This window comes from Vipera ursinii, assembly GCF_947247035.1.
Source record: "Vipera ursinii genome assembly, chromosome: 6".
Taxonomy (NCBI): Eukaryota; Metazoa; Chordata; class Lepidosauria; order Squamata; family Viperidae; genus Vipera; species Vipera ursinii.
In genome coordinates, this window is record NC_139515.1 from 18,777,814 (window position 1) to 18,849,902 (window position 72,089).

A 72,089-nucleotide genomic window follows, 5' to 3' on the forward strand; every position below is an offset into this window, starting at 1 on the left:
TGTGATTGCAATCTGGGTGCTTGACAATTGTCTCGTATTTACAATAGTTGCAGCATCTTGTGGTCACATGATCATGACTTGCAATTTTCCCAGCTGACTTCCAATCAGCAAAGTTAATTGGAGAAGCAGGATTTGCTTAACGACTGTGTGATTCACTTTGTGACCATGGGATTTGCTTAACGACCACTGTAAAATGATCATAAAATTATATCCAGTCACATGATGACTCATTTAATGACTGCCCCACTTAATGACCAAAATTCTAGTCCCAATTGTGGTCATAAGTCAAGGGCTACCTGTACAGTAGTGTCATTTGTACTTAAAGTAGTATGTAATAGAGGAGAACTGCATCTAAATGCATCAGGAAAAGTCATTTCTATACAAAATCACATACTGTAGGATACAAATAAGTCTTTCCTCTCCTAATGCCTCTATATGTGTCAAATCCTGGATAACCCATCCAGATGAGTGTTATCTGTGTGATTTAAAAACCCTGGGAATTGTAGTCCCAACAGGGCAAGCTGATTTAAACAGGAAGTGTTTGAGTGAAGGACTTGGGACTGTCTAATGTGAATCAACACTACTATCACTACTATATTGGTGAGACCGTTAAAAGTCATTGGCGCTGTTTGAATTTGTTCTACCAGCAGCAAGATCTGACTGCTGGCCCAGTGATGGATTGTATTGCAAATCAGGGCTGTTTCCAGAGGAGGCAGAGGAGGAGAGGACCTGGAGCTTATGGAGCGAAGGAACTGGATGAGGCTGTCGGCAGGCCCAGAGGAAGAGAGAGGCTTTTGGAGGAGTTGGTGGCGGCGGCAGCGTGCTCCAGGGGTGAAAAGAAGCAAGGCCTCTTTAAGGAAAAGGTGGAAGAGTCAGCATCAGAAAAAGGAAAGAAGGCGAGGTTGTCAGAATACAAGCGAATTTGAGGGCTAATCCACATGGAGCCCCATTTCCATCTGTCCTGTTTGCCATCGTTCACTCCCTAGAGACTAAAATGGACAATGTGAAATTTGAGTGGGCCACGAACAAGGAGTATATATCAGAGGTGGCGACCCTTTGAGAGCTGTATGCAACGAAATTTCATTTTGATGTATGCCGATTGGTGTACATTCCAAGTGACAATAAAGTTATCATCATCATCATCATCATCAAACTGGGTCATGCATTGATGGAATACATTCTGAAACAATAAGAATAGCTGGACAGGCTTATGCTGAGTATCTTATTGGATTTCCCCCCCCCCCAAAAAAAAAACAATTCAGAATTTCTAGATGTTCTGTAGGAGAAAGGATGTCTGAAGAACATGTGTTATGGTACACCAAGCAGCATCTCAGCTTATACTGCAGCAAACCCAAGAAATAATGTATCATCTTTTCTTATTTTGTTAATGCTAGATATTTAGAATTAGGAGCATTCAGTGCCTCAAATCTTGCAGAAGCTTAAATCTTATCCAGCCTGTACACACACAGAAAATGAAAAGAATTATAATATCACTCCCAGCTGCCATCTTGCTTGTGCTTAGCTGCTATCTAGTGACAGACTGCCATGAACTGTGGGAAGGGGGAATGCTTTGGGAAGCAAAAGTAAGTGTTGTATCTCCTCCAGTCTGTGCCTCAAGGTCACCCAGTTGGAAGAAGGAGGGGGCCACATACCAAACTACACTTGGACCGGTTGTTAGGAAAACATCTTGCCTGAATCTGATTGGTTGCACTGGGGTAGGCAATGAGAGACAGCTGAGGGAGGGAAAGTAGAATTTAGGGATTTTGGCATGCGATGTTCAGTTCTGACTTTGCTGTGCTGCAATACACTTGATCTCTAATAAAACCATACCTTTCTCAATAAATGGAGCCAAGGATCGTTTTTATCTAGAGATTCAAGCTGTGGGCGGTATAACACTCACTTCCACTCCCTGTCAACTCATCCATGATATTCCCTGAGAGTATTAAAAAAATGAAAATAAATCTTCCTTTCTTAGAGCCTCAGGTCTCCTGAATATATTCATTTAGAGGCCTTTTTCAGTGATAAAGCAATGGCACAGAATGCTACTTATCAGCCAGACAGTCCAAAATCTTTGGAGTTCTTGATGCAGACATTTTATTACCCAACTAGATAACATCAAGCAAACAATCAAGCTTAGAGAGTCCCAAGAACTTCACAATTCAATCCTGAGCTACAGATATTGTCTTCTTTTGGAGTCTGGAAAGCCTTGCTACTGGGATACAGCCTATCACAAAGTTTTCCCCACAATTATATATAGACCCAATTGCTTTTGAATAAGTCCTAATTTATTCTAAGACAGGGGTAGGCAGCGCTGAGTTTGCCTACCCCTGTTCTAAGAAATCAACTGAGTAAACATTGGCCTATGCTGAACAGGTTCAGCAATTGCCTTAGTGACCATTCATAGTTAAGATGGTGATGAAAAAATATATATAAAAACCTTCACAGTGGCATACGCTCTCTCTCTCTCTCTCTCTCTCTCTCTCTCTCTCTCTCTCTCTGTGTGTGTGTGTGTGTGTGTGTGTGTGTGTGTGTCTGTGTGTGTGTCTGTGTCTGTGTCTGTGTGTGTGTGTGTGCTCACCATTGTGGTTAGTTAGTATATGCCCAAGTTGGAGTGTTGGTGTTATGAAGTTTCTTTGCTCTTTTACTTTATTTCTATTTTATCTTTTGGAAATTTATATTTTATAATGGTTTAATGTATTTAATTCTAATTTTAATTCTATGTCTATATCTAATGGTAAAATTAATTCTAATTTTAATTCTAAGTCTTTTAGGCTTTTCATAATTCTTATAGACTTTAGCAATTGTTTCTGATTTTTCTTTTTTTTTATCTTGCTGGCAGAATAAATAAATAAATTAGTTAAACTTTGAAAGGCTTAAAGAGAAGTCTATGGTTTTCTTTGTTTTCCACTGGGTAATAACTACAGTTTGGGGATTTAATTTTCTTGGCCTTTTTTTTGGTGAGCCCAGTTCCTTGGACCATATCACTGAATGCTATTTGATTAGATAACACTTGAAGCAATTATTGCTACTTGATGAAAACAGGGGTGTGATGCTAAAGTCTCACCTTTACTTAGGTTTCTTACCCTAAACATGCAAATGATCGTGCAGTCTGTTATCAGATCGGGAAATCCCTTGGAAATTGCCTTTTGCATGGAATTTTTATGAGCCCGAACACATCAACTTTTATCAGTTCTAACACACAACAGTCTTACCCCACCTTTGTAGTTGAACACACACCCAGAGCTTAGACATTGCCAGCAGCAAACTAGTACTAATGCATTAGATAGTCCTCCCAAACCCTCTTACTTGCCACAAATTTAAAATCATCCTTTTTTCCTTCTTCTGCTTAAGACACCAGGCTAGAAATCAGGAAACCGAGTTCTAGCCATGAAAGCCGGCTGGGTGACTTTAGGCCAGTCATTTTCTCAGAGTCCACGATGTCAGGTTTAGGTAATAAATTGATTGGTCATTCCCAGTCACAATCAATCGATTGACACTCAGTTGATCCAAAAAGAAAAAAATGTGGACCCTGCATTTGCAGGAAGGAAAGAAAAAAAACTTTACAGACAATATTCAGAAGTAGGTGGATATTCATAGCAAAGCTGCTCAAGCTGTCAAATCTTCCTCCTTTCTTTCACTCATGAGATTTAAAATGGGGGAGAGATGGTTTGCTAGCTATGGAATGTCCTGATTGGTTGATTGATTGACTGATTGATTTTTTTTATTATTATTATTTCAAACATTTATATAGTCACCCATCTTATAACAAACCCTGGGCGGCTCCCAATCTAAAACTAAAATAACATAAAAACCATATTAAAACTAATAAAACCAAAGGCATAAAACCTGGCACCAGGTCAATTTTCTGATGTGCAATCCACTTTTCATATTTCACAAAGTTTGCCAGAAATGCATGAGTATGTTTTTCTTCTTCATTTTGGGGGTGGCTTTGCTTCCCTTCCTATAAAGGAAAAAGAAAGGGACTATGGGTGATTCACAGACTGCTCAGATAAATTCAGTAACTGACACACTAATTGTCTGGGTTTCAGGATTCCAGTATTGGGTAACTCAGGCAGGAAAAAAAAGGACTGACAGCAAGCATAATACTATTCTTGGTATGTATGAGACATCCACGTGGTGATGAAGACACATTGGGGAGGACGCATTAGAATTAAGGTCCTTTCAAGATGGCTTGTGATAGATCAATGATTCTTAATCTTGGCAGCTTGAAGATAAGTGGATTTCAACCCCTACAATACCCCAGCTAGCATGTTGTTGGGGAATTCTGGGAGTTGAAATACACACATCTTCAAGTTGTCAATAAATACTGAGATAAATAGTAGTATGGTAGAGCTTTATGTTTGCCTTCTGCAGTATATAATCCCAACCTACCACTTACCTGCAGAGAAATATGCAAATAAAATTAAGATGTCTTCTATGCTTTTCCTCCTCTGATATGCAAAATTGGCATGGGTGTTGACTCAGTTCAGTAGATGTTTATTATAGATGCTATACTGTAGAATACTGCAGAAACATGGTTAGCCAAAAATCCTACATGAGATCAGAAAAGTCTTGAAAATATTAAGAATACTATAAATCGGCTAAATCTCATAAGGTTATCCAATTTTGTGCAATTTTATATTTATCGGTTATCTAGCTATCATTTAGGTGTGATACTTTGTTGTATCTCCACAATCCATAGACTCTCAGCAGTATATTACCAAGTAAAAAAGTGATACAAAGGCATCACAAAGCAATCGACTCAGCTCCATCTATGCCCACATAATCTCATGTAGAAGAAATTCTCAAAATGTTCTTACTGAATGGACAGATTCAATTGTTGCAAGGCAGTGTCTGGTATAACTAACCAAGTACTGTGCCATATACGCATTCTCTCATGTCAACTTATGAGATTTCAGGTGCAACATATAAGATCTCAGTGATTTAACAATGCTATGAGATTATGTAATAGTTCCTAAATCCCCAAAATATGCCCTTCTCTTCTATCCTTAATCCCAGGCACTAAGAGAAATCTAGTAAGAAACACTTTATCATCTGCAGCTCAGTTTTCACAAGATTCAGGAGACAAAATAATACCTATTCACTGATGTTGTTAAATATTCCTCTACTTTTACAGCCTGCCACAGCCCAGATGCCATCATAATATGAATTTCACCATCACATAAGGCAAGTTTGTAGAGCCTGGACAATTGCTATACAGTTGAATTTAAGGAGCACATTGTTGCATTTATAGGACTAAGTGTGCTTGAACCTGATTTTGACTACGTGCATCTGAAAATGACCTAAGATTAAATAATTAAAAGCATTCCACATTCCAATACAGATTAACTTTTTGCTTAGGTAGCCTATGCATCATCTTAAAATCCCTGGCCAAGAATTAGGTTTGTAAAGATGGACTAATCTAGAGTGAGTAAATAAATAAATAAATAAATAACAAGATGCCCTTCAAATTAAATGGCGTGGCTTATTGCACATTGATTGCATACATGATTTTCTTGCAAGATGGAATAGAAGACATCTCTACATTGGGTTCAAGCAGTTGTGGGCTCAGAGGTATCTTGCCTTGCTTCAGCGGTGATTTTCTATCATATACCTTCACACAATGGGCTTTCTTCAATCCTGCTTTTGACTGAGTTCAGTAACATACAAGATACTGTCCTATTTTTAAAATTCAGTATTATTTCTTCAGTGGGGATAAAGTAAATAAGTGAAGATGCTCCCTGTAGATTATTTATGAAGTACACGAAATCATGAAAGGAACAGCATTAAAAACAGCTACAAAGAAAACCACTGACCATGATTTGCCCATCAGGGGAGAAAAAAAGCACTTTCCTTCTAAAAATAGTTCCTTTTCTGCAATAAGGAAATGACTTTTTTCCCCAAAAAATACCCACAGCTTTTGTTTGATGTTTTGAAATAATTGTCACAAGGGCAGGTTTAAGCCAGAGAAAGGTGGTATGACCTGCTTTTTAAAAATATATAATTTTATTGAACGTTTTAAAAACAAGAGTAAGAATTAATAAACACTAAAATGGGCTAACAAGCAAAAAAGAAAAAGAAAGAAATGCAAAGCTGCTCAAACTTGCTGCTAGGCTAGGGTACATCATCCTGAACTTGGAGACTCAATTTTTTTTCAGCCAGCATGAGGCAGTTTTCTCTGTTCCTTTCTTATATAGCAGTTCTCATAGCAAATATATCATAGTCAAAGACAGGGACCTGAAGTTTCCAGACTAGTTAGGGTGTCCTGCATGTTTGCTGCAAGTAAAGTTAGCATACTGAGTAGAAAATACGTTTTGTCTACATGAGACACAACCCTACCTTTATTTATTTTTATTTCATAGACTTTGGAGCAAAATGCTGGAGCAAAAATGCTAAAAATATAATAAATAAGTATTTGATTTCTGACTTTCTCCTTTTTGGCACTCCAGTCAAGTTACTGCATTTATTAACATAAACTTTGGTAAAAGTCATACCCTAAGTATTTTTAGTTGTCTTGCTGTTTATCAGTATTCAAAGCTCACTTCCCTTTTCCATAGTAATTTGAATAACTTGGTAGGCAGATACACAGCTGTCTGGCAGTCTGATAACAAAATTAGTCTAGCAACCTGCTTCCAATAATTATCAAACCTCTGAGCTCTACATAGGGAGTGTATCCTAGGTCTCCCTAGATTTCCTATAAAAGGATATTTAATTGCAGAATTGCAATTAAGAAACAATTGTATAAAGGAACCTTCATATAAGTACCCTAGCACTTGGCAGACCATGGTTTTAACTCACTGTAGCCTTCAGCTAGGCTAAGCTGAAGAGTTTCATTTTCTAGGTCAGGGGTCCCCAACCCCCATCCATGGACTGGCACCGGTCCGCAGAATGGCAAAAACCAGTCGGAGGAAAGTCCCATCCGTGGGGTGCAGGCAGCATGTGAAACCATGCCCCTTCTCTCCACAGAACCAGTCCCTGGTGCCCAAAAGGTTGGGGAGTGCTGTTCTAGTTGATGGAATGAAGACCATTTTCCACCAGTCCCTTCGCAATTTTTTGTATACAAATACAAATGCATTATGCCAATGATAGAATTTTTATGGAAATAAATAATAAAAAGATGAACTCTTGTCATTATACAAATGTGTAAATATATATGCGTATCAGTCCTCCCTGGGTGAACGTTAATGACTTATCTGATGCAGAAAATTGCTCTTCTGATTGCCTTACTTCAGATTCTTCATCAGCAATGAAGGAGAATGAAATATTACTTAGGTCATCTGGGAATTACCCAGGAACATCATACAAATAAGGATAGGTCATCTTATGTGTTGTGTTCCACACGTATTTAGAGTTACAATGTCCAAAATTCCCAAGCAATATATTTGGGTATGCTGGTTGGAAATTCTGGATAATACAGTCTCAACATACCTGGAGGGCACTGAGCTAAACATGATTGATTTAAAGAGGCAAGAACAATAGCTATTGGCATATTTCATCAACACTTCAGTAGCACTCAACTAGATATATGACGCAAACCTACTGTGAAGATGAAGTTCCTTGACTGCTAGTGTGCCAATTGCTCATGCACAACATTTTCCCTAAGAATTAAATTTGAATTTTTAAAGGCAATGATTGTTAAATTTGTTGACTTGGGTTGAGTAACAAAATAACATTAAATGAATGCTAACATTTCACCAATATGACAATTTAATTCTATTTAACACAGTTTAAGTAAAGGCTAATGTGATGATACATTCTTTGTTTACTGTTAGACTATTCCTTCTTAAAGAGTATTAAAATATTTTTCATATATCTGGTTTTCAGATATATATTTATTTTTCAGATCATATATTTATTTTTTGGTCACATTATCAAAGAGAAGTCAGTATCTTTTAGAATATTTCATTCTCTTTGAATAACAAGGCTGAAGTTAGTGTTGTTTGTAAACGATTAGAATTAAACAGTTTCCCCATTTTGTTGATTTCAGGAAACATAGCAGTAAGACTGGGAATTTTTTTTTTGATAAAAGATGGTAAGACCAACATGATCTAACATGTTGGTTACAGAATGGTAGCAGAAAGGTATGATAATACAGGGTATATTTTTGATGATTGTACAGTGGAATAGCACTGAACTAGTCAAAAACCTCAAAGATATAATATGTGAAAATATGGTATGATGGCTTCTCCTAATCCTGGCAAAGGCAATGGTATACCACAAATAACAGAAAAAATGTAATTACTGAAAAGGAGTTTTCTGAGCCCTATCCTACATTTACTTTAAGAGGAATAGAATGCTTAATTATCCATTATTCTCCTTTGATCATTCTTGAATGTGTCCCATTCCTTCCATCTTAGAGGTTTGGGCAGATGAGACCTAATATGACCTGCCACTGATAAAGCTTACCATCTAATAGTTGTATATTAATGATGCCCAATCTAGTTTTACATTGCTTCCCCAAGGTTGAATCAAGAATGCTGACAAAAGCTTACTTTGGTGACTAGAAGCCTATAATCATATGGATCGGTCAAAAAAGGCTCAGTTTAAATCCTGCAAAATGAATTTACAGAGGGGGGGGTTTCTGATGTTAGCTCTTGACAAGGTATTTGGTTCCTGATATTTGGGCTTCTGAACTACTTAGTTTAGGCTGGATTGTTGCCAGTATATAGTTATATACTACAATGTTACTAATCTACTTTGTGGTTAAATGTTTAAATTTGAATTAAAGAAATGCTAGGTCCCCTGATCTTTGGCTCTCAGAAACATACTAGATCATGCAATTAATAGAAAGGTAGCACAGTGATCCATTCCAAACCTAACAGAGATTTGCATAAATCAAGGAAACAATTATTCAGTGATACACTAATCTAAGTGTTGCATGTCTCCCATAAGTATATAACACAGAATAAATATCATGTGATAGTTGATGAGATATTGTAAAATGCCATCCATTATAAGTTCATAAAATGCCATCCATTGTATTCTTAATCACAGACACACCTGGCAAAAATAATTTTAGCAGGAGCTGTGCATCCAGCAAAAAAACCAAAAGAAGCACTGGTTTCCAAAAGCAAACAGTATATGTTAGAAAATTATTTCCGGCTTCCTTTGCTAAGAACAAAAGAATAACACAAACACTGATTTCCCCCTTGCTAAGTGTCCCCAAACCAATTAAGGGAGTGGGGAATGGGGGTATAAGATATGTCCTTTCCCTAGTTATTCCTAGTATACATCCATCCAAACATCCTAGTAGACAATCTAAGCAACCTAGTAGAAAATCTAGGTGTCCTAGAAGACAGCCTTCTAAACAAGAGACAACAGTGTGTGGCAGCAGCTAAAAAAGCCAATGCAATCCTAGGTTGCATTAACAGAGGGATAGAATCAAGATCATGTGAAATATTAGTTGATATTGTTAGTTGCGAAGTCATGTCCGACCCATCGTGACCCCATAGACAACGTTCCTCCAGGCCTTCCTGTCCTCTACCATATTCTGGAGTCCATTTAGACTCATGCCTACTGCTTCAGTGACTACATCCAGCCACCTCATTCTCTGTCGTCCCCTTCTTCTGTTGCCCTCAACCTTTCACAGCATTAGGCTCTTCTCCAGTGAGTCCTTCCTTCTTATTAGGTGGCCAAAGTATTTGAGTTTCAACTTCAGGATCTGGCCTTCTAAAGAGCAGTCAGGGTTGATCTCCTCTAGGACTGACCAGTTGGATTGCCTTGCAGTCCAAGGGACTCACAGGAGTCTTCTCCAGCACCATAGTTCAAAGGCTTCAATTCTTTGGCACTCAGCCTTTCTTATGGTCCAACTTTCACAGCCATACATTGCAACTGGGAAGACCATAGCCTTGACTATACGCACTTTTGTTGACAGGGTGATGTCTCTGCTTTTTAGTGTGCTGTCTTGATTTGTCATGGCTTTCCTCCCCAGGAGCAAGCATCTTTTAATTTCTTAGCTACAGTACCCATCTGCAGTGATCTTGGAACCCAGGAAAATAAAATCTGTCACTACCTCCATTTCTTCCCCATCTATTTGCCAGGAATTGAGAGGGCCAGATGCCATGATCTTGATTTTCTTAATGTTTAATTTCAATTCAAGTTTTGCACTCTCCTTCACTTGCAACAAGAGGCTCTTTAGTTCCTTTTCACTTTCTGCCATTAGAGTGGTGTCATCTGCATATCTTAGGCTGTTGATATTTCTCCCGGCAATCTTAATTCCAACTTTTGATTCATCTAGCCCTGCCTTTCTCATGATGTGCTCTGCATATAAGTTAAACAGGCAGGGTGACAGTATACAGCCTTGCCAGACTCCTTTCCCAATTTTGAACCAATCAGTGGTTCCGTGTCCAATTCTCACTGTTGCTACTTGACCTGCATATAGGTTTCTCAAGTGTCAAATAAGATGGTCTGGTACCATTCTACAAAGCCTTGGTAAGACCACATTTAGAATACTGCATCCAGTTTTGGTCACCATACTACAAAAAAGATGTTGAGATTTTGGAAAGAGTTCAGAAAAGAGCAGAGAAGAGCAACAAAAACAATTAGGGGCCAAGAAGCTAAAATGAAGAACAACTGCAGAAACTGGGTATATCTAGTCTAGTGAAAAGAAGGACCAGGGGTGACATTACAGCAATCTTCCAATATTTGAAAGGCTGCCACAAGGAAGAGGGGGCCAACTTATTTACCAAAGCACCAGTAGGCAGGACAAGAAACAATGGATAGAAACTAAGCAAAGAAAGATGAAAACTAGAACCAAGGAGAAAATTCCTAGCAGTGAGAACAATTAACTAATGGAATGACTTGTCTCCAGAAGTTGTGGGTGCCCCATCACAGTAGGCTTTTAAGAAGAGACTGGATAGCCATTTATCAGAAATAGTATAGGTCTCCAGCAAGAACAGGGAGTTGGTCTAGATGACCTCCAAGGTACCTTCCAATGTTACTGTTAGCTTCCTTATGAGTTGAGTTCCAGAACATGACTCTTCGCCACCATTAGGGCTCATCTGGCTGGTTGTCCTCTTGATACTGAAAGTGCTTAGGAGCAATTTCTTAGTAAATCTTTCTGAAGCTTTATTGAACTCCTGATATCTCTCTTGGTGTTCTCTTTTTTTGGTATCTGTCCTGCAAATTCTAAATTAAGTGTTGACACATAGATTAATGGAAACACCTCCAATTTAGAGAGTTTTCTCATGTTTCCCCATCCCTTTTGTTTAATTTTCATTATTCATTCCTGTGCTTTTTATTCTACACCATCTCCAGAAAGAATGTAATAAAATGTAAAGATGTTTCTTCTCCTTCTGGATCCTTTCATTCCTTGGTTGGAGACATCAACTCAAAAGGGGATAACACCTTAGCAGATGAACATCAATAGTATTAATATTATAAGGAATCAGCCTTATAAATATGTCTGACAATGACATTTCCAAAAACAGCTCTTATTTCCTCCTCTGCTTCTCAATTCCATAAGCCACTACCAAATCTTAAAAATAAAAACCTAGAGGATTTCGACATGACTACATTGTGCAACTAAATAGAGGGTTTCATTTCTACAGCTGAAGCTTGACAGAGTAGGTGAGCCTTTATACTGCATGTATGATTCTAGTCTTTGGTAGATCAGAACAAAAGTGTTTCATTTAAATTGCATTGATTCTGTTATGTAGTGAGTTCGTTGCACAGGAATGAAGACGAGGTGAGTGAGTTCAGCAATGGTCATGTTTATTTGCTTGCAGGATCTGAACTGAGAAACTGAGCTGCAGCCTGCAGCAATTTATAGCCTTGCCCCTAGGTGGCAGCCAATAGGTTTAAAGCAACCAAATTGCCGCCTAGAGGCAGCCAATAGCAGCACTGGAGACGGGGTGTCTGAGTTGCTGGGAGCTGTTAGCTAGCTCCAGCTTACCACGTGGTGTTACAATTAAGCCCAATACATAACATATTCTGTTTCATGTGATCCATTTTTTGCTATCTTGGATTTCCCTAGTAGGAGATATAACAGTTGAGTTCTGGGAAGAAATCTGGAGGAAGTTATTATTGTTACGCTTTCAACAGTGGATATGTTTCCAAAACCCATGCTTGAAAATTCACGTCTGCTTCCTAGCTGTATGAAACAGTATCATAGCACAGACATGAAATCCCATTTCTTAGCAACAGACTTTTGCAAAAATCCAAATTGTGAAACAGTATTTCATGCATATTGAGAGAGAGAGAGATCATGTGTTTAAATGATTATGAAATTAGTTTTCCATGTCACAAGATTTCAGGGGTGCATGAACATATCAGTCACTTCCTCTAGGAAAAGAGAAACCTGTTTCTTTAATGTTGAACAGTGCTAAAAGACAGGTGGCCAGAGCATTCCAAATGAAGACAGACTATTGCACTTTCTTCAATTCCATCAGAAAATTGAAAAGCGATTAGTCATTTAGTTTTGTTATAAATTCTCAAAAAACCCCATTTTTTTTCAGCTTTTTAACATACATCCTTTCCATGTTTGATATAATATATGACAGAATAAAGTCTCATGTTATGAAGCTTTATGCTAATGAATAATTATGTCATTTCCCACTTCAGTTCCAGGAAGTAGTTATTTCCCCACACCAAAATCTTCATACAATTTTTGAATAAAAGCCATACAAATTAGGTCATTTAGTAACCTTATTAGAGTGAAATGTGAAGCACTGTATGTACTAAGAAAATATTCAATATATGGTTCATCTGTCCCTAATTATTTTCTGAATGTGGCAAAGGAGCAACCAAGTCTGAAAGTATTATGAGGAAGTAAGCAAATCCTTAAGACTCTCAATCTATATTGATGCACATTTATCATAATTCATTTCTTTTGATATTGTTTTTTTCAAGTATATGAGTTTAGCGATCAACCTTAGCTTTCACTGGGAGGTATCATGTGTTGCAACTTTTCTTTTATAGCAGTGCTCTTTCACAACAATCACAGCATGATCTGCAGGCTTTGGAAAGGCTACCCCAAATTGAATCTATTTATGGAACTCATGCAACATAACAGTAAACCAGCACAAGTAGCCTTCGTGGAAATGACTTTGGAGGAAGGTGGAAGAGCCACAGACTAGACAATGATCAGAAAAGCAGCAGCTGAATTCACAGAAAGAACGTGGGTGTGGCAATGTCTCAAAAGGGACATTTCTATGAAATATGCCTTTTGAAAACCTAAGACAAAATGACTGATAGATGGAAAAAGCTTCTCTAATGCCAGGCTTTTTACAGTCTTTACTATTTCTCCCATTTGGGAAGAAGTGGAGATGGTAGAAGCCATTGCCTGTGCAAATCAAGTAATCCCATGTGGTTTAAACAGCATAATTTTCATGTCTGTTAACTTTAATCCTTTTTTCTCATGAGAAATTAAGAATGTAGGGCAAGAATTTAGATGGCAATAGGAGAAATAAATGACAAGCTTTTGACATTTGTAGAGTTCAGAGTATTTTATTATTTTTCTTTGCAAGTATAAATATTGACAGCAATATATAAAACATTGACATGAAAGAACACATGTTCTTACTGTCTCTTTTGCTGCAAAACACTAATACAGCTACCCATTTGGGAACATAAAATAAAGTTTCCCCATGTCCTTTGGATTTCTGTTAAATATTAAATACTTTACACAGTTATTTAAACATGGTCCAAATATCTCATTGTGGCCAATACCAATAATACAGTTTTCTTAGAAAGATAAACATTTTTTGCATATTACTGCAATAATTTAAAATCCTATAAATCAAATCCTAGTCCAAGGTTTACTTTAGATGTAAAGAAAAATCACATATGAATACTACATGTAGCCCATACATAAGCTTAGCTTAGGCAAGGGTAGCACAGCTGGAGATGGTACTGTATAACTAAACTCCACCTTATTAAGGTACTCAATAATCTACTGCTTTTTTAATATATTCCTTTACCAGTTCCCTTGCATTTCCTCACATTTTCTCCCCTAGTTCAGATTTTGCTGTAGACCAAGGTGAAAAGCTTTTAGGAGGACTGCTGGAGGAAAACAAGTAATAGTAAATGGAGCATTCCTGTGAACCTTGTAAGAGAAGAGCCATGTTAGTCTATGACAGTGTTTCTCAACCTCAGCAACTTTTGAATGTGTGAACTTCAACGCCCCAGAATTCCCCAGCCAGCATGCTGATTGGGGGAATTTTGGGAGTTGAAATCCATGCATCCAAGGTTGACAAACACTGGCCTATGGTAGTCAAATTTGGGAGTTTGGTAGCACTTTTCGTACTAACAAAACAAAGCTCCATCAGATGTAATCTGATTAAGTGAGCTGTACTCATAGACATTAATGCTTTTCTAGAATATTTGTTACTCTGAAAAGATGCTACCCTAATGCCACTAAACATTGAAATGTTCTGACAAAGTTAGCTTAGATTGTAGGAAACAGATGACAGACAGTTCATAGGAGCAGCCCACTAATCAATAACAGACTATTGCAGAACCTGTACATAAGAACTAAAATCAGACACATGTGCCACAGAATTTAATAGAACTCAGTTCTGTCTAAAGTATGCCCAGAACTTTAATCACTGAAAATATTATGTCACTGCCAGTTACATAAATCCAATTCTCTAGTAAACCTGATCAGTGTCTAAGTGCTAGGTTTCTATCCATGGCAGTACTTTTTAAGAACTTGTTTATTTAATATATGGATCTTTGGTTATTCGGGTTTTTCCCCGCGTAGAATAAAGGTGTAGGAGCGACGTTTCGACGGAATCCCATCCGTCATCATCAGGCTGGTGGCTTCTGCTTCCTTCTTCTGGGAGAAGCATGTGGCTGTTTGTTCCTCTTTTTTAAACTGCCAGAGGGGGTGTGTTCTGTGGGTGGAGGTGTGCTCTGATTGGGTGGGGGATTAAGTGTGTTCTGATTGGGTGGAAGTGTGTTTTGAATGGTGGGTGTGTTCTGATTGGGTGGGGGGGTGTTTTGAGTGGATGGGCTGGTCTCAGCTGCCAGCCTAGCTGCCAGCCTATATATGTATGTATGTATGTATGTATGTATGTATGTGTATGTATGTATGTGTATGTATGTATGTATGTATGTATATACATATATATACATATATATAATTTTATTCCTTACATATTTTCCTGACATTTATTTCTCTTAATAGAAAGTAATATTCTGAATGAAATGATCTTCAAAGAGGAAGGTATATAAAACATGAAAGAATCATAGAGATCAGTGATTTTTTTTACATTACAGAGCATATTTTATCATAGATTCATCCTATATACCACAGTGCTTAAAAATGCCATGAACTACACTGATAGTGCTGTTGTCATGATTTATTTCATGGAATTGATCATCATCAGGGTGGGAATAAAACTATTAATTATGTATGAAATGTCCAGGTTCCAGTTCCTCCTCTTATGTTGGTAGGAACATGTTCCACAAATATATAGGGCACCATCATTGATTCAGGAGAAACTCACATTGTTTACAGAAAGACTTTTTGTTATTAAATTATTTCATCAAGGGAGACAATAGGGCAGAGGATAAGGAATTTTCCTCACAAAAATTTATTCCTATGTTACTGAAGTCAAGGAAGACCTCTGGCACAGGAGGATTATTTACACATGTAACTCTTTACAGTAGAGAAATCTTTCAATTACTTGTTAAAACGGAGAAAGTGACAACATTCTGCTAAGTTGTCTGCTTTTCTTCATACATAAAACAAATGGTGCTATTTCATCCTGAGGAAAGAAGAAAATGAGACACAAGACTCTTGAAATATCTCCAATTTGAAAAGTGCAATTATGCATTTCCACTTCTATCAGTCACTAAGGCTGCCAATCTGTTTTACTAGCTCATATATTCCCCAAAACAGCTTGTTCTGCAACTATTGGCAGGCAGTAGTAGCCGTAATTTATATCATTAGACAATAGGTAATAATTCTTTGCTTGCAAATCAGGAAACGTATCATTTTTTCATTGGGATATGTAGGCAAAACTACGTAAGCAGAAAACAGTTTGAATATATTCTGTCACAAAAGGAGTAGAAACTATTGATCCTGAGAGTATTGATAAAAAGGATATTCATTTTCTATGAATTTGTCAAATGGGAAATGCCCTCTATCAAAATATGTCAGATCTATCTCCCCATTCAATACAGATGAAAACAAAACACCTCCCAAAAAATAGGAAAGGCCTTAATGCATTCTCTCTACAGTTACTGGATTTCTAGGCCTATAAAAAGTTTCTAAATTGGCAAACAAGATAGTGAATCCATCAAATGAAACCATGGAAAGATTAACTCTCTTAATGGGAAATTGAAAATGATGAATAATAATGAACATAATTGTAGTTAATGCTAAACATATATAACCAGGACTATATTAATTCCTTATACCTGGCCATATTGGACCCCTCCATAACATATTTATGCTGCTTTAAGAGCTCTCTAGCTGTTTTCCATTTCAAACGAATTAAATTTAGATGAAAATGTTTCCAGACAAAGTAATTTATAGCACCTTACAGCCTCAGCCATCACGGTGGTCATATAAAACCCATCTTTTTTAGTGAAACAGTACTACACGTATGGCTGAATGACATGATAAAATATGATGAATCTCTGGTATGGAAATACTCTGAAATAAATGGCACTGCTAACACAAAAGGGGGGCATGCATGCATGCACACAGGTACACTGGCCAGCCACTCATGCGGCCCAGTGGCCATCAGCCCATGGCCTGGAAGTAGGATGCAGCCCACAGGTTGGGGATCTCTGGTTTAAGGCAGGAGACTGAGTTCTAGTTGACATTTCTAAGTAAAAGGTTCAAGCAATTATCTAGAGTAATAAGTGATGATTTAACAATCAATTCAGAGAGTGAGAGGATTTACATTTCATTCCAACATCAATAAAATTAGCCCAGGCCTTCTGAATTTAAATAATAAATGACAAGCTTTGAATTTATTTAAACTATCAATTATGCCCTAAACCAACTTAAATGGCCTCAACCCAAGTATACAGATCCTTCACATAATATTTTACCAAGGTAAGGAGTGTGAGGTATATACTTCATATCTTTCTCCAGAACTGTGTTACCTAAAAGTAAATAGAAACTTTAAATTATTTCAAATAAGGAAAACTGTAATTTTAGTGGAATCAGAAATTCTAACAGAAGAACATTTTTTCCACCATTATTAGAATATTATAAATGTATTCGTAAAAATATGTCACATGGCTATGGAACATCCTCTGACATTTTTAGTTGTATTCATACATTAGTTATAATTCAGTGCCTTTTATTTTACTGATATTAAAAAAACTAAGATTCATCCTCAATTTTAAGAGTTCATGACACACTGACTGTAAAGTAATTACTTGCATTTTAGAGCAAAGATTCTTCAGAATGTCAAAGAACTATACAAAAACACATGCTTACCTGTGTATTATCATGTGTATTACACTTTTTTCTTCATAAGTTTTCCTAGAATTAACTGAGAAAAAAATCTAATAAATTAATACTGTTCTTCACTGTGGCTCTTTATGTCACTACGAGAGTCTTTGTTCTGTGAGTTTTTGGCAATGTATATGGCTCTATTCCAATGAGTATAAAACTGTGTGGTGGTAAGTAGATAATTTTTTCCCTTAATCTCAATACCCTAGTGAATTCATATTGTCCTTGGTTCACATACCCACTAACCATTCAGCTGTGGAAAGCTTCTCTGAGCATGTATGGTGATGGCACTGGATTAAGCTAGAACTAGGATCTCCCAACCATTGGGAAGTTGGTGTAGCATCTGAAACATGTTGAACATTTTAAATGAGAAATGTTATGAGTGTTAAAATTGTAAAATTACTGTTGGAAAGCATACCATTTCCAAAGCATGGAAGTTACCTGCTACTCCACTCTAACTGGTCATTCCACCGGAAGCTCTCTGCTAATACTGCCTGCCATTTTTTCTTTTTCTGAGTAGATGGATACACCTCATTTACAGGTGTTCATCATTTTTATTTTCAAAGAAGCTTTATGCGATCTATTTGAGGCTCACCTAGCAAATTCCATAGAATTCAAAATGCAGCAAAAGACTGCTCATGTGCATTGCAGCATTGGAGTTCCACAATCTTTAATTTAAAAAATCAGTATAAAAAATCAGGTGGACTGAGAGATTGATAGCAATCAAAAACGGTCTCTATACACTCATCGAGTTCCCGGACACTCTACTGGGGTTCCCAAATACATTTTATTTGGACTGTAGTATTTGTAAAAACATCATTTATATAACAAAACTAAAAGGATTTCATTATTCCATCTTGACTATACAATTACTGTAATATCAGTATTGAGATCAAATTATATAAACAAGATTATAGACTACTGCTCAGTTGTTTCAAAAACAATGCTTTTTAACAAAAGTATGAACATTGCAATTCAGTACAAGTTACATAATCAATCAATCACTAAGTAGTAACTTATGGGAAGTACAACATATATGTGTGAATCAGCCAGTAAGTTCGTATTATGACTTTTAATTTCCCAAATTACCATCAGACATAGAAATCCACCAGGATACCGTAATTGGAATGCTTGTCTGCTATTTGAATGAACAGTCTTAAAAAATTTGAGAGTTGTATCACAAAACGTACTGTGCCCTAACTCACCCATTGATTTTGTTTGTACATTTCTTACTCAGAAATGGAAAGCATGTACACGGGAAAGCCATACACAGAAATCCAGTTTTTTAGGAGAAATATCAGACAATGGAATTGTAGCAAGGCATGTTAACATATCTACTGATGCATTCAGGTGTGAAAGGGAAGTAAAATGCCATCAATCTTTATAATTGATATTATGGAGCCAACATTGTATTTTCTAATGAATGTGGCAACTTTAGTATGGCATGATTAAGGGGAAGCTCAAGCTAGTTGGAAAGTACCAAACTGGGGAAGATTGACTTACAGAACATTGGCTTCTGTAAGTGACAGGTATAAAATCCAAATCTATTATGTAAATGAAGCTGGAGATTTCATACAAATATTAAGTTTTATTGCTGAAGCAAAAAAGGGTCAATCCCTCTCTTGAAAGACATTTAGAAGTAGTTGGCCTATGCAGTCATGTGGCGGACTCAGTTTCTAATCCAAAAGTCAGTAAGTACATATAGAATTTCTTGCATGCATTCTGGATACTTGTCACACCCCAGACAATTTGCCACACCTTGATTTTAATTTTTTTTTAAAAAATCATTTTTTTGTCGGTAGTTGTCACATTTTCAAAACACAGTGCCAAGTACAAAATTAACTGCACATCTAAAAATGCCCTTAGCAATTCTTGTCTCTGGGTCGCATATAATATCCAAAAGCATTCACAGAAAATATTTGGCTTGGAAATGCAGTACCTGCCTGGAAAAAGAAAATAAAGAGACTAAGTAGCATACCAGGATGATAAAGGTGGTAAATGGAAAGCAACCATATCCATTTATAAGAAATGGATACTTTGGGATTGATTCTATTTGCCCAGATGGCTGTTCTATTAATAGGAAAGTTACCTCATCTCTAGAACACATTTTCTAAAAGGATTTGCAAAAAAAAAAAAAGGACTTGCACTCATTTGCTTCTTTTGCATGTTTTACCCAGAGAGCATTGGCTGGAAATCAGTTTCATTTATAAATTAAATTTGACTGCAGAGCTCACACTCAAAATGATGCATGATAAAGAATGCTTTACACATTGTCTCTGGTTATTTATTTATTTATAAAAAAATATAGAAATTGCTCATCTTCCTCACAAAGGAACTCTGGGAGGTGTATAAGTAAAATATGAAAACAAAAACTTTATATAAAATTTATATAAGAGGCAAAAAAATCAAAACTCAACATTAAAAGTTAATTAAATTAATTAAAATAATTTAATTATGAATTTATTGCTGGAAGATTTTGTACCCACAATCCTTGCCTTCTATTTCCTCTTTCTTCATAGGCAATATTTTACTATTACTGCCACTGGATCTCAATTAAATTCGTATAAAAATAGATTTCACACAGAAACCATAATACATGCAAAACAATAGGAACAAAGGGTGCTTTGAAGAGGGAATAATTCCAAATGTAATAAGCTTCTGCAAATGGGTAAAAAAAATGCCCTGAACGTTCAGTATAATAATCAAAGGAAAATTTACATGATAGAATTGTAAAAGTTATCATTTAAAAAAAAACACTTGTACATTTGCCCTGTGCAAATTTTCCTTGAATGTATATTGTGAAAATACAAAGCTAAAATAAGAAGCCATTAGCTGATTGTGTATTATTACTTCTAATAAACTTCCAAGGCACTGTTGTATAATTAAAATCTATCGATTATAACTAAAGTTCTATTGTTACAACCAAACTGTTGACTTTTTTGCTGCATAAATCAGTACCTGACAAAAGTTTGTGTCCAAGGAGAGCCAACATGATTAGAAATATGGCAAGAAATGCTATGAGAGAGAGGATGCTTAAGGAATATTCATAATATTCTTGAGTCCCAGTAGAAGAGTCTGGAATTAAACAAAATAGTATCTTAGATGTTCATCTAAGAATAAGAAGGACCTTATTATTTTCCTTCATTAGGTTTTGATAGTTCTTCTAGTCAAAACCAAATCATAGAGAAGAAAAAACAGATCGACAAGCTTCATAACAAAAGCACCATGTAAATGAATTAACAGGGTTTGGTGGCCATTTACCATTAACCATCATGTTCCAAACAGACAGCAAAGTGGAAGATCCAATGGAGGTTAAAATGGATGTTGACATACTCCAGGAATGTTACTGTCATCAGCACACAAACCTACTAATATAGAAAGCCTCCCAGCAGAAAGTTTGCTGGAAATTCATATAATGAAATGCCCTAATTTTCAATTGTTTGGAGTGGGAGGAAAGGCAATGAGATACATGCAAGGAATTCTGTATTTTGTCATGTTTCTTATCATCTGTTTGCTTCAATTCCTCTTTGTTGGACAATATGCAAAAGATTCTTTTGTTTCCTAATCTAATAGAATAAAAATGGACAGAGAATATGATTCCTGGGTCAAACAGAGCTATCAAAATTCCTCCATGATCTCAAAATACTGTATCTTTTGCCCTCAGTACAATTGGCTGAACAGTGAGAAATCAATAAGTACTGTGCTTCATCTACATACTATTACAATTCTTCTGTTTGTCTGTAACCATTAACTGTGCAAAATGGTGCACCATAGGGCAAGAACTTTTGAACCAAAGTATCTCAAATGGACTAACTTACAGAGTGCATCTAAAATACAGGATCCTTGACTCCCATGGAACTGAAATTTGGAGGATTTTATAAAACATTTTATAACATAAAATTACTGTAATTATTGTATTTTATGTCATAATATAAAATGCCATAAAGTATTTCCTGTGGTCATTTCCTGTCCTCATGTTTGACTGTACTATATACTGTAGTTCACCACAGGCTATTTTCAAGGCAGAGACTGTACATTCTGAATCTCATAGATAATAATCTTGAGAAGCCTTACTCTTTTTTTTTCCTTTTTGCACCTTTGAGTCAACATTGACTACTGCTGACTGCCTTGATAAGTCCCTGTACTTTTCCTGCAAGATTTCAGAACTGGCTTGCCATTGTCTCTCTCTTAGGGTTGAGAGAGTGACTGGCTGAAAGTCACACATTTGGCTTTATGCCTAAAGTGGGATTAGAACTCAGGGTCTCCTAGTCTGTCTTAATCACTACACCATACTGGCTCTCATCTTTAGCCTGCCATCACATTCATAGTCAGATTTTATCTATATGTCTGGAGGTTTTATTTGTTAAGTCAGTATCTTCTCTTACATAGTCCTCATACAGCCATCATGACTGTAATCTTGGTAGCTGCATATTATCTTCTGGCAGTTATCACCATGATGGCAATCTCAATAGTTCTCTATGTATTTATTAAAGGTTTTCACTTCATTAAAACATCTTCACAGGGTCCTCAGAACAACCCTTCATATTCCAGAGGCAAATAGTCTTGAGTAAAAGCCATATTATATCAGCTCCCCACCACAACAGGTTGAAAACTCTAACTCTCCAGATCAATGTTTCTCAACCTTGGCCATTTTAAGATGTGTGGACTTTAACTCCCAGAATTCTTCAGCCAGCCATGGGGCTGGGGAATTCTAAGAGTAGATGTCCACACATCTTAAAATTGCCAAAGTTGAGAAACACTTCTCTATACCAAAGGATGAGGACGGTAGTGTGCTAGCTTCCCAAATCACTTCTGTTAGAAAACCTCAGATATTTTGCCTTATCTCATACACAATAGCCTTTTTTTTTCTATTGAAACTTACTGCAGGGTAAATCACAGACGTATGAAGAAACAGAATAGTCCACATCTGTCCTCCAGCCCTTGTTTAAAAAAAAGAAAAGGAAAACATTTTCCTAAATAATCATGAGAGACAATATGCAATAAAATCCAAGCACATATATTCTCAGGGGTTTTTTAGCATACAGATGAAGTACAACATGGAGGAATATTTTTAAATTTTGTTTTGGAGTGACACTAAATGGAATTCTGTATGAGGGTGCCTTGTAGTATCTGCCTTGTTTTAGCAATCATTCACTTAGTAACCTTATGACCAAACCTCAAATTTATGACCTTTGCAAGTCTGTAAAGCAAAGGAAAGTTAAAGGAAGATTGAAAGTACAACTGGAGTTTTATTTCAAAACTGCTTTGCTTAATGATTGAATTACCAGTCCCAATTGCAGTCATTAAGTAAGGACTACCTATATCTTCTTTTCGTTTTGTGATATGTGAGTGTTTTGAGCATAGATCTGAAAGGACAAGATGAATGACTCTGTCTCTGGTCAAGAACCAATCATGGATAGGCTAACAATTCTCTAAGGCCAGCTCTTTGCCAGAAAAGGCTAGCATTAATTATTTGCTCATTCTTTGCAAGCTGTAGAACTGTGCATATTCAAATATTTCCAAGTTTATATTGTCTTACTATCCAAATAAATCTAAAAAGGATTCAAATCAACATGGATCCATTCCAAATGTTTTAAACTGGTTTTAGAAGGGGTGAGAAATGAAAAGGCTGAGTATCTGGAAGAAGACAAAGCTGTAATAAAAGCTTTCATGGGAGAATTGATTACCGGCTGAGGGTCTAAAAAGTTGGTAAGAAAAATAAATAATACCAGCAAGGGGAAAAAAACCACTAATTCTCTGTCTTTTGGGATTTTTTTTTACTTGTGATAATGATAGCTGCAGAGAAATAAACCTGAACTTAGAAAAAAAAATACTTTGAAGCAAAATACCATATCAGAAGATCACTTCAAAGGTGGTCTTAGTTGAACAGAAGTATGCCAGAAAAGGCGAAATACCACTGCTTAACCAATTAAAAGGCATTTCAGTGACTCTTTACAACTCCACTTTCAGGATAACTATCTATACACACTCAAGGACAATGGTATTACAGTAAATTGTGAAGGAAGAGCTATGCTCTGAGGCAGCAGAACACACACTGACAACAGGGATGCTTTGGCCAGCAGATTATATATCCCAAACTTAAAAGGAGGAGGAAGAAAAGGGACTATCCAACTCTGTTCCATTTCCTGCCTGCAAAGTAAATACTGCTCCTAATGTTTGCATTTAGCTGATTGATTTATAGAGATGTGTTTATTATTACTGCTCCATGTGCATGCTTTTGGCCTCAGTTGGCCATTGAAAATACAAGAAACTGGTTTGCTGAAGAGTTTGCTGCTACTTATGTTGTGATTATCTTCTGTTCATGCTCCTCAGGGTATGAAGACTTTTCCCATCCTGCCCAGCTATGGCGCTACTCCTACTGCCCACCTTTAATGGCAGCTGATGTGTTTGGCCATCACTTGGGCTCTGATTTTTCAACATCTGGGGAATTTCACTTCCAAATAAAACAGGGATTGAATGCAGGTCGCCCTTTGAGAAAGCTTTGAAAATATTATCTCTTGTCAGTCAGAGATACGGTAGTTGCTTTGCATAATTTAAAATGTTGAATCATTTCCCAGATAGTTAATATCATTATTAACATTATTTTAATGTGAGATGTTGTGATTTTTATCTTTTATGTGTTTCCCTACACACACACACACACACCACACACACACACTTTGTTATTAATTGCATGCAGATCCATAAGAGAGCTTAATATAAAAAAAATACCTTAATGCAAACATTTGAGCCACAAGGTTTCCCTGAAATGTTGACAGATGGTAAACTTAATCCACCCTGGAAAATACAAGTCAAAACCAAGTCAACTTCAAGAAAATAAAGCCGTGTAATCTTTTTGATCTGTTGCCTTCCACTTATTCTGCGGTTTCACAAAACATATTAGCTTTACTCTAATGCAGATTTCACTGCTCCTGACATGTTCATCAAGTGGCTTGCTATGCTAGAGTCATCTGAAGGTGCTTGTTAATTGATTTAACATTTGGGATTACATGGGAATATGTCTTATTTCTCAAACTCTAGAAATGATCTTGGAATTTCTGAAATTGCCATTTGTTGATATCATAGAGAACACAGATGTCAGTCAGTAGACACATTGATTTCCAAGATGTGAAATAAGGAGAGGGAAGGAGGGGGAGAGAGAGAGAAAATACTGTATACTCGACATACTGCCAAAAAGAGACTATTGACTTACAATCATGTTGATACCCCACCCCCACCCCCAAAATAGTAATAATACTCTGTCTCTGTTGGGTTTCTGGAATAAAAGCTAGGAGAGAATTTCCAATTTATTTAAATTCTGGAATTAAGAGTTTGACAGCCAGTCTTTCTTTAATAAATATTTCATTTTAAACATTATACAATGTTGCATATTGTTTTGTATACTGAAATTTCAGGTGTAATCTCTGGGAGCATTGAAAGAAAAATATGGGTGTTTTTTTTAAAAAAAACCTTATCTTTATGAACAAGAAATAAGTTTTTAGATCAGCAACAATTGCTGACTGTGAAATTACTATGAGAAAAATTGGAAGGAGTCAGTATGTAAAAATCAGTATGGAGACTTTGTCTTCAAATCATCATTTCCCAGCATAGCACTAAAGAACATTTCAGGATTTTTTCAAATATATACAGTATCTACTTTTAGAGTAAATCCTTTGCCTACTGTCAGGAATAAAATGTGATGTTTCTTCTGAGCTGAGTGTTTATTGCTTCACACAGACACAGACACAAACACAATCTCATCAGACTGAGACTTCTACTATCTGCATCCACAATATATTCTGTGAACTATTAGGGAGGGGCTGGGTTGCTTCTTACACTTCTGCAGTACGTCACCTCCCTCCTGGAAATCCACCTCCTCACTACATTTCATTATACCTACAGTCCAACTGTACATATGTAGTTGTTCACTATGATTTAAATATATGGCAGCATTAAGAACTTATGTTCACATGTGTGAATAATTGTGAGCATGGCAAGTGTACATATAGACATATAATCTTTTCTAACATAACTGTTTCTCATGCATTGCATGCTTCTTAGCATTTTTATCTGAAATGAATTTGGCAGGCATATCTCCTTCACGCTAGATTTGCTTAAACATCTTTGAAACATAAAAAGTTGCACTAACCACTGAATAGGCTTTGAGGGTCCCAGAAGAGTTGCATGAATGCAAGTTGGTCCTGTTACATACAAGTACTGAAAACTCTGCTTCAAAATGTGACATGAAAGAAACTTCTATTTGTTGTTCCATCACAGCAAGCCTCATTTTCCAAGCTGAGAACAGAAAGAAACCCATCAAACTGATATGTAATCCTAACTTGATTAGTAATATTTCAGTTGACATACCTTATTATTATAACGACTGGGCTTAGAAAGAATTGCAAGCTGAACCTGGGTCTCCTTGACCTAGTAGGCAACCTTGGCTCTTTTATGACTCATGGACTTCAACTCCCAGAATTCCTAAGCCAGCATAGCTGGCTCAGGAATTCTAGAAGTTGAAGTCCATGAGTCATAAAAGAGCCAAGGTTGCCTAGCCCTGACCTAGTCTATCTCACTAACCTCTACACCACACTGGATGTTTATTCTATTCATAGGCTTACAAATAATAAAATGCATTCTCATAGCTCTATGGTAAACATTTTTTTAAAAAAAATATTTCATACACTCATAATTTTACATTTTTTATAATATTATGATGGAATCATATTCCATGAAGCGGTTTTGAACCGAGCTCCAAAGGCATCCTCTGTTCCAACAGTCTTATTCCTACTTCTAAAATGTGCAATCAAAACCTTCCACATTTGTCAATTCAATTTAATTCAAATCAGTTGGCAAAAATTTTGGTTGCAGGAATTGGGTATGGCTAGTGTAGAGAAAAGGGACGTGGTGGCTCAGTGGGTTAGGACGCTGAGCTTGTTGATCAGATGGTTGGCAGTTTGGCAGGTCAAATCCCGAGTGCCGCATAACAGAGTGAGCCCCTGTTACTCATCCCAGCTTCTGCCAACCTAGCAGTTTGAAAGCACGTAAGTAGAAAAATAGGGACCACTATGGTGGGAAGGTAACAGTGTTCCATGCACCTTCGGTGTCTAGTCATGCCGGCCACATGACCACGGAGACGTCCTCGGACAAGCGCTGGCTCTTCGGCTTTGAAATGGAGATGAGCACTGGCCCCTAGAGTTGGAAACTACTAGCACGTATGTGCGGGTGAACCTTTACCTTTACCTTTATTCCTTATATGAAGAACAATCTATTGAAAACCTATCAATTAAATTAACTGCTTGTTCTGCTTTCTTATGCAGGCAATGAATGAGTCTGTCAGATTTCCTTATAAGGACTTCCTATCTAAAAAAAACAGAGATGATCAAGGAATTCATAAACACATACTAAACTTCTTTTCATTAAAATTAGGGCTTTACTGGATTGGCTGAAATAAACTTAATATTTCACTGCAGTTTTGGTGATGGAAATTCTGTATGGGAATTTTATTGGAACATGATGAAAACCAGCAGCTGGTATAATTAGTAGATGATGACATACAAGTCAAAAGTTGCACTTTAATGAACGTCCTTATAGCTTAGGAAATGTTTGATTTATTCTAAAGGAATAAACACTATACACACTATATGATGAAAAATTGTCATGTTCCAAAAACCAAGAGAGACACTTGTACCATCAAACATATAACATGAGAACTATTAGGGAGGAGTTGTCTTCACTCTCTTTTTCCCCACACAAACTATCAAAACTGTGTTGTGTCTTTTTCCTCTGAAATGCATTTCCTCTTCTCCTGGGACTTCAGACATCATTTTATCACAAAAAGATCACAAATCAAAAGATATATTCTCATACTACTTAAAATTCTTCAAGTTTAAATGATATTAATAATGAAATCATTTACATGTTATGCTCTGTATAGACCAAACTATTTCTATATGCTTTGGTTACTGTTAATCATTTAATCTATTATGAATTACAATTACAATTACATTAGATTTAATATTTTACCTTGAAATTGTCCATGATTGAATGGGCATTTAACCCAGATGTTGTGTTCAGTTGCAAACTAAAAAGGTTTAAAAGAAATTAACATTTAATCTGAGTTATCCAGCCTGAATTTTCTATTGCAATAAACTGAGGCAAAATGTTGAATGGATTGAATCTCTATCTCTAGAGAAATTGTCCTATCAGGCTGAATAGCAATGTTTCTTATAGGGTTAATAAGACTAAAGAAATAATAGAGCAACTTATGGCTGCATCCTAAAGAGTAAGCCCACTACAACCAATCAGATAAACCTTTGAACAAATATCCATAAAATTAAATAATAAAACTCTTCCTAGGTATTTTAATGAAGGGTAGTGGGAATAATGGACTTGTAAAAATAATGTATAATTTGCATCATATTCTAATTTATGATCTACTATATATTAATTCCTTACCATACCTATAACTTATTGACCCACATGAGCTGGATTGATCAGTCATGCAATGCCAAAACTATTCAAAATTTTAGTATGAATTTGTTATAAATTAGCCATTGCTCTTTAAAAACCATGGTTTATAGATTCATGCATTGTATGAACCAATTGTGGTTTGTTCCATAAACTGTTAAACCTATCGCTGTTTGCAACAATGGATGATCCAGACCATACTGTTGGATACCTTTTCTACCATAACTTTTTATGTTCAATTAGCATTCTGTGTCAACGAAAGTGTTTACATTATTAGTCTTGCTTTTTTCTTCCAAATTATCTCGGAAAGGTGATTATACTTACAGTAAGGCCAGCATATACATGGTACCTTTTACACAGTTTACACATTTCACAGTTCAATCATTGTTAGCTATTGATATGGGCCTGTGAAGGATGGGAAGGAGCTATAAAATTATTTTCCACCCTACTATATGGCTAAGACAAATTCTTCCTCTGAAATTGACATTTGTTTCAAAACGACATATCACCTGATTTCAGTGGAAAATTACCCACCACCACATGGACAGACAAGTCAAACACCAGGTTCAGAAAAGAGACTGTCTTCAGAATTCCTGGTGGGATATAAAGTTTTCCACCATATCTACTAAACTACCAGTTTCAAGTTCCATCAGAAGAAACAAGAGATTTGCACACTAAAAAAGTTCATGACTGTATCAAATCAAATCAAATCTGTATTGAGGCCATAAACCAGAATAAGGGTCATAACCTCTCACTTAGACATGGTGATTGGATAAATGTATAAGTTGTTAGGAAATAATATACCTTCATGCAAAGATTTGGATGTGTATCAACTCGGGAATATTTCACCTGATTGAAAAAAAGATTATTAAATTGTTAGCCAACCCTGAAAAGACAAGCATCTGAACAAGAACATTCTGTAAAATTGTAATGATATATCATGCACAATGAACACAATTGGAGTGAAGGGGGAAATCAGTCTCTGCTGACCCTAGTCCATGGCTATATTTGTCTCCACAACTCCTCCCTCTGCATTGAAACTATTCTGTACTTGGACAAGAATGTTAGATTTGTAATGGAGGCTATCTGATCTGATCTGATCTCTGCTAAGAGCAGGAATTGTAAAAGAAATCTCTGGGGCTAAGAAAGGGATGGGAGAATCTCAAAAGAGTATTAACAATGAGCAGAGGGGTGTTGTAGATCAGAATCAGTTTCATCTAGAAAGGGGTGGTTAGCTCTTTAGACTTGCCTCTGGAAAAAGTTCTCAACCTTGTTGAATTCACTATTGAATGAATTTTGGTTTTGGTAATTAATTGGTTTGAAAAATCTATGCAATACCCCCATACCTTCCTGACAATAAACCTACTGTGATTCCATTTCTGACAATGCTTGGCTGACAGAGGATTCTTTGAACTATGACATGCTTAACAGAAGACCATTTCATAACCTGCTTAAGTAACAGTCACCCATGCCATGGTTAATTCCTATTTGAACTATTGTAATATGTTCTACATGGGGATGCCCTCAGTTGGCTCAAACCAAAACTTTAAAACTTTTAAAGCTCTACATGGCTTGGGGCCAGTTTATTTGAAGAACTACCTCCCCTCAGTTACCTCTACCTGGCCCACCAGAGAGGGAAGGCAGAAACTGTTGAAGGTCCCATCTATTAAGGAAATAAAATTGGTGGAGCTAAGAGAAAAGATGCTCTCTGTAGTGGGTCTCTCCCTTACTCCCCCAGCGATGGGTTTCACCCCGACCTTGTTACTTTTCAGTAAGAGTGCAAAGACATGGTTTTGTCAATAATCTTGGGGACCCTGGATTAATATGGAGCCAATCAAGTGACTTGTTTGACTGTGTTTGTTGCTGCTGTGAGGGAGAAGGGACTGGGGGTGGGGTTAAATTGTCACGTTTTATGGTTGAACACCACCTAGAATCATTATGTGGGATTTGGATGGTCATATAAATCTGTTTAATAAATAAAATAAAAACTCAAATGAGTAAGCACCCCAAAATAGACCATGTCACTATTAAATAGTCACTTTGCCCATTTGGAACTTTCTCATAATAAGTGGTTAAAATTTGAAATAACAGACATTTGTTATATTATTTATGCACCAAAGGTATAGGGTATGAAAAAGTAGATCCTTCACTTACTAGGATTGCATAATTATTCCCCAATGGATGCCATTGGGTGCAAATTTGACAATGAGTTCCCACTGGAGCCCAAAATGAAATAAATACTAGTCAAAAATGAAACTCTACTATTACTGATCTTCCTGTAAAACATACTAAAAGTTACTAGATGTAAGGGAGAAGTTTTTTATATACTTTGCTAAGTATCCACATAATGGGGGTGGGGGGGTGAGAGATAATTCTCTTTTTAAAATGATCTGCATTCATGAATACAATGTACTTCTCTGTCTCATCACTTCCTTGAAAGCCCATGTATATTATCCTGTTTCTGGCATTTCAGAAAGTGATATATAAAGAGGAAGCTCAAGTTGGAAAACCCAGAACTGCTGCAAAAAATAGCCTTTTTATTTCTGCAACATGATGAGGCAAGCCCAAATGAACTTCCTCTTCAAGCTCAAGAAATACATGTTTTCATATAGTCATACTGGTCTTTATGAAGCACTGATATGAAGTCATTGTGGAGAGCTCAGAAATCTGGTACATTTTTTAAAAAGTGAAGGAGGAGGAAAATATTTGGGTTACTTTATGCTCTTAATAAAGTGTGATAATTCTTCCATTACCATGCAGTTTTCATTTTTAAAATCAACTGAATGAAAATCAATGGATTCCAGAGATCCATATATCCTCTCTATCTTGACTCACCCACTCCAAAGCTCATAATACACATTGTTAACTGTGCAGAGAATGTAATATGCAGTTGTGAAAACCTTCTCAAATACGGTAATCGATGTTTGCAGGTAAGCTTCTAAATTATAAATCTATGTTTGCATGCAGGTCACACTAGTTTAAAATTTTTGGCTCTGCTTTCATTAGTGTTAGTTTTGTGAAAGAGGATTAGCATTGGCTATAGGTGTGCCTTGATTCAGATGTTGCTCCATATGCATGTCAAATAATATAAAGCAACATCTTCCATTATTCTGGAACGTTTACAATAAGACATTGATGTGATCCAAAGTTAGAGAAGTAGGAGATATGTCAAATGGAATATACTCTATTTACAACCCTGGTTAGCTTTTGGCTTGGAGAAAGTTGGACTGGAGTATGCGTTTTTGGCCTTATAAGTGAATCAGATATCAAAAAGATAGGCCATAAGTGGTCCTCTGTTTTTATTTGCATGGGCCTTTGAGTACCCTATAGGGCTTCATTATAGGAACCTGACAAGTCTAAAATATTGTCTAGTGAATATGGCTAAAATGGTTCGGTTGAACTGAATGAAATTTCATGCATCTGAGAAGCATTCATGACAGCCAGTAGTGTGGGCAATAAGCCTACTTCTTTTGTAGTGAACATTTTCTTTTTTTATTATTATTGCTTACTTTCTCTGTAAAGATGTTGACAGTGCCCTCTAGATCAACACAGTGATCATTAATCTTCATCAGTTGACAAAGGCTGACAGTAACATGAACAGGACAGACAGCTTCCCAAGTCAGTGTTTGTGTGGCAGGTTGATAAACAATATTATCCCACAGAGACTTAGTATCTAAGATAATGAAATGAAGAAAACAAAGACATATATATATATGAGTTTCTCTAACATTCAGAATGTTGATCTGAATCTGAATGTTGATCCAAAATGCTTCTATACTAAGTGCCTGTCGTGTGGACTAATATAGGATGGAGAGAGTTGTGGCTTCATTGGGTTACCATATCTGAGTTTTAACAAATCCTAATTCACTTAGGAGGGCATCAAATAATCAAACGTTTTCTATATCTTTGCTGCTACCCAGTACCCTTTTAGATTTTTCCAGCAATGTGTGAGAACCCTGATCTGAGGTGTGCAAAGCATCAACCTAGTTAATTCTTGCACTGTAAAGAACTACACTTGTTACTCCTGGGACTCATTACTTGTGCTACAAAAACATAGGTCAGAGTTTTCTTCTGTGTGGTAGTTTGAATTCATGTAACTGGCATTCCTTCCCCTCTTTAAATCTCATGCTTCGTGCTATGAATGCATTTCTGTACAAAGTTCAAGGTTCATGGGAGCTGAAGTGCTGTACCAGGATGCCAAGTCAGAGAACCTCAGAAAATCAATAAGCAACCATAGAACATCAAAAAGGAGGCATTTGTAACACAGTATTATATTAGAATAATGCTGCTCATCATTATTTGATTTGATGCTCAGCATTATCAGTCTTATGCAAACACTTAGCCCAGGTCCATGAAGGTTAAAAGGGGAGGTGGCTATTAAGGCACATCCCCGTCCCTGCCTCCCTGCACATCTGTTTCCTTGCCTGCTTAATTTCTTCTCTTCTGTGCTAGTAGAGTAATATCTAAACAAGATTTCAACTTATGTTTGCTTGAACATACAATAAATAGAAACCTCCACAAACCCAGGAACTTTGCTTGGTCAGACCAATAGTGGAGGTAGGGCTTGCTATTTAATCTTAATGAGAACCAGCTAGTCTCTCCATTATGGTTCAGTTTTAGAGGAAAGACTAAGAAATTCATTCTGAATTATGGAGTTCAAAGGCAATTCTGCAGTTTCCATTTACTTAGCAGTCACACCTTTAAATGGGAAATCTCAACTTAACTGCACAGTATTGACAGAGCCAGAAAAGATAAGAATCCTTGAGGTGCATTGCAGTCTGACAGGTCATATTTATCATTTCAGCAGATTTGCCAGAAAAATATCCCTTTTAAATAATTGTTTGAAACCCATACCAAATAACCTTGCAGAGTTAATTCATTATGCTAGAAGGTATGATCTTTATAGAGTTATAGAATGCCCTCCCCCGCTCTCTCTGATTTCCCAAGCACAACCCAACAATGGTGCCCCTCAATGGAAGGGAAGCTCTCCTTCTATGGAATGGGAATAAATGTGATATCTAATGACCCCTTCAAAACAAACTTTTAAGCTTTAGTTGCTCATTATACCCAAAAACATATTTCAGCAATGCAGATTAAAGTCAAATACAGCAGATAAGACAATTGCATGAACCTGACTAAAGTTAAGTGTGGCAGTGAAAGAGATAAGGACTTAATAGGAGATTAAGCACATACTTTTTTGTATAATGGTTAATTCAGGCCTGCACATGCAAATTTGGAAGCAAATTTCATGTTTTTTTCCTGTTAGTATCTACTACCACTGTTACACGTTTTATTATGCTTACACTATGACAGCTTTGAGTATGAGTAAGCCTAGCCTGATTTAGCAAACTTTGTTATCTGTTGCAAAAAATAGACATGAAGCCATCTTATTTATGATCATGCCTCATCCTTAAATATCACACTTGAAGTTGCTGACTTCAAATTCTACATTTTGTCTCCTCTTTATAATTATACAATTATACAATTCATAGCATAAGATATAAAAATGTTTCTATTATATGCTAAAGTAGTTTTTGACAGTTCTTGTAGCTAAAAAAAATATCAGTCCACATGAAAATATGGATTGTGAATCATTGGGAATGCTATTGTTCTGGCTAAATATATATTAAATGAGCTTTTAATTTTTCATGAAAGTAGAAAGGGGATATAAACAGTGTGTATTCATATTAGGATATTCATTTATTTTCAGGAATTTATGTGCCATTCAGTTCCAAAAATATTCATTCAAAAATGGCACAGAAATAAAACTGAAAGAATTAAAAAATATCAGCTCGCCAATCTACAAACCTTTTCTTAGATGTATTGGCTAATGCATGAAGGAGAACCATCCTATGCCCAGTCCTCAGGTTTTTTCCAGAAAATCTAGGTCTTTATAGCTTTCAGAATGCCAACAGGATTAGTGCTAACCTACCTTCAGATATAGCACTCTTGCAAAAGAGAGGGGCAGGTCAGCTACAGAAAAGTAACACTTTTGTGGTTCCTGATAATGGGAATCCCTCAAAGATGGAATTCAGAGATCCCTGCTAGATTTTATTGGATGGGCACAAACCACTCAGAATAGAAGGTTCTGCAAGTGTTCAGGACCTGACCCATGTAGGGCTTTAATTATAACAACCAGCATCTTGATCATCAGTGCAATTGGGGTTGCTCTGGCAAATAGAGAAATGACCTTAACCACATCATAAAGTTGTTCAAATGATACCACTTCACTGGCTTTGGTGAGACTCCATAAATTACATTATGCCCTAAATGTTTTCTTAAGCATATGCTCAACACTCTAACAATAGTTAGCATCATGTACATGATAACTTTGACTCATGTCAACAAAGCACTTCACATTGTTCCACAGTCTCAACTAGCATTTCTAAGAGTTGGAAGAAGCTTGTAGATACTGCAAGTGCCAGCTGAAGATGCAGAAGTTGCCCCTAGAGAAGAGACAGAGTCTCCCGTCCTGTGTGGAGCATTTCAGCACTTGCTTATTCAGCACTTATTACTTAGCATCTATGATGGGAGACTTCTTTATTTTGCCTCTCTTAAGGCCTTGCATTCAATCCCCCCAAACACTTTTTTTTTTAAAAGCTGGTTCTCACTTCTTTGTTTTTCTGAAAGGCAAACAAGATCAGTATTTTTATTTTTAATCCGGTGAGCAAAAAGGTACCATATAAACACCGCATAAATCTTGACGACCACAAGGATGCAGTAGACAGGCAGCATTTTGTAACTCTTTGCTCCTATCTGGTAGTAATCAGGATTTTCACAGCCCAGATGTAATACAGCTAGTCTAAAGGGACAAACTATCAGAACAGACAGACAGTCATTCCTTCCTTTTGCCCCTTCTGCTTCACTTAAAATCTCCAGTACTTGCTTATTTATTAGTGGAATAACCAATAGTTTCACTGTTTCTCAAGTTAATATAAATCCTGTGGTTCTGTTCAGTGGCACAGGAGAAAAGGATAATCCTCAGAATGTATTGTTACTATTTCATATATGTATAATTGACCCTACATGTCCTATGGTATCATACTAATATGGCCTATTCTATTATTTGACTGAATCAGTGGTGGGATTCAGCCAGTTCGCACCACTTCAGCAGAACTGGTAGCTAATTTTTTGTTTCCCAGGCCCAGAATGGACTTCCAGAAGCAGCATCCACACAGAGAACTGGTTGTTCACATATATGAATCCAACCACTGACCTGAATCCATGGTCTTCCTACAATTAGATCAGAATGATGAGTGAATATTATGTGCCTGTTTTGCAACAGCCATAGAAATGCTGAGATTTTTGCAATTATTCCCATAATTAGAAAAATAAGGCAGACACTCAGGTTTTTTGTTGTTATAGGGCTCGCTCCAAAATTTTTATAAACAAGCTAATGTAGGAACACAAATGTAGAAGTCAGATTTATCTATTGCTTTGTTTACTTTACAATTTGTGTATCCTACCCACAATTTGTGTATCCTACCCATAGGAACACAAATGTAGAAGTCAGATTTATCTATTGGTTTATTTACTTTACAGTTTGTGTATCCTACCCACTCAAATGTCTCGAGTGACCTATTATTGGGGGGGGAGAATTCATGTGACATTATTCTTCCCGCCCATTAGTCTATGTTTCTAAAATAGAATAATCACAACTCAGAAAAAGCAAGAAGCATTATTTCACTTGCCATTCTTGAATGGGCACAATTGCATTCTTCGTGCATCTAAAATCGCTGGCCACACCTGCAATCCAAACATGCATCCATTAGTTCAAATCACCATAAATTGCTTTTCAATTAAGTATTGCCCATATGACAGTTTCTATGTGCCTTTCTCCTAAGGTCTCTTATGGAGTAATCAAATAACATAAATGCATAATAGGAAAAAATAAACTAAAAATAAAATATCAGTTCTTTGGGAAAAAATCTAAGTAAAATGAATTTCACTATTTTTTTTGTAATGATTAAATATTAAAAACTGGATGTAATACTAATGCAAACCATTTTGAGATTTTTGTTATCTGTGTGCCAGGTTTCCATTTAGGATTAGCCCTCTCCTCTAAGTCATGAACTCAGAGGTGTCTTCAGGGTGTGGTTAAAAATCACAAGATGGTGGTCACAATGGCATAATCAAAGTGCCAGCTGATTTCTATGTATATTGACCCAATCCGGTAGACACCTGTGAATGTATATTTGAAGAATTCCTGTATATTGAGCTAGTTCATACATCAAGCTACATGGAAACATTTACCTCAATACATAGACAAGGCAGCAGTTGAGTGTATTGCAAAGAAACGGATTTCATCAAATCCTTTCCCTGAATCTGAAATTATAAAACAACAGGTGGTAGGTCAAACATTTTTGCATAGACAGAAGAGTTGCAGAAAGATATATGTGTCTATACAAATATTCAGTTATTTTGCTGTTCTACACACACAGGGTCTTCAAGCTGGCACAAGATTATTTATTTAGCATTTTAAACTTAATATTCCAAAACTTTGCACTTATTTATGGATTATTCTAGGGACGTGGTGGCTCAGTGGGTTAGGATGCTGAGCTTGTTGATCAGATGGTCGGCGGTTTGGCGGGTCGAATCCCGAGTGCCGCATAACAGAGTGAGCGCCTGTTACTCATCCCAGTTTCTGCCAACCTAGCAGTTCGAAAGCACATAAAAATGCAAGTAAAAAATTAGGGTCCACTATGGTGGGAAGGTAACAGTGTTCCGTGCGCCTTTGGTGTCTAGTCATGCCAGCCACATGACCACGGAGACATCCTCGGACAAGCGCTGGCTCTTCGGCTTTGAAACGGAGATGAGCACCGGCCCCTAGAGTTGGAAACAACTAGCACGCATGTGCGGGGGAACCTTTACCTTTACCTTTTTATGGATTATTCCAGGATCGTGGTAGAATTAAAGCTGTCTTCTGACTTATTCAAAGTAATTATATGTATATGTTTAGACTGTGGTCATAACTTGGGAAGAAGGAAAATGCTTTTGCAGTTGTGCCAAAAATAACATCCTACTCAAAAGAGATGGAGAGAAATCCTAGTCCTTTTATAAAGATTAAAAGACTTTACATTTTTGAATCTCAATTACTCCCCTCAGCCCCCCTCCTAAATGAAATGCTTCAAAGGTTTGCCCATCTTTGCTTTCCAACAATTGTAGTTACATGTCTTTGCATTAACTTTTTTTAGCATTAGTTTAAATATTAAAAGCAGATAAATAATATGATCCAAAATTAACAGTGGTCAGTCTAATATTTACTGACATGCCAAGAAATCTACTAGATGTCCCCAAGGGGTACCTAATCCGTCACTGACTATAGGAATATCTATTGGAAATCCATAATCGGGACACAAAGACATTATTGGGGGAAGAGGTCAGAAATCATTGGAAGTTCCTAATTGCACACAGTTCTGGAAAAGATAAGCTCCCTCTCCAATAGGAGGAAAAGGGTGAAGGTCTCAGTTAAAGATTTGGTTGAGGAAAGAAGACTTATGTAGGAATCCTTATGAACTCAGTGGGAAGGAAGGAAATATAAGAGAGACTAATAGAAAAAGACTCTCCTATTGACTTTGAGAACAGTTTCCATTGTAAGGGGAAAGATCAGTTAGGTGTGTTGTGGTTGTTTTCCTTCTGTGTGTGTTGCATTTGTTGTTCACTAACATTTTTGCTGGTCAAGATGTCTAGAATTCTACATTCCCCTCTTTACTTATTAGAGATTAAGTAGATAAGGTTAACACCCTGAGAAGATCAGATGTCCATTGTCATATATCTTATTCCCACCCAGTCTTCCATCCTATTTATATTTCCAGCACCAAGCAACATTTCTTAGTAGCTATCTTGTTGTCTGGACAATTGAAAGGAAGAATGAAAGCTAGAATTAAGTCTCTAATATTGACCTTAACCCATAGCTCTCATAACTAACAGCTACAAATGGGCTTAACTATTATGAATTAATCTAAGCCTCTTTAAAGCTGTCCAACTTGACAGCCACCAGTATATATTGGTAGTTACAAAATTGTATAATTTGACTATGGGTTAGGTGAGAAAATACTTTCTTTCATTTGTCCTGTATCCCCGTGTTGAGTTTTATTCATGATTCCATTCTGATATTCCAAAAGGCAGACACATTTCCCTCTATAATATCTCAGTATCATGAATAACTGTATGCATCTGTTTTCTTGTCATTTATTATTCTGACTTTATCTCAAGAAAACATCCCCTTTCCACAATAATCTTTAGTCATTAACCACTGGTTACACAGAACTGAATACAGCTTCTTATAGATATTTTTTTTTATTCATAATACTTAGCAAAGATGATTTCTAACATAGCAACAAGATCCAAATCATATTAGGAATTATGCCTATGTATCCTTGTTTTCTTTTTCCTTATACCTAATTTATTTATCAAATTTACATCCCACTCAATTCCCAACTTTTCTTATTATATCCTATCCCATATATTTTTTTCCACCAACTTTCATAAACTCGTATTCTCTTTATAGGGCAACAAGTCCAAATCTTATCATTTGCATTTAGAAATCCTTAGAATTTCTGTTCTAACTTCTCACAATTAGATGTCTTCAAATACTAGAGGGAATGGGGGAGGAAAAAAGCAAGAAAAAAAAGATGGAAAAAAAAAGGTGCAGATTTTAGGAAAAAGGGGGAAATAATATTTTTTTAAAAACATGTTTCTATTATTCTTGGAATTCTCATGGAATTACGTTACCCTTAAAATGTCTTCAATAAGTAAGAAATTTTATATTGTTTTGCTAGCTGAATTAATTTCATAAAATATTTTCAGCTTCTCTGAAGTACTTACCAAAGTGACAGGCCCCACATCTTCACATACAAATCTTTGATGACATAAACGGACATAACAGTCTATGTTTTGGACATCTGAAATATTCACTGAAATGGTTTTTCTTGTTCTGTCCACATTATAAGCCATTTTGCTCACTGAAATTTACAACAAAGAAAAAACTGTCATTATAATGTTTTATATTTGTATTTTCTATAGCCAAAAATTATAGTGTCAATACAGGACAAGTTAATTGAAAACTTTAAATTTTATTTGGAATGTTAGTGTTATTTGTGTAGGAAATTTGATTTCAATAATTATTAAATGTTAGTGTACAATCTTATACAAATTTATCTGGAGTAAATATAAATAAAATTGTAATACCAACTGTCAACTCTTAAAGAATGCTAAAATGAAAATGTCTCTGATAAAAAATGTAGATAAAAATGGCTTTAACAGCAATCTTAACATGTCCAATTGGAAATAAGGGGTCAAATTAAGTAAAGTACTAAAAATCATACACATTTTGTAATAATTATTTTCTGTGTGTGAGTCAGTGTTACTCCTGGCAATTGCCAGAACAAGTCTCTGCAGTTTTTCTTGGCAGAAGTGGTTCACCATTGCCTTTTTTTCTTAGGACTGAGAGACACTAGCTCAAGTTCAGCCACCTAAGGTGGGACTAGAACTCTCAGTTACTGGCTTTCTAGCCTGATGCCTTTAACCATTACACCAAACTGCTTCTCCAATTATTACACACAGGCTTTTAATCACATTTATTTTTGATAAGGAAACTGCAAAACTCTCTAGTCTCAAGAGATATATGTGGAACTGTCTTTTTGAACTACCAGGTATTTAGCCATTGCTCTGTTCCCCATCTGATCAAAGAAAACACACATCAGATTTGGAAATCAGCTAAATGTAGGGTGAAAAGTACAACAAAGTTCAACTCAAAAAACCCACTAGCCAGTCTAGGACTTCCATGTTCAAGCTTGCCAGATTGTTCCATTGTTCTCCAGTTACTGGTTAGAAGGAAACTATAAACAGATACCAACAGTTTCCGTGCATTTGTAAGATATATATATATATATATATATATATATATATATATATATATATATATATATATATATATATATATATATATATATATATATGTAGATCTAGAGTCTCGGGTTTCTTCCCGCGTTCCTTTCATCTTCAGAAAGTTGTGGCGACGTTTCGACGAAATCCCATCCGTCATCATCAGGCCGGAGTGTTCCTCCTGCTGCTTCCAGGAGCAATGCGTGGTCTGGCTGTTCCTTTCCTTCCAACTGCCGGTGGGGCTGTGTTCTGACTGGGAGGAGGCGTGGCTGCTTTCTGATTGGGTGGGGGTGTCCTCCGACTGGGTGGAGGCGTGGTTGTCTTCTGATTGAGTGGAGGCGTGGCTGTCTTCTGATTGGGTGGATGCGTGGTTGTCTTCTGATTGGTTGGAGGCGTGGCTGTCTTCTGATTGGGTGGGGTGTGTTCTGAATGGGTGGGGTTTTTTGTTGTGTTGTAATATCCTGAGTGTTGTGATTTGGTGTCCTGAGGAGTGGGCTGTGTAGTGGCCTCCAGAGCTTTGGTTTGGCTCCGAGTTCGAGGACCTGCTATGTATCTCTGGTATGGGTCAGTCAGGTTCGTGTGTGCGTTCTTCTGCTTGGGTGATGGCACTTTTGCTTGACTTGTTCTGTCTTCTGTGTGGGAGAGTTTTTGTTCTGGGTGTGGATGAGTCTTGCTGGGGCTGGTGGCATTTGGGGTTGTTTGTTGGTTTTTTAAATCCTTGTTTGCTGAAATTCGTTTCTCTATCAATGCTGGTTTCCAAATGGCATGTAGGCGGGAGGTGTCGTCTCGCTTGTTCATACTGTCTGGGTGTTTTTCTATTTCAATGGCTTCTCTGATTATTCTGCTATTGAGATGTTCTATTTTGGCGATTGTTTTTGTACCTTCAAAATTGATGTTGTGTCCCGTAGTGTTTATATGTTGTACTAGTGAAGATGTGTGATCTTTCTTCTGTACTGAGTTCTTATGTTCTTCTACACGTACCTCTATTCTTCTGTTAGTCTGTCCGATGTATGTTGCTGGACAGGAGGCGCATGGGATTTGGTATATGCCCTGGTTTTCCAGTTCTATTTTGTCTTTGGGATTTCTCAGGATGGTTGATATCTTTCTGTCAGTGTTAAATGCGGTTTTGATGTTATGTTTGCGTAGTACTTTACTGATTTTGTCGGTTGTTCCTTTTATGTAGGGCAAGATGGCTCGTCCGTTGTTCTGTTCTTCTTCTTGGATGTTTTTCTGTTTCGGAGTCCCCTGCTGAATCATATTGGTGATTTTGTTTTTTTGGAACTTGTTTGCTGTCAATAAGTCTGTCAGGGTGTGTAGTTCTGTTTGTATATGTGTTTCAACTGCAAGGCGTCTGGTTCTTGTTATTAGTGTTTTGGCTACTGAATTTATTTGTGCTGGGTGATGATGTGATTGCGCATTGAGGTAACGGTTGGTGTGTGTTTTCTTTCGGTAGACTGTGTGTCCTAGGGTGCCGTTTTGTTTTTTGTATATAAGTACATCCAGGAAAGGTAACTGGTTGTTTGTTTCAATCTCCATGGTGAATTTTATTTTGGGATGTAGGCTGTTCAGGTGTGTTAGGAAGTTTTCTAGCTCCTTTCTTCTGTGGGGCCAGATCACGAAGGTGTCATCCACATATCTGAGCCACAGTTTTGGTTTGTTTGTAGTCTTTTCCAGAGCGTTAGTTTCAAATTCTTCCATGAAAAGGTTGGCAATAACTGGTGATAGAGGGGATCCCATTGGTGCGCCTTCTATTTGTTTGTATCTCTGGCCTCTGTGTATGAAGTATGTGTTTGATAAGCAGTGTTCTGCTAGTTCTATAATATGGTTTGGTGGTTGGTATTTGCTTCTTATTGTTGATAGAGCTTCTTGGACTGGCACCTGGGTGAATAGTGATACCACATCGAAGCTGACTAGCAAGTCTTTTTGGTCTATCTGTAGATTTTTCACTAATTCTATAAAGTGGTATGAGTTTTGGACATATGAAGCTGCCATTTCTGCTTGAGGTTGTAATTGTTTTGCTAGGTATTTAGCTAAGTTTTGTAGTGGTGAGCCTATAGAACTTACTATGGGTCTTAGTGGGATTCCATCTTTGTGTATTTTGGGGAGGCCATATAGTTTTGGGCATCTGGATGACTTCTCCCTAGGAATGATTGTTTGTTGGGTTTCTTGGCTTATAGAAGTTGATTTTATCTTTTTCTTGGTGGTCTTTTCTAGATAGGTTGTGGGATCTGTATATATAGGTTTGTATGTAGTTTCTTTGAGTAAGTTGGACAGTTTCTCTTCATAGTCTGATGTGTCCATTACCACTGTAGCATTGCCTTTATCTGCTGGTAGTATGATTATGCTGTTGTCTTTTCTTAGGTTTTGCAATGCTACTTGTTCTTCTTTTGTTAGGTTGCTTTTGGGTGGTTTGCTTGTGCATAGGATGTGGGTGACTTCATGTCTGACTTGGTCTGCTTCATCTGCATTGAGTTTAGTTAAGCTGGTTTCAGCTCCACATATGATGGTTTCTGTGGGAATTTTCTTTGGTGCAACAGCGAAGTTGAAACCTTTTGCTAGGACGTTTGTTTCTGCTGTTGTTAGTCTTCTGTGGGAGATGTTATGCACTACTTGTTGTAGATGTTGTTGTGATGTGGTTGTTTGGTTGTTGTAGTTCTCTAATTGTTTGAGTTTCTTTGAATGTCTGTTGTTTTTATAGATGGTCTCTGTTTCTGCTCTCCAAACTGCCAGTTGTTTCACTTTGTCCCATAGTATCGGGTGAATAATGTTGCTGAGTTTGAGATGTAATGTTAGTAGGTCAGTAGGTTAGTAGACGGATGGGATTTCGTCGAAACGTCGCCACAACTTTCTGAAGATGAAAGGAACGCGGGAAGAAACCCGAGACTCTAGATCTACACATACAGACACCCGCGAGAATCTACGAAAACAAATATATATATATATATATATATATGTATATATATATATATATGTATATATATATTAATGTACTAACAGCCAATGGATTCCAAAGAAACACGATTACCAACTTAATCCGAAGAGAGACACCCACAAAAACCCAAGACAGAGAACAAGAAAATGGCAAAGCCCTCCTCCCATACTTAAAAGGGACCACAGACAGAATCAGCAAGGTCCTCCAAAAATACAACATCAAAACAGCATTCTACACAGACAGAAAAATATCCACCATCCTAAGAAACCCCAAGGACATAATTGGTTTAGAAAACCAAGGAGTATACGAAATCCCAAGCACCATCTGCCCCACCACATACATCGGACAGACCAACAGAAGAATAAGTGCACGCATTGAAGAGCACAAAAACTCGCTCAGAAAAGGAGAACAAACTTCATCCCTGGTCCAACACTTTGAAGCCACGGGACATGAAATTGATTTTAAAAAAACCAAAACTATCGCCAAAATTGAACATTTTAACAACAGAATAATCAGAGAAGCCATTGAGATAGAAAACCAAAACCAAAACTATCGCCAAAATTGAACATTTTAACAACAGAATAATCAGAGAAGCCATTGAGATAGAAAAACGCCCCCACAGCATAAACAAACGAGATGATACCTCTCGCCTACCAACCATTTGGAAACCCGCCTTGATTGACAGACGAGTCCCAACCACCAAGAAGGATAGACCCAAACTCATGATAACACCACATGACATCACCACCACACAACCATTCAAAAAGCAAATCCGAACCCACAATGATAACGAGGCACAACCACAAAACAGAAACCTAACTACAGCTGCAATATCAGCCACTTTAAACCCCTCCAAACCACACAATAAGCAAACTGACACCCACTGTAAAAACATGGCACCACCACAAACACAAAGCCGAACAAAAGCAGCACAACTCACCAGCTCAGATCTAAGGCTGGCAGCTGAGACCAGCCCATCCACTCAAAACACCCCCCCACCCAATCAGAACACACCCACCATTCAAAACACACTCCCACCCAATCAGAACACACTTAATCCCCCACCCAATCAGAGCACACCTCCACCCACAGAACACACCCCCTCTGGCAGTTTAAAAAAGAGGAACAAACAGCCACATGCTTCTCCCAGAAGAAGAAACAGAAGCCACCAGCCTGATGATGACGGATGGGATTCCGTCGAAACGTCGCCCCTACACCTACATGGGGAAAAACCCGAATAACCAAAGATCCACATATATATATATATATATATGTATGTATATATATATATATATATATATATATATATATATATATATATATATATATATATATATATATATATATGTGTGTAAATTACTAACAAAGAATTAAAGGGAAACTGAAATGCATTTCTGACTCATTAGTCGTCATCAGCCAGCCATACCCTTCTGAGATTCGAACCATGGGCTGATTGCATATGAGGCAGTGTTATTTGCCTCTAAGCCACAAGGTCTCTCTCGCTCTGTTAGCTTTTTTTCTGCAAGGGAAGATATGTTTCAAATGTTAACTCTTTAGATTACCTTGCTAGGCCCCAAACATGGGGCAAATCTTTATTTCCTGTTTTCAGCCTATCTTGAAGGCTATCGAACAGGCAGTAGTCACACCGGACAATTCCTATATTTGTGTAAATTACTAACAAAGAATTAAAGGGAAACTGAAATGCATTTCTGACTCATTAGTCGTCATCAGCCAGCCATACCCTTCTGAGATTCGAACCATGGGCTGATTGCATATGAGGCAGTGTTATTTGCCTCTAAGCCACAAGGTCTCTCTCGCTCTGTTAGCTTTTTTTCTGCAAGGGAAGATATGTTTCAAATGTTAACTCTTTAGATTACCTTGCTAGGCCCCAAACATGGGGCAAATCTTTATTTCCTGTTTTCAGCCTATCTTGAAGGCTATCGAACAGGCAGTAGTCACACCGGACAATTCCTATATTTGTGTAAATTACTAACAAAGAATTAAAGGGAAACTGAAATGCATTTCTGACTCATTAGTCGTCAAGATAGGCTGAAAACAGGAAATAAAGATTTGCCCCATGTTTGGGGCCTAGCAAGGTAATCTAAAGAGTTAACATTTGAAACATATCTTCCCTTGCAGAAAAAAAGCTAACAGAGCGAGAGAGACCTTGTGGCTTAGAGGCAAATAACACTGCCTCATATGCAATCAGCCCATGGTTCGAATCTCAGAAGGGTATGGCTGGCTGATGACGACTAATGAGTCAGAAATGCATTTCAGTTTCCCTTTAATTCTTTGTTAGTAATTTACACAAATATAGGAATTGTCCGGTGTGACTACTGCCTGTTCGATAGCCTTCAAGATAGGCTGAAAACAGGAAATAAAGATTTGCCCCATGTTTGGGGCCTAGCAAGGTAATCTAAAGAGTTAACATTTGAAACATATCTTCCCTTGCAGAAAAAAAGCTAACAGAGCGAGAGAGACCTTGTGGCTTAGAGGCAAATAACACTGCCTCATATGCAATCAGCCCATGGTTCGAATCTCAGAAGGGTATGGCTGGCTGATGACGACTAATGAGTCAGAAATGCATTTCAGTTTCCCTTTAATTCTTTGTTAGTAATTTACACAAATATAGGAATTGTCCGGTGTGACTACTGCCTGTTCGATAGCCTTCAAGATAGGCTGAAAACAGGAAATAAAGATTTGCCCCATGTTTGGGGCCTAGCAAGGTAATCTAAAGAGTTAACATTTGAAACATATATATATATATATATATATGTATGTATGTATGTATATATGTATGTATGTATATGTATATATATATATATATATATATATATATATATATATATATATATATATGTGTGTGTGTGTATATATATATATATGTATATATATATATGTATATGTATATATATATATATATATATAAAAGCATAATAATAATCATTACCTTCAGCTCTTATTTAGAACATAGAATAATAGAATTGGAAGGGACATCGGAGATCTTCCAGTCCAAACCCCTGCTTGAGCAGGAAACCCTATATTATTTCAGACAAATGGTTATCCAGTCTCTTTTTGAAAGCCTCCAGTGATGGAGCACCCGCAATTTCTGAAGGCAAGCTGTTCCATTGGTTGATTGCTTTCACCATTAGGAAATCTTTCTTTAGTTTTAGGTTGCTTTTCTCCTTGGTTAGTTTCTAATCATTATTTCTTGTCTTGCCTTTTGGTGCTTTGAAAAATAGTTTGATTCCCCATCTTTGTAAGAGCTCCTCAAATATTAGAACAGTGCTATCATGTCACCCCTAGTCATTCTTTTCATTAGGCTAGACATATCCAATCCCAGCCCCCTCATCTTTTTTGTTGCTCTTCTCTGCCCTCTTTCCACTCTTTGCATTTAGTTATCACAGGTTCTAGTTTACTAAATCACTTCTAAGTTAGCACATACTGTAGTAAACCATTTGATTAATGGAATTTGAACAACATCTTTTAGCCAGATTTTATCTAAATTAGGCAACAATTGGTCTATAATTCTTTCCTTTGAATCTTAGAAATGGGGAATGCGGATGCTAGAACAGCTAGTTGTGGAAACAAAAATCTCATTCAATGATGGCAGGACTATATGGAAAGTAGAACCTCTGCAAAACAAATTGCCCTTGGAATTCATCAACTCAGGGAGAATTTCTGCTCGAGAAACGAGATGAGAGGGCTTGTACTAGAAAAATCTCTCCTTTTCATTATTTTTAGAGGAATTGGACCCAACCTTGATGCACAGCTTTTGTCTTTGGAACCCTGATTTTCTTAGTAGGTTGTGCTACTCCTGCATTTCAGTCCTCATTGTGTCCTATTTCTGGACCCCTTGATTCAACTCCAGATGGCCAGCTTCAGAAGAAAAAGAATTGAAGAACTGGTTTTCAAGTGTCAAGCTGAATTTGATAGATAATTCCCATGTGTCCTTGTTGAAATATTTAATAGACTACTGAATACTGTATGCTACTGTTTTAAATCTCGGAGACCTCAACTTACCAAAACAATCTGGAATATTTTTTCCCACATCATTGTTTCTGCAGTCTACAAAAAAAAACAGATTTTCAACTTGTTTATTTTCTTAAGACATCTGCTGTTTTATTTTCATGAAGGATGGTCAGAAGTCAGTAGAAATCCCTTAATAGTATACAGATTACAAATATTTAATTGATTCAGTTATAATATACTGTATATAAGGGATTTAATTGGAGTGACAATCTGCTTCTAAGTCTATGTGTGTAAGAGAGAGAGAGAGAGAGAGAGAGAGAGAGAGAGAGAGAGAGAGAGAGAGAGAGAGAGAGAGAGAGAGAGAGAGAGAGAGAGAGAGAGAGAGAGACTAGATTCACACATTGTGCTAAGACATTGTGTCATCGCTTTGATTTTGGAGAAGAGTGCTTTGTGAACCTAATGAGGTGGCTTATTTAAGCCATTATAGAAACACAACAGTGTGATTGTGGGACTTCCTGGAGGGAGAGAAGAAAGGAAAGAAGGAGTAATGAATTTGCTCAAACCTGGAGGTTTGAGGGTTCTGCACAGTATCTTGACTGTACACAACACTGCACTTTTCTGTACAGAGAGCTCTGATGTCATTCCTGGGATCAGTTTAGGCCACTTTAGGCATTGAGCTAGAACAATATAAATTTATATTTTTATTACAATTTTAATCTTTTTTTAATTTAAATTAATAATTTCCCCCTTTCTGGTTCTTATTTTTCTGGCAGAAGACGAGACTTTAGGTCAAACAAATTTATTGGAATTTTTTTCCTGACAATACATTTTTAATAAACCAGTGCTTACTTCTAGTAATCACCTTGTTCCTTTCTAAGTGCTTGCAAATACATGACTTGATTTTAAGTGCCTGCGCTGCTGGCTGCCAGTCCACAAGACAGCAAGCTGGATATTTGCCAGAGTTCAGCACTATGGAAACTCAGGCAGAACTTGTTTAGAAGAGCACTTTTTACCAATATACACACTCATCTGTCACAGGCCATGCAAGCCACACTCACAGACTTGGCACAAGTCAACACCAGGAATCCAGTATATAAGTGACAAATCCAAGGCCTAATGAAATGGAATCCAGAGTTCTAAGCATGGCACAGCAAAGTGAATGTGACAGAAGTGAGGCTTGAATAGTTATTCTGTTTTCAGGAATGAAGCTAATAAACCAGCCATGCTGAGTTTCTTTAGTACACAGCTAAGGGACGCGGTGGCTCAGTGGGTTAGGACGCTGAGCTTGTCGATCAGAAGGTCGGCAGTTTGGCGGGTCGAATCCCGAGTGCTGCCTAACAGAGTGAGCGCCTGTTACTCGTCCCAGCTTCTGCCAACCTAGCAGTTCGAAAGCATGTAAAAATGCAAGTAGAAAAATAGGGACCACTACGGTGGGAAGGTAACAGCGTTCCGTGCGCCTCTGGCGTCTAGTCATGCCGGCCACATGACCACGGAGACGTCCTCGGACAAGCTCTGGCTCTTCGGCTTTGAAACGGAGATGAGCACCGGCCCCTAGAGTCGGAAACGACTAGCACGCATGTGCGGGGGAACCTTTACCTTTACCTTTTAGGGCAGTTTACTCCTCAGGATTCTTATGTTGGCTTCTTGGCAGAACTTTCAGATCTACAGAGTCCTGCTCTCTGTTGTAGAATTGTTATCATGTATCTCTCCCTATGACTGGGTGGTTGAACTGTCAGTTGGTGCAGTTAAGGAGGCCTGGGGACTTAGTAGGCCTGATTCAACCAGAATGGACTCATTCGCCTCACCACTATTGGCCTCACCTAAGTCAATTGTCCATAGATGAACCTGATTCTACTTCCTCTCTATCCTCCTTATCAGAAATATGTCCATCAGGGCCATAATGTGATTCTTTTCTAGGACAGTGTTTCTCAATCTTGGCAACTTTAAGATGCATGGATTTCAACTCCCAGAATTCTCCAGCCAGCTATGAATTCTGAGAGTTGAAGTCCATACATCTTAAAGTTGGCAAGGTTGAGAATCACTGTTCTAGGATTTTCCTAAGTGTTGATGTCAAGTTGATTGGTTTATAGCTTTCTGGGTCCACTTTGTCCCTTTTTCAAAGATTGTTAGCTCTTCAATCTCCAGGCACTTCTCCTGTACTCTAGAAGTTTTCAAAGGACAATGATAGGTGGAGGACAAAATCAAGTATATCTTCTCCACAACCAGTCAGATTTGTGCTTCCTAACTAAAGGAACAGATTACAACAAGGCAAACTGCATCTAAAATTCTTAGTGAAAAAAAGCCTCTTTCCCCCATTATTGGCTTGACTTCACTTCAGTGGAAAAAACTAGACTGCAGAATGAGAAAATTCAGATGTGCAAGTTGCCACATCCAGCAATTCCAAAAGCAGTGTGTTAGCAAAAGTCTCTTTCAGCGATCAGAACTGCTAGAGGAGGCCTCAAAGCCCAGGTGGAGCAAAGGAAAGTGGCTAGTTTGACATTAAAACCTGGTTGCAGGGGTGTTGAGGACATGTTGCATTGTGAAACAGCTTCTGGAACTTTGCATAAACCTTCACAGAAGCAAAACGTCCCACCACAGCTTTTCACAGCCTTTAACAGCTATTTCAAAAAGCAATGGTACCGGTATATATACAAATAAGCTAAAAACATATAGTAAACATATAGTAAAACATATAGTAAAAATGATATCTATTTTTATTTTCATCAAATGAATGTCACAGGAATATAGTCACAGGAATAAATGTTTGAGCTCCTATACCACAGTTTTAAGATCACAAGTTACTTAAGCACAAGATAATTTGCTCTGTTACTAGTAATATAAAAATAAAATGGACATCCTATAATTTAAAAGTAGATATCTGTTTGATTAAAAGTTGATTTTTTTCTTCTTATTGTACTGACATGAAACCCTAAATTGAATATGAAGGTAACTGGATTTTTGCTGGTAAACTACAAGTTGTTCTTCACGTGCCTAGGGGATTTCTGATACAACACCAACTTTTAGATAACAAAGTACTCTTGTTACACTTAAGTAACAGCTATTAATTCAATATCCTGATCTTAAGGCATGGTCTAAAGCAGGGGTATCAAACTGCTGGCCTGCGGGCCAGATGTGTCATCCAGAAGCCACGCCCACTCCATTACCGACAATGGAAAAAAGGCTCTGATATGTTGCACAACAACATGTGAAATCGTGAGTTTGACATGTCTGGTCTAAACCAAAGTTCCCCAACCTTTTCAGTTTTGTGAACTATTGGGGGAAGAGGGGATGGTTCCACTTGTGTGGCAGGCAAACGCACGCACAGCTCCATTTGATTGTGGAGATGCTGCAACATTTGTAAGTGTGAGTACCAACTATCAATTACTTCTTTCAGTGTTTTTGTAACTTCAAACAGTTGCTAAACAAATGGTTGTAAATCAGGGGCACCTGTACTGATATTTGTGTTAGCATCATCTTCATTTTAGTGTTAGCATTAGCATAAACATGCAAGTGCACACACCTGCAAGGATGTACATGCACAAGTTCAACATTTTTTAATGTTTCCTACCTTCAACATAATATTCTTGAATCTGTTTAACTCCACAATAATTTGGAATTGTTGTCATGGTTACGTAAAGATGTTGTCCCACACTGACTTCAAAGCAATTAAATTGTATTTTCACCTGTTTGCATCAAAAGAATATTCAGTTTAGACACTACTTCACAAAATGAGAGTGCAAGGAAACATGGATTCCACTAAAATGATTTTTCAAATGTATTAATGTTATGTTTCATTTTTATTTTATTTTTTCACCCTGAATAATTCTAGAGGATAGAACTAAAATGTCCTGACAGTGAGAACAATTAATCAGTGGAACGGTTTACCTCCAGAAGTTGTGGATGCTCTATCACTGGAGGTTTTAAAGAAGAGATTGGAAAACTATTTGTCTGAAATGTACAGAGTTTCCTGCCTGAACAGGGGGTTGGACTAGAAGATTTCCAAGGACCTTTTCAACTCTGTTATTCTGTATTTATTAATTTCCTAGATTTCACTTAATTATGTTCTCAGTTTCCAAAGACTATCCTGTTTCAAGAAATGTAATGATAACATTCCAAATGTAACCCATAACTCAGAGTTTTCACAGTCAGGACTATCCAGCAATCTACTTGAGATTGTAGGAGTTCTGCCCTCCTGTTAGAACTTGCCCATCCACTGAAGATCCAGGAAGCAACTCTTAACTCCTTCATTAAAGCAAACATGATTGGGCTCATGAGCAAGAACCTTGGTTGTATTTTATATTAAACTCACAGATTTGGATTATGATAAAATAGTACTGTTTCTAATATAGAAATATTAATATATGAAGGCATATACTTTTTTCATTCTCTTTTATTTTATTCAAAAGAAAGTTAAGATTCCAAACTCCCAAAAATCCAAAAAAGAGGAAAAAAACAAAAACAAACATAAAAAGGCATATCTTTATAACTTCTATAACTTTAAATGGGACTCCTATCTGTGAATCCACAAACAAGCCATAAAGAATAGAAAAGGATTTAATTGAAATTTTTAAAAAGTTGCATTGCAACATTGGCTCTGATTTAGCTTTCTTTGCAGGAAGCTAGCCATAAGTAAACACTGTTGGCCTTAGATCTGGGTTTGTATTTCTTATTCCCTCATGAATCAAATGCCATATCCAAGCAATTCATCTAGGCCCAGATGAGCATATGGATATAGATGTATATACCAATAGTATCTACCTTGTTTGAGGAAATGTTCAAACCTTTACCCATGAATCAATATGACAGTATTTTCATGAGGTATAAGCTTTTCTGGAAAATCCCTTTCTGCAGTAATATTTCCTAGCCATAATATATATATATATTCATTGCTTTTTTCCAAAAAGAAGTCTGTAAAAAAATATAGATATCAGGAACTAACCGATTAAATTAGCTGTCCTTTTGAAACAAGAAAGAGGTTCACAATATTTTCAGTTAAAAAATGAAGTGAGCAATGTTGGATGTAATTAGGTTTCTGGGGAATAATGGTTTGATTTATGTTTCTTAGGGATATTCTTTTAAATAAATCCATATGGGAGCAGTGGCATGCAATATTCTTAGCCCACACATAGTCATCATACTAACGTTCTTAGCACATGCAGACAATCCTCTCTGAGCCAGACAGTAATCAGTCAGTGAATGTGGAAACGAATTTGAACCAATTCTTGTCCTTTTCTACTAATGTTGGGGATCCTGTTTTAAATAGTTTAAATATCTTCATTCTCACTTTGGCCAGGCAACCATTTGGCTGATATAATACTGTGGATAATAAACTAAAATGCCAGAACTGAGTAGAATGGATTGTTGTTGTTAGCTGCGAAGTCGTGTCCGACCCATCGTGACCCTATGGACAATGTTTCTCCAGGCCTTCCTGTCCTCTACCATCTTCTGGAGTCCATTTAAGCTCACACCTACTGCTTCAGTGACTCCATCCAGCCACCTCATTCTCTGTCGTCCCCTTCTTCTCTTGCCCTCAATCTTTCCCAGCATTAGCCTCTTCTCCAGTGAGTCCTTCCTTCTCATTAGGTGGCCAAAGTATTTGAGTTTTAGCTTCAGGATCTGGCCTTCTAAAGAGCAGTCAGGGTTGATCTCCTCTAGGACTGACCGGTTTGATCGCCTTGCAGTCCAAGGGACTCGCAGGAGTCTTCTCAAGCACCATAGTTCAAAGGCCTCAATTTTTTGGTGCTCGGCTTTTCTTATGGTCCAACTTTCACTGCCATACATTGCAGCTGGGAAGACCATAGCCTTGACTATACGCACTTTTGTTGACAGGGTAATGTCTCTGCTTTTTAGTGTGCTGTCTAGATTTGTCATGGCTTTCCTCCCAAGGAGCAAGCATCTTTTAATTTCTTGGCTACAGTCCCCATCTGCAGTGATCTTGGAGCCCCATCTGCAGTGATCTTGGAGCCCAGGAAAATAAAATCTGTCACTACCTCCATTTCTTCCCCATCTATTTGCCAGGAATTGAGAGGGCCGGATGCCATGATCTCCTTCTTCACTCTCAACAAGAGGCTCTTTAGTTCTTCTTCACTTTCTGCCATTAGAGTGGTATCATCTGCATATCTTAGGTTGTTGATATTTCTTCCGGCAATCTTAATTCCAACTTTTGATTCATCTAGCCCTGCCTTTCTCATGATGTGCTCTGCATATAAGTTAAATAGGCAAGGCGACAGTATACAGCCTTGCCGGACTCCTTTCCCAATTTTGAACCAATCAGTGGTTCCGTGTCCAGTTCTCACTGTTGCTTCTTGGCCCGCATATAGGTTTCTCAAGAGACAAATAAGATGATCTGGTACACCCATCTCTTTAAGAACTTGCCAGAGTTTGTTATGATCCACACAATCAAAGGCTTTAGCATAGTCAATGAAGCAGAAGTAGATGTTTTTCTGGAACTCTCTAGCTTTCTCCATGATCCAGCGTATGTTAGCAATTTGATCTCTAGTTCCTCTGCCTCTTCGAAATCCTGCCTGTACTTCTGGTAGTTCTCGATCCACATACTGCTGGAGTCTAGCTTGTAAGATTTTAAGCATAACTTTACTAGCATGAGAAATGAGTGCAATGGTGCGATAGTTTGAACATTCTTTGGCACTGCCTTTCTTTGGAATTGGAATGTAAACTGATCTTTTCTAATCCTGTGGCCACTGTTGAGTTTTCCAAATTTGCTGGCAAATTGAGTGTAGCACTTTTACTGCATCGTCTTTTAAGATTTTGAATAGCTCAGCTGGAATACTGTCACCTCCACTAGCTTTGTTGTTGCTCAGCTTTTCTAAGGCCCACTTCACTTCACATTCTAGGATGTCTGGCTCGAGGTCAGTGACCACCTCATTGTGATTATCAGGGACGTTAAGCTCATTCTTGTATAGTTCTTCTGTGTAATTTTGCCATCTCTTCTTAATCTCTTCTGCCTCTGTTAGGTCCCTGCCATTTTGGTCCTTTATCATGCCCATTTTTGCATTGAACGTTCCCTTCATCTCTCCAATTTTCTTGAAAAGATCTCTGGTCCTCCCTATTCTATTGTTTTCGTCTATTTCTTTGCACTGTTCATTTAAGAAGGCATTCTTATCTCTTCTAGCTATTATCTGGAATTCTGCATTCAACTGGGCATATCTTTCTTTTTCTCCCTTGCCTTTCACTTCCCTCCTTTCCTCAGCTATTTGCAAAGCTTCCTCAGACAGCCATTTTGCTTTTTTCCATTTCTTTTTCTTTGGGATGGTGAGTGTAACACTTTTACTGCATCGTCTTTTAAGATTTTGAATAGCTCAGTTGGAATACTGTCACCTCCACTAACTTTGTTGTTGCTCAGCTTTTCTAAGGCCCACTTCACTTCACATTCTAGGATGTCTGGCTCAAGATCAGTGACCACCTCATTGTGATTATCAGGGACATTAAGCTCATTCTTGTACAGTTCTTCTGTGTAATTTTGCCACCTCTTCTAGATAGCTTCTAATCTAAAAATAACTTCCAGCGCCAACACTGGAGATTGGAAGCTATGATGATGGCAAAATAATGTTACACAAATGTCATGATCCCATTACACAATGATATGAGTCACTGGCATAATGCTGTCACAGCACAGTTGACAGTTTTCCCTCTTGACTCTTCTCATGGGCCTCACAAGGACCAATCTTCATAGCCATCATTATGCAGTTACCCTCAGCACCATCCATTCATCTTTTCCAGTCTATAACATTGGTGGCATGGGATGTTTGCAGGGCTGAAGCAGCAAGTGGTGAACTATCTCCTTTCCTGCAAAGCTACTTCTTTTATCTTTGCCCCTGGGGAACTAAACAATGTTGTTGATATCTTATCCCAGTGCCTGGAAGCTGTGGGAGGTCTGAATGGAGAATGATAAACTTCAAGTGAACTCTGGCAAGACTGGGTTCTTTGGGCCTTCTGGATATGATATTTTCCCATTTTTGGTACTGGATGGGGTAGCGCTCTCTAATATATGGCCTGGAGTTTTTCTAGATTCATATCACAACTGTTGCTTGAAGAGCAAGTGGCAGCGGTGATTAGGAGGGGTTTTGCACAGCTTCATATTGTGTATCAGTTGCACCCTTTGCTGAATTGCAAGGCTCTACTCCCAGTCACCAGTGCTCTGGTTGCTTCCAGAGTAGGTTACTGTAATGCCCTTTGCATGGGAATTCCCTTCAAAAGTATCTGACAGTTTCAATTGATGTGGAATACAGCTGGACGGATAGCTGTATGTGTGTCCTGTGAGCTGAATTGGCTGCCTCTTTGTTTTTGAATGCAATTCAAGGTGCTGGTTTTCACATTTAAAGTCCTACATGGCATGGGGCCAGGTTATTTAAGGGACCACCTTTTCCCGATCACATCTACCCATCCCATCATATCCATCAGGGTTGTGTTGCTGGTCCCATCTGCTTTCATCTGATGGGACCCAGACGGCATGCTCCTGCGTTGTAGAACATCATCCCACTGCCCGAAGGTGATGTTAACCCATCTCGGTTAATCTTTCAGAAAACCCTGAAAATGTAACTTTTCCAGCTGCCTTGGGAATCCCATGGAAAACTGCATTATTATTATATTGTGCTTGGGTGCACGTTCTTCACCAATCTTGCTTTCATTTATCTTTTAAGCTTTTTTAAAATAGCCGTAGCATTATTTTAAGTGTTGGTATGCTGCCCAGAATCACATTCAGTGAAATGAGCTGCCATATCAATTTATTAAATAAATAAATAAATACAGTACATCTTGATTTTTCTGCAGTCTCAGCAATAGCTGACAAAAAAATATATATAAGGAGATGGTCTGCAAGGGAAGATCCACAAATCTTCCTATTTGTAATGGTCTGCAGGAATGACCTTGGAAGACAGAAGGAAGAGTCACAGCTTAGCCAACAGTCAAATAAGAGAAATCTGAGTTCAAAGGAAGTGTCAGGGTAGACAAAGCACATCAGAAGGGACTCTCTTTAGTATTTGGGAGAGTAAAAGTAAAAGACAGAAACTTATAAACTTGCAAGATTCTGTTAGTGTAACCTTCAACTAAAGATAGTTTGAATACTTATGGTTGGTATTTTTTTTTGTTTGAACTACCTACCAAAAGGCTGACTCTATCCCATTCTGTTCTGTAAATAACTTCATAGCTTTATAAAATGAGAAAATCTTTACCTCTGAACATACAATTTTGCCCTATCAGCTTAAAAGGGGAAAAAAATCACTTCCAGACCTTACATTGAGGCACACCATATCACCTTCTTTCTAGACTATTTAAATTTAGCTCTAATAAAATAACAGAAACAACAGAAATCTTTTACCTTATTTCCCTCAGGATGGGCATTTTCCCCCCGGGAAATCTTCACGTTCACACACTTGGATTTTTGAGTAACCATCAGGAAATAGCAAATTCGAACACCATAAGTATTTTCTGAAAATAGTGTAGAAATAAATGCAAATACAGAATTCAAAGAAACAAACTTTTAAGGGAAGGAATTATTACTCACTTCCAATAGACTATTGTGAAAAAGGGGGGAAACCCTTTATAAATGAACCATAGAAATAAAAAGCCCTCTGAATCAAATAGCATAAATTTTAGAACATGTAGGCTAATCAAAGATGAACACCTCACTTTTGAAAGTTGAAATGCTCCTCAATCAAAGTTCTACCAAACAAAATGTAGAAGAAAACAGCTATAGGTCTGCTTTTTAATTCTACTTTCATGGTGCTAAAGTGTATTAGTTGCCAATTCCTGTAAATGCCAATCTAGTTTGATCAAATCCAGGGCTTTTTTTTCTCATAGAACGCTCAGAACGGCGTTCCGGCACCTTTTTTGGATGAAACCTTGTAGGGTAGGCAAGGCGGGTTCCGGCACCTTTTTCTTTTGCAAAAAAAGCACTGATCAAATCCATTAAGGTCAATGTTGATTAGACAGATGCCTGTCCTACTTTCATATCTCCTTCATCTCCACTAAAATTTCTGCTAGAGAAAGTTTTTTCATAGATTCCTATATGGAACCATGCAACTGGGAATATTGATTTACAGTATTTTGTTTGCTGCACAAAAACAACTCCTATTGTTTTCTTTGATGCAGTAGCTTTCTTGATTTCTTTCCAGTTGCATTCATTCAATTTTAAATTGTAGTTTCTTAATGGCACTTGGAGGCATCTTAAGAACCCAAGGAATATTCTCCCATTGTAACTAAGCTGAAACCCACACTGTTGAACTTTACATTGTTTTAAATTGCCTCAGTATATACTGATGTGATCACAAGATGGCAGTAAACGATACAACAATCCCCATCCCTTTGCTGCTCTCTAGTGATCATCCATATTCTTGCATTTTAAATTTGGTAGTGTTAATTATGATGCAACCTATTGGCACTATACACACAAACACACACACACACACTCCAAGAGAATATTTTGCATCAAGACCGGCTTGTGTGTACAAGCAAATGTGTATAAAAGCTTGTGTGTAGCAAAACAAATATGCACTCTTTACCCTTTTTACCAATATTGTGATGGAAGCCCTATCTGACAGGATTATCTCAGGACCCAAAGAATGCCCTGGGTTTCTCCTTCTCTCATATGCAATAATTCTCCAGGAATTTGCATGTGAGTTCTTCCTAAATCTCTCTAGAGAGCTAGAAATAAAGCTGGGATTTTCTACACATGCTCTTCCACCGAACAAGAGCTTTCAGTTATTATCCACATTCCCTATGAAATCTTCTGATTTACCATTAAGTTGCAGGTTTGCCTTGACACTTAAGTGGAGAGAGCAATGCCTCTGATCTTCACACTTCATTGTGGTCCCAAGCTTCATGTTTTTAAAATTGACTGGAGAAAGGGAAGCAGGTGCAGGACGGCAGAAACTGCTCACAACCTCTGCTGTAAAAGTAAGAAATATATGTGGCTCTGTGCAAAAAGAAACTTGAAACAGCTCAATAATAACTTAATAATAACTTAAATCATTTGTGCAAAAAACAAACTTGAAATAGCTAAACAATAACTTAAATCATTGAAGAAAAACTCAGCAGGTGATCATCCCTCATACACTAATAGGAGAGGCATTCACTAGTCCAGGGGTAGGCAACCTCGGCTCTTTTATGACTCATGGACTTCAACTCCCAGAATTCCTGAGTCAGCTATGCTGAGTCAGCTATGCTGACTCAGGAATTCTGGGAGTTGAAGTCCATGAGTCATAAAAGAGCCGAGGTTGCCTACCCCTGCACTAGTCAAACAATGCACTATAGACATATACTTCATTCACATCTTCTAAAAAAACATGGTAAAGATTTCCCCTGTCCAGCCAATTCCAACTCAAAGGGGCTAGTTGTATAACCCATCAGTACATATGGTATTTTAATACAAAGGAGAATTTTGGATCAATCAAGAGTCTTTCCTCGGAGGAAGGAACTATAAGTTTATTGGCCCTAATGTCTTGGACCAATTTATGTTTTGACCAAATATCAGTACTGAGAAAGATGACTAGTGCACGAATCACCCACAGGCAAAATGGTTGACAGGGAGAAGATCTACTCCCATGCAGTACATGTGTTTGTATTAGTTCAAATCATTCTCGACTCCTGGCAGTTGCCTGGAGATGTATAATTGGTTACATTTTCAGAAGCAGTTTAGCATTACCTTCTGAGAGAGAGAGAGAGAGAGAGAGAGAGAGAGAGAGAGAGAGAGAGAGAGAGACTAGCGTAAAGTTATCCAGATGGCTTCATTCCTATGGGAGGAGTAGAACACATGGCCTCTTGGTTTCTAGCCTGGTGCCTTTAATCATTACACCAATCTGATTCTTAATTGTTTAATGAATGTACTCTTAAGTTATAAAATCAACTTGGAAATAAAAGACCCATTGGTTAAATGCTTCCCCTCCCTCCCATCCCCCCAAAATGAATAACAACAAATTAGGGCTGTGCTACCATTCTATGTATAGACTTATAGTCCAAAAATAGTTTCCAAATATAATTGAACTGTACAGAAGATTTTTTTAGATAATAAAATTATTCTAGACATCAAAGCATATTCCCACAGTTTAATTAACCATTCTTCCATAGAGGAAAAGAAGGATCTTTTCTAATAAAAGCAGATAAACTTATTGCAGCTATTATCTTAAATAATGCTAGGTCAGTACAATTTGAAAAAATGTGTGCTTTAATAAAGTTTAACAGAAATATTGTAAGTTGAAATGGAATTACAACTTTCAAATTTCCTTCCATTCTACAAAGAATTAATTTCCAATATTGTTGAGTGTTGCTGCATTAACATTAGATTTGGAAGAAAGATACAGTCTGTTCATTTCCAGCATTTGCCAGGGATGGGAGGGAAACACTTTAGCCCGCACGACTAGAATAATACACATTATTAGCCACAATGTTATAGCAATTCTCTGTGATGTACAAAATGAATTTAATATTCTTTTTCCATTGAAATTGCAATTGCTCAATCTCTGTAGCAATGAAGATGCTATTCAGATTTTGCACCTGCTTAATTATACATCCAAAATAAAAGCTAAGGACATGATGGTAAATGTTTTGGACTTGGTGGGTTCAAAATTCAGAAAATGCCTAACTTAACACTGCTGCTAGTTTTTGTCCTTGAAGTAGCTTTGGAGAATGCTGTTCTGCAGCCTCTGAACACTGCACAAAATTAGGTCTTGGTCTTGCACAATTTTCAGAGACTAAGGAGGCCACGCAACAGCATGACTCTCTCACATGATTCCCACAGAGTCCATAGGCCTGGACACAAGAGCACACACCTTTCTCATGCAGCTCTGCAGCTTCCAAAGCCTCCGAAAATTGCACAAAAATATGAACGTGCTTTCAAGAATATTTGTCAGGATTTGGGGAGCACTGGTGTGTCATCCAAAATGTCACAGCCTATCACCCTTGACCTGCGTGTAATAGGTTCACCACCACCCCACTAAGAGATAGTTTGTGATCAATAAAGACAACACCCCATTCCACCTTGCTTCCCCACCAACTCCTCCCAACCGATTTTCAGATGATAGGTTTTGGTCAATATCAGATGCCCTGAGGATCATTTTGTAAAAGAAGGGGGCTGCCCAATAAATTATTGGGAGCCCTTTTCATTTCATAGGTCAGTACTAGCCTTCTGATAAAATCTTTCTGTCCTCCCAATCCCAGCCCCAGTCCCAACTCATAGTAGAAAGAGTGATGGGTGGACATCAGCAGGCAATGCCCATTGAGGAGGAAATGAAACCAGTGAATCCACCAGTCCCTTTCCTTAATACCAAATATGTGTAGACGGCACCACTGGGTGGCCTCATCACAGAGACAGAAAATGACTTAGCAACTGAAGCCTGTGCCAGAGTACTTTTCTGCTGACTCAGGAACTGTAAGAGTGCACGTTCAAGGGACCATGAGCAGAGAGATAATAAACATCTGAAAATAAGAGTTTTCGGCAGCACATATACTAAAATTGGAACGATACAGAGAAGATTAGCATGGCCCCTGCGCAAGGATGACACGCAAATTCGTGAAGCGTTCCATATTTAAAAAAAAATAAATTTAAAAAAAGAGTGAAGGGTAGAATAAAAGCTGAAATACAACAACTTACTCTAATAAAAACACAGAGAGACCAGGTTGTGAACAATCTTTCACAAGATTTGATCATTTCTACAATCTTTTTATGTTGGCCTCTTTATTTACTTGATTCCCCGTACCTTTATTGTTCTGATGTTTTAATATTTTTAGGGACTTTTATTGATTGTAAGCCATCTAGAGTCACCTCGGGCAGCATATAAGTTAAATAAATAAATACATAAATATACTGTGCTTGAATTATATACCTAGTACACCAAGGCCACAAGGGTAGATGAAGCAAAATAAAATTATATCCACCTTCTTGAATATACCATACAGAATACCAAATCTACTGTGGGTAGACCAGTAAATAGACTAGTTTGATCTAGTGATTAAGGCACCAGGCTAGAAACTGGGAGACCCTGAGTTCTAGTCCTGCCTTGGGCATGAAATTCGGCTGGGTAATTTTGAACCAGTACCTCTCTCTCAGCCCAACCGACCTCATGTTGTTGTGGGGAAAATAGGAGGAGGGAATATTACATATATTTGTCATTTTGAGTTATTTATAAAAATAATAAAGGTAAGATAAAATGAATAAATAAATAGTAATAAATAAAAAATGTTAAAGTGATTTTAAGTGATGATAGCTATTGAAGACACACACATACGCACACACAAACACATACTATCAAAAGCTTATCACATCACACTCTTCAGGAGAAGGGTGGGACAAATCATTGTAGAATGCAACCAAAATGAATATTTAGCCTATAACAAGAGTTACAGGCAAGTGATTTGGAACATACAATAACATCTGATAAGTCAACTATTGATGCAATGTACACTTCAGTAACTATTCTACATTACTAATATGCAGCTTTCACCCATTCAAAAATCTTTGTTTAAAGATTTTGGTAGCTATTTATACAACAATTTACATCCAGAAAATTTGGTGTGGAAAAATCCACCATTGATATATGACAAATGAGTATGCCCGTGATTGTTTATTTGCAGGAATACTGATATTTTCTTTCAGGGACAATGGGTAATAAAATCAAAATATTTGTGTACAAGCTTATTTGTTTAGTTTTCATGGATGAGTGATAATACATTTTGTATTCTGAGAATCAAACCTTGTTTTTTTAAATAATTCTTGTTAAACATAAACGTAATATTTTTGTGTACAAGCTTTTTTGCTTAGTTTCCATGGATGAGTGATAATACATTTTGTATTCTGAGAATCAAACCTTGTTTTTTAAATAATTCTTGTTAAACATAAACGTACTATTTTAGGTCATCCACAAAAAAGCTTACATTCTGACATGGCCCAAGACATTTGGGGATGAATAGGAAGGTCTTCAAAGTGGAAGGAATTTTTTTAAAAAAAATATTAAGCTTTCAGTCTGATTGGTCATTCAAAAGTTTTGTTTTCCTGATCTTAAGAATGAATGTAATATAATAGAAATGAAAATATAATACTTACTAGAAAATTGGTGTTTGCAATGAAATCCCTATGGAGGAGAAAAATAAGATACATTAATTTAAATAATATAAGGAATAAAATAAGACAAATAATACATACAGTATACTGTTCATACAAAAATATATGTTAGTTCTTAGAGGTCACTTGAATTGTGTGACTGGAATCCAAAACATAATAGCACATAAGATTTCGATCCTGGTTAGCAATGTTAAAGAAATTGCCTAGATAAAAGAAAATTAAAGGAAGATGGAATCACCTTTTTAAAATATATGAAAAACTTTCACACAGAAATGAATTACAACTGCTCTATGTTACTCTAGACAGAAAGACCGAAATGAAAATGGTGAAAAGTACAAGAATTCCAGTTAAGTCTTGGGAAATATTCCTAATAAACTGTAGAAGGGCTACACCTGGGAAATAATGGACCTTTCTTCATTGAAGCTATTGATATCAAAACTAGGCAATTACCTATTTCCATTTTAAAATCAAATCATGTACTGCAAATTCTACCTGAAACTTCTCGATTATATGATCTCCAAGTTCTCTTCAACTCTACAATTCTAGAAATAAGCATGAGCTTAAAATCTGTAACATCCATCTTACATTATGTACTGTTAACTCACCATTTGTAAAGTAAACCCTACCTCAATATAAAGGTCCTTCACCAAGAGTTTAGACTGCTTACCACAGTATGAGAAATTGTGCATACTCTGCTGACCTGCAAGTAGAATGCTATCCTGTCAGATTATTTCAGCTAGAGCTACTGTTCTGGCATTGGCTCAAGAAATGCATTGAATCCATGATTTTACCTGATAAGTCTGTTTGTGATCATTTGTGATCCAACACCATATTTTTTTTACCCTGTTCCCGCATACATTACAGATAATCCTTGACTTACAATCATTCACATAGCGATCTTTCAAAATTACAATGATACTGGGAAAAAGTTCAGAATAACAGAGTTGGAGGGGATCTTGGAGGTCTTCTAATCCAATCACCTGCACAAGCAGGACACGTATACCATTTCAGAAAAATGGCTGTCCAATCTCTTCAGTGATGAAGCACCCACAACTTGAAAGCAACCTGTTCCACTGGTTAATTGTTCTCACTGTCAGGAAAGTTCTAGGTTGCTTCTCTCCTTGATTAGTTTCCATCCATTGCTTCTTATCCTGCCTTCTGGTGCTTTGGAGAATAGGTTGCCCCCCCTCTTTTTTTGTGGCAGCTACTCAAATATTGGAACATATTTGCTATCACATCACCTGTAGTTCTTTTCACTAGACTGGACACACCCAATTCCTGCAACAATTCTTCATATATTTTGGCCCTTAGCCTCCTAATCATCTTTGTTGTTTTTCTCTGCACTCTGTCCAGAGTTTCAACATCTTTTTTATGTTGTGGCAATCAAAACATGATACAGTATACCAAGTGTGGTCTTACTAAGGCCTTATAAAGCAGTACTAACACTTCATGTGATCTAGATTCTATCCCTCTATTAAAGCAGCCTAGGATTGCATTGCCTTTTTTTGTAGCTGCCACACACTACTGACTCATATTTAAGTGATTGTCCACTAGGACTCCACGATCCCTCTCACAGTTACTCCTATTGAACCAGGTAACACCTATTCTATATATGTACATTTGGTTTTTCTTGCCTAGGTATAAAACCTTACTTTTCTCACAATTGAATTTCATTTTGTTAGATAGGGCCCAGTATTGAACTCTCCCAAGATCTCTCTGGATCTTGAGCCTATCTTCTGGGGTATTGGCCATTCCTGCCAGCTTGGTGTTGTCTGCAAATTTGATGTGTTCCCCTTCTATTCTCTCATCTAAATTGTTTATGAAGATATTAAAGAGTACTGGGCCTAAGACAGTGTCACTGCGTTTTATATACACTTGCAAACCGATTTTCACAACTTGACACATGAACCAAGTCCTGAGTTCGAGGATCAAACACTTTATCGCTCAGTCATTGGGTCACTGCTGTATATTAGCAGTTGGACTAGACCCGACATTGCACTTAGTGTTAATCTCCTATCACGACACGTAGGCAAGGCAAAACAGTTTCATTGGACATGTGTTAAGAAACTATTGAGATACCTACGTAAAACATACTAAAAGCATGAAGTTATTGTTAGAACCCACACATACTGACTATGCAGAGTTATGTTGTTATGCAGATTCTGATTGGGTGAGTGATAAGAAATCACGTAAAAGTACTTCAGGTTATATGATGTTTTTAAATGGATGTCCTGTTTACTGGCATGTGCGTAAACAGAATTTTGCTTCTTGTTCATCTACTGAAGCTGAATATGCTTGTGTTTCAGATGCATGTAATTCTCTAACGTGGTTTGATGCTTTAATCACAGATATCTGGACACACCCGATTCGACCGATCACTGTGATGGAAGACAACGAATCTGTGGTTTATATATCTGAGAATCGCTTTACAGGTTCCAGGTCTAGACACATTGACATCCGTTACCAAAATATAAGACAACTAGTTAAACAAGGTTTTGTTAAATTGCAGTACGTGCCTACACATGATCAGATTGCTGATATGCTGAACAAACCACTTCCTACAGCTCAGCACGAGTATCTGTGTAACAAGATGAGCCTTATCTGAGATCTGCGTCGCTGACAAAAGAAGGGGACGTCACTGTGTTTTTTTTTAGTTTTGCCAGCTTTGTTCATTTCTGTCTGTACATTTTCCCCTGCTCTCTGTACCTGTGTTACTATCTTATCATGTAACCATAGTGAATGTCACATGTTCAGCCATGTTATGGTTTTACTCTGTTTTGCCCTACTAAGTGCGCATTTATAGAAAAAGTTTTCTCACTTTTACTTTGTATTCTGTCTGATGAGAGATGTAGTCAGCTAGGAGCTTTTTTTTTTTGCTTTCCAATTAAAAGTTGTACAGTAGAATATGCCTTGGATTTCTTTCTTTGATGTTCACCATGCCTCAAATGAACCACGGTTCGTCGCCCTCTGATAGGAAGGTAATAATTCTTCCCTGACAGACAGAACCTTGAGGTACCCCACACTTGCTTGCTGCCATATAGAAGTAGCTCCATTAAGGACTGAATGTTGAGTTTGTCAGATAGTTATGAATTCATCTGATGGTGATGCTATCTATCCCACATTTTTATAACTTAGACATTATAAATTATATATTACATTACAATAATTTATGACTCTAAGTTACTTATGACCAGCCCTCATACTTACAAACATCGTAACATCCCCATGGTCATATGATCATGGATCACCCATGTATTTATGATGATTGTAGTGTCCTGGAGTCATGTAATCACTATTCTGTAACCTTCCCAGCTGGCTTCCAACAAGCAATGTCAATGAGGGAAGACAGATTTGCTTAATGACTATGTGTTTCAGTTAACAATTATAATAATTCACTTTACAACTGGGGCAAAAAAGACCCTAAAATTGGGCACACCTTTGTAACCACCTTTGTTAGCATTGTAATTCTGGCCCAATAAAGGTTTTAAGATTACTTGTATACACATGCATACATAGTCTTCATCAACCAGCCCATGAAATACTACCATGTTGCTTTCTGCACAATGGCTTGTTTACACCTACTGCTGATAGATACTGTACTGCTTATATAGGAAAGATTTGGAAAGTGCAGAAAATTAGTATGGGAAACAGCACTAATAACTGTCAGCAAAATGAAAATATTTTATTTTGTAAAGAAATACAAGTGTACAGATCCAATTTCGCCAACTATTTTGCATGTCTACGGGACACTCCTTCCTTTCCCCATACTGATTTAATTACTTTAGCATCGTCAATCTTTCTATGTGTTTTTTTGGTAACTTGTTCTTGGTAGAGATGTAGCCATTTCAAAAGATTGTACTTAGGTTGTGAGCACTGAATTCTAACATTTATTTCAGGATCATATTTGCTTTAACGTTTTATTTCAAGATCACATTTGCTTTTTATGTAACACAAAGAGCATGTACCAATCTAATCAATGTCATAAATATATTGGAAAGGCATACAATTGCTATATTGTATGAAGTAACCCTACACAATTAGTCCAAACTAGTCCCAAGAGGGAAGTGGTAAAAACAGGTGGAGTTTTGATCATACCATCATAGCTCCCATTCTGACTTTTTAACACATTCTCTAGACCTGTCTAATAGTTCCTTTCTTTTATTCAGAATATCTGTTTTCAGATTAAATTTACTCTTGCCTTCTCTCAAAATAAATTAAATGTTTAGGTTCAAACACAGTGACCTGGATGTCAAAACAGCAGATTTTGCATGCTTGTCTGAGAAAGAAATTGTTCTTTAAACTATCTTATAGCCTAGTATGTCCTGGAGATTTATATGATTTTCATGTCATCTTGTTTTAAGCATTTGGCTCCTGTCATGATTGGTTTGCATAAAATGAAAACAAAAAATGTCAGCCACCATAGATTCAGATGATACAATGAACGTCAGGTAAAATTCTGTTCTTGGTAAATAAGTTGCATAAATGAAAGGGAAATTGTGCCACGTGTACTCTTTAAACCACAACAGTGGCTATCATATTATGCAAATGCACTTCAAATAAAAACATTAGAGAAATATTTCAAATACAAATAACCAAAGGGGGGAAATCAGAAAATAATTATTAATTGAAGAACAAACTGTACTATGACTGAAAATTCTGGCAAACAAAAGTATTTGCAATGGAATTGACAAAACATTCCAAAGTTGGCATTTTTTCCTCTCAAGCCAATGATTTGTTTGGAAATAATAAGTTCCACATTCAACCTTAATTAAGGATCTCAGTAACAGTTTTGCAACTCAGTTACAGTATTGCAATTTTAATTATTGGATTATCACCTATCTTAAACTATAGGTGAATAATTGAGACCTAATCTTAGGAACAGGCTTCAACAAGGTATTATCCAGTATATGATTATATTGTTAGAAGCTGTAATTCTTAATGAATCAGAAGGCAAAGGGGAAAAAAATGAAGCTCAGCAATGGAGAGGCCATATCTTTTAGTGAAAACCACCCTTAGTTTCTACTATCATGTAACGTTTGGTCTTTCTTTCATATTTTTTTCATATCACTTAACCCCAAGATAGCCCCTTTCCAATTTCAGCTTCCAACAATTTCCTTGAATTATAAGTATTGAAGTTAATATCCCTTGGACTGATATCAAGCTGAGGAAGAAGGGCAACAGAATGAGATAATTTATTGGCTCAGCAGAGATAGCTCCTTTTCTAATTTATTTCTCTACCTATTTTCTTTTTAACTAATGAAAATTTGTAATATCGTAACACAAGATAAAGCAGGTGGTTATCTCTCAAGTTATCATTTATGGAGTCCATGATCCGAAACAAGATGGACAGAATACAGATTTGATCGATGAATAAATCCGTTTTTATATACAACTATAACAGATTTATGGATTATGTTTTCACTGAGAGATTTGCAACCAGACCTAGCAATATTTAAATAACATCACAACATGAACATTATTTGAGTTAGTTATGGAATTAAGAATTCCATTAACTGAATCTTAATTGAAATTCTAAATATCTAAGAAGAGAGGTCATTTTCTTACTGAATTTAAATTCTCTGTCAGGGGGAAGATATGGGACTTATACAACTTATAACAGCATCACTATTTCTGGCATGAGATAATTCATCTATCCAAAATACTTGTCCTAAGAATTAATGCTGGATAGACAACATTTTGGAAATTGTGGCTGCAGAAAGCTAAATAACTAAAGAGCAATATAAATCATGTCACAATTGAAGTGAATAGTACAGTTAATCAAAATATCCACAATAAAGGCATAAGAAGGAAATAACGTTTGTTAGTCTCCCTTTATTCCGCCTGTCAAAAGACATCTGGAATACAAAGTATAATCTTTGCCTGGCTCTTGTTCATGGAGAGACATCTGAAAAGTATGTTCTATGAAAATGGTATGCAAAGCCCAGGGAGCAGAAGATTAAAGGAACCATGATGGTTGTTGACTCTTAAGAGGTGGAGCAGATTTAAGCAATATTGCTTCAAAGATAAAAAACTGAAAATAAAGGGTAGAGATTAAAAGGAGAAGCACTTTAATGATAAGAGTTGTTTGCTGGTAAAACCAACAACTGGACAAGTTCATCTCCTTCACTGCAGACACTTAGACAAAATGGAATGATCAAACACCACAATCCTGTTACTTTACTACAGATTGTACAGACTCTTGCCACCTCTCAGGGAAAAGTGGAAGTTGTGATACTTCTTTTGAATAATCTAGGCTCTAGTCTAGAATGTTTTTTCCACATAGAGTTGCTCGGCAGTGACTATTATGCCCTTCACTCATTTAATCTAAGGCATTTGGATGGCCCAAAGCACCAATTAAATCTGTTTAAATGTTCCTTCTATTTAGTGTTTGTGTGTTTGGATCGTTAGAATTTCCTTTTTCTGCTTTTTTACTGTTTATTTCACAGTAGTGCTATTCCTTTTTATGCTTTTGGTGTTTTAAATCTTTGGTATGTCACGCTGAGGAATTCTTTGGACTGGGAGAAACAACATTAAACAAAGATGCCTTATTTATTTATTTATTGGATTTAGATACTGCCCATATCACTCTTAGATGAGCGTGCCTTTGTTGTTATTTCATATTATGCTTCCTTCCCAAGGAACCTCGGCATGGTTTGAAAAGAATAGTAAATTTTCAGATACATTTTCAGATAAAACCAACAATGTTTAAAAATAATAGACACATACAACAGGCTTCGGCTCAACCCTGACAAGACGGAGTGGCTGTACGTGCCAGCATCTCAGGAAACTCAGATCATTCCATCTCTCACTATGGGAGGTGAGTTATTACCCCCCCGTAGATAGAGCTCGCAACTTGGGAGTTCTCCTAGATTCACAGCTCTCTTTAGAAGATCATATATTAACTGTGACTAGGGGAGCCTTCGCCCAGTTACGCCTGGTGCACCAGTTACGGCCCTATCTAGACCATGATGCCTTATGTACAGTCACTCATGCGCTTGTGACCTCTCGATTAGACTACTGCAACGCTCTCTACATGGGGCTGCCCTTGAGAACCACTCGGAGGCTCCAACTGGTGCAGAATGGAGCCGCGCGAGTTGTGTTGGGGTCTCCCGATACTCCCATGTTACACCTCTGCTCCGTGAGCTGCATTGGCTTCCAGTTGCCTTCCGGGTGAGATTCAAGGTACTGGTTATGACCTACAAAGCCCTACATGGCATGGGTCCAGAGTACCTTAGGGAGCACCTGTGACCAGCATCAACTTCCCTCCGCCCAGTGCACTCCCACAGAGAGGGCCTCCTCAGGGTGCCGCCATTCGAAGAATGCCGTCTGGTGACCCCCAGGGGGAGGGCGTTCTCTGTGGGTGCGCCTGACCTGTGGAACCGTTTACTGGTTGAGCTCCGGATGGCTCCCGACCTTCGCTCCTTCCAACGCGACCTAAAAACCTATCTGTTTGAACAATCTGGCCTGGTCTGATGGGTTTTGTTTTAATTATTGTTTTAATGTAATTTATCTTCTGCATTTGGGCAAAATTAGGGTTTAATTTGTTTTCAATATCTGTATTTGGGCATTTTGATATTTATGTCCATGTTCACCGCCCTGAGTCCTTTGGGAGAAGGGCGGTATACAAATCAAATCAAATAAATAATAAAAAATTGTAAAAGCAGAAAAGCAGTGTCCTGGAGTAACATTAGCCCAGAAATAGCTAGAGAAAAGGATATTTAATTATTCTGTGAAATAAGTTACCACATAGGCCATCCAAGCATCTCTTGAAAGAGGGCACTGAAAGAGGGCACTAATTGTGGCACTGAACTAAGATGTTCCCACACCTGGCCAGCACTGAGAGATAGTCCCATTGGCACAGCATAAGCAACTGGCCCTACACATAAGGTAAATAGGTTTTTTTTTCAGTATGTGGTCCTTAAGCAATTAGGGTTAATTGACTAATGACACCACTTTAGGTGTACGCTATCAGTGCTGTTCTTTCAGGATTAATATTATATAATCTGTTAACAACCAGACTGCTCTCCTTAACAGACAGCTGTATACAGCACTATTTGCGATAACAAGGTTATTATTATGAGGTTCTTATGAATCACTAAGGCTAAGCTACAGGCAGGTAGCAATGTAGTTGGTCTACTAACCAGGCACAGGGACTCCTTGTCACTGCTACAGCTTGCAAATACAGGTGCATTTACATACAAATATAGATACATGGTGAATAATTCACATCAACAATTATGAAATTGAGCTTCACTGAGTACATATGAAAATGTAAGAACTTGGGGACCTTGTCCATAATAAACAAGATTGTTTGATCATTGTTTAACATATAATAATAAAATAACTATTTGCTTGTCTACTAAGTAGAGTGACATTTAAATTATGAATGTATTTTAAATGTGAATTTCAAACAAATTTATATGCCTTTTATATATAAACATACATATATTAAAATGTACTTGGTATACTTTCCGCTCTATTGTTTTGGGGCAGGGGGTTGGTTGCCTTAGGTATTCAGCAATATGTTTTCACATCCAGTGATTTTTAAACAGATTATTTCAGCTTTTAGCAACACCTATCAGAGTGTGGTGAAAAACATTATAAATCATATTCAGTTATTAAAAGTGCTATGTACTATGTTTAGCTAACTGTAGCAAAAATTGAAAGGAAATGTAGCACAGTATGAGTTTTGGTGAACAAGACAGAGGAGAGAGAGAAAAATAACTAGACGTGGTAGTTTTTCCAATCAACTGGAATAGATCGTATTAGTCCAGATCAGCCTTCTCCATTCAGCTGTTTCCAAATATATAGAATAACAGAATAACAGAGTTGAAAGGGATCTTGGAGGTCTTCTAGTCCAACCAGCTGCTGAAGTAGGAAACACTATACCAGGCATGTCAAACTCCTGGCCCATGGGCCAGATGGGTCATGCCGAAACCGCGCCCACCCCATTGCCGGCAATGGGGGAAAAGTCACGATATGTCATGTGACATCATGTGATGTTGCAAGTTTGACATGCCTGCCCTATACCATTTCAGACAAATGGTTCTCCATCTCTTCTTAAAAACCACCAGTGTTGGAAGCAAATTGTTCCACTGGTTAATTGTTCTGTCAGAAAAAAATCTCCTTAGTTCTAAGTTGGTTCTCTTTTTTATTAGTTTCCATACATTGCACTTTCAGGTACTTTAGAGAATAGGTCAGGGATTGGCAACCTTAAACACTCAAAGAGCCACTTGGACCTGTTTCCCATAGGAAAAAAACACTGGGACCCGCAAAATGTGTGAGCGCATTGATTAAACTTGATTGAAGAGTTTAATTTAAAAAATAGAAACTGCTGTGCATGAGCTCTCTGTCTCTCTCCCTCCCTCTCTCTCCCTCTTTCTCTCCCTCCCTCTCTCTCTCCCCCCATCTCTCTCTCTCCCTCTCTCCAATCTTCTGCTCACCTGGGAAGCTGGCTTCATGCTGTTCTTGGACAAGCTGACACACATTCTTATTGGGCTGGCTCTCTGCTTCCTGCTTCCTGTGGAGACGCAGCAAAAGCAGGAGCCCCACCCAAAATAAGCTTGTCAGCTTCTCGGAGAACAGCGTGAGTTACTTACATACACACACAAACACACACACACACACACACACACACAGAGAGAGAGAGAGAGAAGGGAAGCACAAGTGCCTCTCTCTCTTTCTCTCTCTGCAAACTGGGAGCCACAGGAGAAGGCTGAATGAGCTGCATGTGGCTCCAGAGCCGCAGGTTGCCAACCCGTGGAATAGGTTGACCCCTCTTCACTGTGGTAGCTTCTTGGATATTGGAAAACTATTATCATGTGACCCATAGTCCTTTTCATTAAACTAAACATACCCAATTCCTGCAACTCCAGTCCCCTAATCATCTTTGTTGCTCTTCTCTGCACTCTTTCTAGATTCCCAACATCATTTTACATTGTGGCAATCAAAATTGGATGCAATATTCCAAGTGTGGTGTTACAAAGCATTATAAAGTGGTGTTAACACTTTGGCAGCTGCAGCATACTGCTGGCTCATATTTGACTCACTATTTAAATTCTTCAACAAAATTTCTGGTTAGGATTTATTTGAACTGGGGACATAAACATATTCAGAGATCACGATATGGAAGTCAGTTGCAGCAGTGGGGTAATTTCAAATAGTTGCTACACTGGGCAGTGACTAACAAAATACTACTTCTTAGTCCCTTTTAAGCTTATTACAAGCAAATTGTGCATGGTAGTTTTCTGTGTATAAGCTCCAGCTGTCAAAATATTGTATATTAAAAGGATGAACTACTAAACAATTCCATGTCTCGTACCCCACCCTTGAGGATCACAAAG

The 72,089-nt window shown here is 37.4% G+C and overlaps 1 protein-coding gene and 1 long non-coding RNA gene across 2 annotated transcripts; both read right to left on the reverse strand.

The window, feature by feature from the left end:
- Positions 1–17,445: 17,445 nt before the first annotated feature.
- On the reverse strand, positions 17,446–22,321 carry LOC310642874. Its single transcript, XR_014492977.1, has 3 exons — positions 22,299–22,321; positions 20,375–20,491; positions 17,446–17,456 (listed from the first exon to the last, which is right to left on the reverse strand). It is a non-coding gene; the product is annotated as an uncharacterized lncRNA (long non-coding RNA).
- A 259-nt stretch (positions 22,322–22,580) lies between these two features.
- IL17REL (interleukin 17 receptor E like) lies at positions 22,581–57,496 on the reverse strand (the record flags this gene model as incomplete). Its single annotated transcript, XM_083366628.1, has 12 exons — positions 22,581–22,616; positions 24,149–24,214; positions 25,566–25,711; positions 27,443–27,500; positions 28,691–28,735; positions 31,396–31,559; positions 35,578–35,632; positions 36,140–36,211; positions 38,714–38,850; positions 50,245–50,359; positions 56,011–56,120; positions 57,430–57,496. 12 exons carry the CDS (start codon positions 57,494–57,496, stop codon positions 22,581–22,583), a joined length of 1,071 nt encoding a protein of 356 aa, XP_083222754.1.
- Between the last annotated feature and the right edge of the window lie 14,593 nt (positions 57,497–72,089).